This window comes from Tamandua tetradactyla, chromosome 25 (assembly GCF_023851605.1).
Source record: "Tamandua tetradactyla isolate mTamTet1 chromosome 25, mTamTet1.pri, whole genome shotgun sequence".
Lineage (NCBI taxonomy): Eukaryota > Metazoa > Chordata > Mammalia > Pilosa > Myrmecophagidae > Tamandua > Tamandua tetradactyla.
This window is the reverse complement of record NC_135351.1, coordinates 8956733-9028821: the sequence shown is the minus strand read 5'-3', so window position 1 is coordinate 9028821 and position 72089 is coordinate 8956733. Positions and strand designations below refer to the sequence as shown.

At 37.9% G+C, this 72089-nt stretch overlaps 1 long non-coding RNA gene across 1 annotated transcript; it reads right to left on the bottom strand.

Moving 5' to 3' along the window:
- Positions 1–49713: 49713 nt before the first annotated feature.
- Positions 49714–65008, bottom strand: LOC143668892 (uncharacterized). Its single transcript, XR_013168617.1, has 3 exons — positions 64920–65008; positions 50896–51003; positions 49714–49985 (listed from the first exon to the last, which is right to left on the bottom strand). It is a non-coding gene; the product is annotated as an uncharacterized LOC143668892 (long non-coding RNA).
- Between the last annotated feature and the right edge of the window lie 7081 nt (positions 65009–72089).

The window sequence follows — 72089 nt, the reverse complement described above, 5'->3', positions numbered from 1 at the left end:
AAGAGGAGGATCCAGAGCAAGAGGAGGGGAGAGAGAGATGGGAGGAGAGAAGAAGGAGAAGAGGAGAAGGAGAAGGAGGGAGAGCGGGAGCAGGAGGTAAAAGAGAGAGAGAAACTATTTTCTTCTAACTCCACACTGGGAAGCAGTGATGCTGGCAGTGGTTTCCTCCATGGCCAGGGGCAGGGTTTGCATGGTTTCTAGTGGGTCTTTATTCTCAGCTCACCTCATCTCAGCTCACCTCAGGACCTAGTAGTGAGGTAAGATGGTACACAGAGACTGAGTACTCTTTCCATAGTGACTTCATGGGGTGGCTACACCAAAACCCATCCCAAAGAACAGGATTCTCTTCTCAGCACACGTCTGTGCCTTCTAAGGCATTATGGTTAAATTTTAATTTTTGGAACCAGAGCAAGTTAGGATTTCTCATTCTGTAACTTTTACACTGTTTGCTACTGTTCTGTAGGGTCTCCACTTTCTTTGATCTCTCTGCTTAGAGTGTGCTTAGGAAGGTAAAAAAAAAAAAAAAAAGAAAACCAGTATAATGAAACACAGCCTGCCTGCCTTTGTGGCTTTTCCTGAGGACTTTGGGATGTCTTCTCTGATCATGAACTTGGGGCACAGACTTTCTGTTGGCCCTTACAAAGCCTTCCATCAGAAGTGAGCTTTAAACAGCTACATGTTTTCTGGTCATTGGTCCCAAGAAAAAAATCTCTGCTTCAAATTGAGGACCTGAAAGGGTTCACCTATCCAATTACTTGAATTCCTCCTGGAGATTCTTGGTTCTCTGAGTCAGGTTCAGCTCTACTTCTAAACTTGACCCAGGTAGCATGCTCTTGATTGCCTGAGTGTTTATGTAGCTCTGATCTGCTTGGTTCTGTCTTACTTGGGAGAGAGGTGAAAAGAGCAGAGAAAACTTGAAGCTGGAGATGGCTATTTCAGAGACTCACCTCTGAGGCACAATAATTGAGTGAACTTAGACTCTTTCAGGCTGTTTTTCATCTCTAAAAAGGGGATAATACACTGCCTTCATTTATTTTAAGAATTGAATGTTAATGTATCTGAAACTATTTTATAAATTTTAAAGTGTGTTCCATAGAAATGCATTTAATAATATGATATAATTATAATTTGAGAACATTATATAAAATTATTATGTGTAATTATTCACAGCTCAGATTCAACAGCCCCTTCTATGTATACATTTTAAGATTCTCCAAATAGTGAATCTTTTGAAACCTTGAAAAAAGAGTGACTTCGCTCTTATCTGCCTCTTACCAGGAAACCTGTTTTCTTCCTAAATCTAGATCTTATTTATGAGCATGTGCAAGCACAGCAGTTTTAAACATGTAGTTAGGATTGCAAAGGTTTGAAAAATAGAGAAAAAAAATCAAATCAAATCAAATAATGTACGAATGCACAATAGGCAACAGTCTGACTGGTCCCACAGCACTGTCACACAGGAATAGAAGGCTGGGGCAGGGCTGAGAAAGAGTCAGAGTGGTTCCAAAAGGGCATTCAACATTGATTTGGTAGTGATACTATGATCTTTTTTCGTTCTCAATGAACAGTTTTGTAGCTGACTGCTTATTCTGAGTAGGAGACAGCAGGGAACTGTAGTTCTTCAACTGTAGAGAGTGTCACGCACAGTAGAGATCCAGTAAATATCTGTTGCATGCATGAATGTTTTGTTAATTTGGACACTCATGATCCTTGGTCTACTGGAGAAATAAGCGTTTCCAGCAACTGAGGAGCAGATGTCACCAAGTTAAGAGCCACCCTTCCAAGAATGTTTGGGATGTTCCAATGACTTGGAACAAGAATTCATTAAAGGAAAGATAGGAGATGGGAGAATCTTCTAGAAGGTGGACTGAGGGGACCCTTGAGGACAGAATCATTGAACACAACTTGTCACTGCTGGTGTCTCTGCTATAAGGAAACTTGACAGGGGAGGCTGCAGAACTGGCTGAAAGGAGGAAGCATCTGTGTGTGTGTATGATAAAGAGAGAGTGGTAAAAGGAAGAGGCTGAGCTGCTCATTGCTAAGTGTTTTTTTATGGGTAAAAAAGTATTATCCCCATTTGGCAGATGAGGAAACTGATGATGAGGTTCAGATATCTTTCTGAGGCCACATGCAGGGTAACCAGAATTTGGACCTGTATGTGACTGGCCCCAAACCTTGCTCTCTTTCCATCACATTCACCTGCCTTCTCAGAGGACTCCTGGAGTGTGTGGCTAGGATTCCTTCATATCTCCCAGAATCACCCCCTACTTTCCCCTACCCCATCCAAGTTTAAGCAATGAAGAAAATTACTTTGTAGAAGGTGTATAAATAAACTCAGGAGTAACCTTACATGAGACTATACGGTGAAATGCTTATTTGGTGCCAAATTTATATTTTGGGTAGCGCATTTCCTACTTTAACTTTTATGGTTAGTTTCATTGAACACCGTAAGTACATGGAATCTTGAATTAGGAGTGAGATTTTGTTGGCTTCTCAAGGTCAGTGTGATGCCCCCAAAAATCCCAGAGTGATTTGGACAGTGTGCTGGTTTGAAAGGATTTATGTATCCTAGAAAAGCCATGTTTTAATACTGATCAGGCTTGTGGGAACAACTGTTTCTTCTAATTCCTGTTCAGTACTATAGGTTGGAAACATGATTAGGCTATCTCCACAGAGATGTTACTCAATCAATTGTGGGTATTAAACTTGATTCAACAGAGACATGTCTCCACCCATTCTACATGGGTCTTGATTAGTTTACTGGAATCCTATAAAAGAAGAAGTATTCTGGAGAAAGCTCCAGAACATCGCAGAACCAAGAAGCAGAGAGTCCACCAGCCAGTGACCCTTGGAGATGAAGAAGGAAAATGCCTCCCCCGGAGTTTTAGAAAATAAGAAGCTGAAAGAGAAAGCTAGCAGACTTCATTGTGTGCCTCCCCAGCCGAGAGAGAAACCCTGAATGTCATTGATCTTCTTGAACCTATGTATCTTTCCTTGGATGCCTTAGATTGGGCAATTCTATAGACTTGTTTTAATTGGGACATTTTCTCAGCCTTAGAATTATAAACTAGCAACTTATTAAATTCCCCTTTTTAAAAATCATTCTGTTTCTGGTATACTGCATTCCAGCAGCTAGCAAACCAGAATAAGCAGCGAACAAAGAAGTATTTGCAAACTCCCTTTGGGGGGCTGGGGAGAAAGGAGGAAATATTCAATTTCCCCATTTGGAGAATTTCTAATACTCTCACAAGCAGTGGGGCAACCAAATCAATAAGCTGAGCCCTTGATCTTGGAATTCGCCCCTATGAAATATTTCTGCAAAGGATAGGTTAGGCCTACTTAAAATTAGGCCTAAGAGTCACCCCCAAGGAACCTCTTTTGTTGTTCAAAAGTGGCCTCTCTCTCTAAGCCAACTCAGCATGTGAACTTACAGCCTTCCCTCCTACGTGGGATATGACTCCCAGAGATGTAAATCTCCCTGGCAATGTGGGACAGAAAGCCTGGGATAAACTGGGACCCGGCACCAAGAGATTGAGAAAACCTTTCTGACCAAAAGAGGAAAGAGAGAAACGAGACCAACCAAATAAAGTTTCAGTGGCTAAGAGATTTCAGATAGAGTTGAGAGGTTATCCTAGAGAGTATTCTTTTTTTTTGTTTTTCTTTTTGAGATTATTCTTATGCAATAAAAAGATATCACTTTTCAGTTTATGGTGTATTGGAGTGGCTACAGGGAAGTATCTGAAAGTGTTGAGCTGTGTTCCAGTAGCCTAGATTCTTTTTTTTTCTAATTTTTAAATTAATTTTTAAAATTAAAAAAAATATATGACAAGAAATTTCTTTCTGAAATTCAGACTGAGCAGGTCTGCACTGCACCTATTTGAGAATACCTTTGTAATCTCACAGCAAGGTTTCCCTCAATGAAGAGTGTAATAACTTTATACATTTTGATTTGCCTTTGTGTATTTGGGAAAAGGAGAGGTTGGGGAGGGTGGCATTGTATGGGTAGGGTTGTGTGTAAGGGATTAGCAAAAAGGCAAAAAAAGACTTCACTAAGAATATATCATATTTCACCACTTGAGTGGATGTCCATGATATATTGCAAAGTGAAAGAAACACCAAGCTGTAAATTATTGTGTATAGTATGATTCTATTTTAGAACTAAACCAAAAACCATATACATGTGACAATATGTGTGTATAGATGCCTGTGTGTAAAGAGGGGTTATGACAGGAACCTGATATGATTACTAGGTGTCCACCATGGAAAAGGCCCTCATAAATATGTGGTGAAACATGAATCATCTCCACTTCAGGAACTCTGGTCCATTGTCAAGAAAGCTCCTTAGACTTCCTGGGAGTAGCTGAAAATTTCATTAGTGGAATAATCTCAAATCCTTTACCAGAGCTTCAAGATTCTGCATACTCTGTCTCTTTAATGCTCTCTTGGGCCACTTACTTCCTCTTGTTAACATCCAACCAGACTGATCTTCATTCAGTTCCTTCAATAAGTCAATGTCTTTCCTAACCCAGGTCCTTGCACATGCTGTTCCCTCTGTCTGGAATGTATTTTACTTCACTCTATCCTGACTACTCATTTTCATCATTTGGATTTCAGCTTAAATGCTACCTTTTGAGAGTCCTTCCCTGACTACCATATTGAAAGTAGGTGTCTCGTCTATACAATAACTTTCTAACTCATCTCTTTGCTTTGTTTCTTTCACAGAACTTTTAAAACCCATCCTCATTTCATTTTTTTTCACTTTGTTTCAGATTTCATGGTCTCCTTCCCTAGGTGGAAGTTAAGGCAGGAGCTATGGCCTGATGTGGTCACCATTATATTCCCAGTGCCTGGCACATAGTTGGCACTTGATATAGATTTGTTGTGAAACATGGTTCCACGTGCTCAGCATAGCAGAAAAACAATTCCCAATTCTGAGCACAGAGCTGTTTCTTACATATTTGTTAAATTTTTAAAAAGGAGGATTTGAGAGCAACATGGAGGAAAAAGTGAATAAGGGAATGAAGGCTTATCTCCCATGGGACCCAGGAGCTATTTTGGGACCCAGCATTGGGCAGGAAAAGGGTAATAGGGTGGCCCCTGGAAATTTGGCATGAAGCGGAGACACAAAAGTCAACTTACTTGTAGAGGCCAACAGTTGAAACCTCTTGGAAACTAGGTGTATGGCCAACGGAAAGACCTCTTGCTTGTGTGGAGCCTCTTCCCTTCCATCATCTTCCACAGGTGTCAGAAAGAGGTATTTTGGGCTGTGTGTAGATGGAACTGGTTGACAAATGGGAGATCCAATGATGAAGCCCATGGCTAGACAACCAGGGAAAGTTAAGGACTCTGGGACACAGGAGAGGAGAAGCACAGTGTAGAACCAACCAGAGGCTGTCTGAGAAGGTGCCCCTCCCTAGAATCTCAACTCCTCTGCATCTAACATTCAAAGAATATAACTGGGCTATATTCCCTGAGCAAGAGAATTAGCGTGGATCTGGGAGGGTTGAAGCTACAGCAAGAAACCCATATTTGCAAAATAAAAAGGGAAAACTGAGGAAGGAACCTTGATTTCTATACCTCTTGTTTACAATCTGGACTTAAGAGATTTCTCATGGCTCTGGTGAGAAAGTTGCAACCAGCTGTGTCTGCATCCAACAAAGTAAGGACTTGCATTCTTAAAATGTGCTACATTGCAAAATTCATTAAGGTTTCCCATAGTACTTAACCTTTATTTTGACTTTTGCTATGACTTGGGGAACCCTATTTGACCTTCCAAACCCTCTCTATGAAATGGTCAGAGGAAATGAAGAGCTGTGACTAAATCTTTCCATTTGCTGCTAAAATTATTTGTTCTATCTCCTAAGGTTTTTAAGAGAAGAAGCCTGTGTGTTAGAAAAGCTGAGAAATCCATTTAGGTGCGTGCCTGAATGTTGGCTCACAGCTTTGTAGATTTTGATGTTTGGTTTTGCAGCTGGAGGTAAGAGAACAGAATCGCTACTTAGACTGGATTACCTGTGATAGAGATGATTTTCTGTTCACTGGGAAATGTATGCTCTGGCTTCCTGGGGTTTCGAGGGTACAAAAGAGGAGACAGCCTATCCTCCTTTGGCTTCCTGGGGTTTCGAGGGTACAAAAGAGGAGACAGCCTATCCTCCTTTGCTCCATGCTTTCTTTGGAAGATGTGAGATTGGACACCACTGGAGAAATCTAAGGATTGGTCCTGGATGCTGTGTGTTCTCCTTAATTAATGCAGGGTCCTTAGTGCCCCTCCAGAGAGAGTCACAGACCATAATTTGCTCTTAATGACAGCTCCTCGTTACTGCTTAAACAGGACAGGATGCAGAATCAGGGAGATGGACATCCTGGAATCACCAATAAGATCAGCTTTCCATAGCTAAAGTACAGCACCATCTCAAGCCATGAAGTTTCTCAGTAATTTTTTTTTAACCCAAAATCCTTTTGCTAAAGATATGATCTGATATGAAGATTTTATGTAATTTAACATTATGATTAATTGCCATGGTGGAAAAAAAACGACAATTTTAGAACATGTTTTTTTCACTCAGCAAGCCCTCATTCTTATAGACTTCCCAAAAAAAGCTCTTCTCCAGTGCCACTGTTGAAAATTGAGAATTCTTACAGAAACCAGATTGAATGCTCTAAGTTAGGGATTCCTGAAGAAGAAGGTTCTTTAATAGGCCAATCTACAAATATCTGGTAAGTTGTTAAAATTTAGATTCCCCAGCTTCACTCTCTGAGATTCTAATCGGGTATAACTGAAGAGTTCCCTCAGGTAATTCTGAAGCTCAGTAAGATTTGGGAACCAGCAAGGCAGAGGGGACTGGTAGAAGCATATCACACATAGGATGCCTGAATGTCCTCTCTCCACCATCTCCTCCAAGACCGTCCCAGTCCCTCTGGGGAACCACTGAAGAAAAGAACACATACACTCCTCCCCCGCCATAAGTCAGCAGTCTTTCTTCACCTGGTTAGTCCTTATTAGGTGAAATCAAATACAGTGCTTTTAAACAGAGTTCATTTATTTTGGAGCATGTTCATACAGTCAACCAAGCTGCATTCAAACCTGTCATCTGAGCAGGAAGAGCTTCTGTAAATCAGATAGAAACTGTCACAAGTCTCCTAAAACAAGGCTTTCCCCCAGGATACCTCTCAGCCGAGACCTCCAGGGAGGATGGAGTACCTGACATCCACCCATTGATGGCTGTGAATGTGTGAAAACTTCAGGAGACCACAGTCTCTGGCTAAGCTGTTTTCTCTTTCACAGGCTCACTGGGAAAGAGAAAACTTTCCCTGCTATCACCAGACCAGCAAATGCCCATGGGTTAGAGACAGATGTATAGCCAGAGTTTTATTCTCTTGTCATCTTGCTGTCATCTTCTTAATTGATTTTCATGTAGATTGCATCTCTCGTCCTAACTTCATCCAAGAGCCCCATAACTGAATCTCTGGTTGCCTGCTGGACACCTTTATCTGGGAATTGTATTCACATCTCAAATTAGAACACATTATCTGCAACTCCCCCAACCCCACACTGTTCTTTCCTCTCAATTTTCTTTCTCCTTTTTCCAATGTGCTTCCTTCTCTGGCCCCCTGCCTTTCTGTAACACTCCTTTTCCCAAACACAAACTTAATCATTGATTGAGACCACTGTGAATTCTTCTGCCAGGGTGACATCCTCACCTCTGCCATCTTATTTCTATTCTCACTGTCAAAATTCTAGCATTGACCCAGATGATGGACAAAACCCTGACTCGTCCCTGCTCCCATTTGTCCAGGTCCCCACCTGTCCTTGCACGGGAGCCGTGTCACTTCCAGTAAAGCTGCACTCTGTCTGTAACATCCTCCCTCTTCAAAACCCTTGTGTGAGCACCTCAACTTGGCTCTCAAGGATTTCCAATGTCCTCACTATTCCTCAAGCCCTGTTTCCTCCTTTCCTTCACATTATCTATGATCCAACTGACTCTACATACATCCTATACTTCTCAATCTCTGGACCTTTCTAAGTGCTCCTTCCTTTCTTTGGACTTTCCTTCCTCCAATATTTTCCTCATGAAACCCAACGAATACCATGAAAGTTTTCTTGGCACCCTTTCTTCAACTGGAGAAGGGGTTGCCACCTTTTTTGATTTCTTCTTTTTTTGAGAAATTTGATGAACTGTTTTCTGAATTGCAGAACAAACAAGAGAAACACTGATCTACCACAAATACATACTATCATGTGTTTTAAATCCATACTTTCCTCAGATTTCCATGTAAAAACCTCAGGATGAGGTGTCAGAGACATAGTAATGATATCACCTAGCATGACCAGTGATAATATAGGATGGGGGGAGGGAGCCATGAAACAAACATTTCTAGTTTTAATCTTGGTCTTATTGCCCTAGCAACTTGATGTAATTTTTAAAGAGGTGGGTTTCTTTTTTAATAATCCTTTTGGAAGCCAGAGTTGCCATAACAATAGGACTGAAAATAGGCAACCCTCTTTCAAATGACTTCAGTTGCTAATCCTTCCTCTCAATAAAAGCCTTAGAAATTTGGGGCCAAGACCTGATACAGGAAATGACAAACATAATTCCAGGTAAATGCACGTGGTTTGTACCAATGCCCATGATTCCAAGTCCCAAACACTGAGACTGAAACACTGAGAGAGAAAACTACTCTCTTTTTCTCAGTCAGTTTCATAAACATCTTTGCATGACGAGGCAAAGTCTTAGAATTATTATTATTTTTTAAAGTTATATGTTGTGCTGAAACCAAAAGGTTTAACTATTGGAAAATGTTGTTTTCCTTGAAAGTAATTTTTTAGATCTATGTTTTTCAGTCACTTTCTATGGATGAGTGCCGTTCATTTTAAATCATACTTGCTTGTGATGTGTTTCCCCAGCTACAGCAGTTCCTTCTTAACACCCCTTTCTCTTTTCTCTCTCCCACGGTCTTCAGTGAAGAACTTAAGTAATTACCAGAGTGTGGGTATGAGTTGGACTGGAGATTACTGCCCTAAATTATGAATGCTCCAAGAGCCAAATGTTTTTATTCCATCTGCTTTGCAGACTACAGGCCTGAACAAGACAGAGTAAATATTTATTGATCATGGTGTACAGGGTACATTCAACATCATGGCATGCAACACTTGATTGCTTCCCTGAAAGGGCAACTCTCCTGTTTAGTAAGCTGCCCAGGGAAGCATTGATGGAATTTTTTCCACCTTGCACTTGGCACTGACCAGGAATAACTTGGGTGACATTTCAGTGCTATAAAGTGAAGTGGCTGGTATGAGGAAACCTTTTGTGTAGCTTCACTGCCTTCATGAGGTTCAGTCCCTTCCAAGGAGAAGTAGAAGGGGTGGAATTGGGACGAACTGGTGTAGATGACTTAATAACTTCCAACACCAACTGCAATACAATTCTTACTTTAACTACCCAAGGAGTCAGGTCAGAGTTCACAGGCTAAGGGCAGTACTCTACAAGACTGTCCTTCAGACATTAGCTTCAAATTTGGGGGTTCCCAGGCCACTCTTACTTCTGACCAATTCACTTCAAATTTTGGGTTCCCCATCACACTTTCGGGTTCAACTCACAGAACTCAGAAAAGTACTATAATCATGTTTTTTTTTCAGTATGGCAAAATAAACACAAATCAGAAGACGCCAAACAAAGAGAAGCACAGGGTAATGTCTGAAAGGGTCTCAAATGCAAGGTTCCTTGTCCTCCTCCAATGACATCAAGATGTGTTAGCACATCAGTGTGTATTGTCAACCAGGGATGCACACCTGAGCTTTGTTGTCCAGAGTTTTTGTTAGGGTTTCGTTATGTGTGCAGGATTGGTTGAATCAATGCCCAGTTGTTGAAGTTGAGCTCCAAATCCTTCCCCTCCCCAGAGGTCAGGGAAGTCAGGCTGATAATATGATGTGTCTCAAAGACCCAAACTTGAGACATCTCATTAGCATAAACTATTAAGTTTACCACCTTAGTAAACTACCCTCTAGAGGGCACTTCCATTATGGACAGGTCATAAGATGCAGAGATTATCCCCTCCCAGGAGCCATGATGAAGATGAGTCAAGTTCTTTATCATACTACAAGTGGGTAGTGAATTCCACTGGGCTGTGGGCAGTGTCTCTCAGCAGGATGTGGTTCTACCCCCATTAGCTGCCTCCCTGACATGGTAAGCAGAGCTCAGGCTTCTAAGTACTCCAACCACGTGGACTCTGACATCCATGTGCAGAGAGGAACTCATACATTAAGAAGCCCTCATGAATCTTCTCTGATTCTCAGGTTCCCCCTGGGAGCTATTGCTGGTTATTTCATCTTTCTTATGTGACTTTTAAGATTCTTGGGGAAGAAAAAAAGAAATAGGTTTTTGGTTACTTCCCACTGGGATGCTGTACAAAGAAATAGTGAGGCTGAAAAATGAGAAGTAGAACATAAATTCTAAAACACCCCAGAATCCACTGAGTTCAAAGTCAGCACTGGCAAAATTTATCTAAATCATAACTACTCCAAAGGGGAAAGCATTTGTCCTATATAAAAAACACAAATAAAACACAAATTTTTCTGCATGCATCTCACATTTACAGCTCTTAAATGATTTTGTTGGATGCTGCTACATGATGTATATCATCAATATTTCTGGTTTCCAGATGGGACTGAAAAATTGTGTGCTAATGAATTATAGGTTTGATTCAAAGTTTAAACAAAAAACAAAACATAAAAGTAATGATTTTTACTTTTTCAGTCAGATCGTTTTTGTTTTGTTTTAAATCCAATTATTGTCCAGCTATGTTACAAAATGTGACATTTGTCATTGCTTTATAGGTTTGGTTTTGCAAGGCCAGTGCTCAGAAGCTTGTTTATTTCTTCTTACCTGTCTTGCCTATAATAAGGATATTTTGGCAACACATGAATAATATTACCTTCAAGCTCAGCAATATAAACGTTTTTTTTAACAAAGTCGTACCTGGATTGTTTTCAACTAGATTTTTCTTTTAAAATACCATTCCCATCAAAAGTAGCTGTATTAGTTAGGGTTCTCTAGAGAAACAGAATCAACAAGGAACACTTGCAAATATAAAATTTATGAAAGTGTCTCACATGACCGTAGGAATGCAGAGTCCAAAATCCACAGGGCAGGCTGCGAAGCCGATGACTCCAATGGATGGCCTGGATGAACTCCACAGGAGAGGCTCACCAGCCAAAGCAGGAATGCAACCTGTCTCCTCTGAGTCCTCCTTAAAAGGCTTCCCATGATTGGATTTAGCATCACTAATTGCAGAAGACACTCCCCTTTGGCTGATTACAAATGGAATCAGCTGTGGATGTAGCTGACGTGATCATGACCTAATCCTATGAAACGTCCTCATTGCAACAGACAGGCCAGCGCTTGCCCAATCAGATGAACAGGTACCATAACTTGGCCAAGTTGACACCTGTCCCTAACCATGACAGTAGCTTATCATTGTTGCCAACACAATAACCTTCTCTAACACTACTCGTCACTATGCAAAGGATCTTAGTAATTGTAAACAATGTGTGTGCCCCAGTAATATACTTCTGTGGAAGCTAAGCATTAACTTGCCTCCCTCCTCAAAATACAGTGAGCTTTATTTTAGCAAACCCATTTGTAAATACCTTGGAGTGACAATAAAGGAGAATTTCAAGTGTTTAAGAAAACGGAACCAGTAGACCATGAAGCCATCAGAAAATTGGAGATCTCACTTAACGAGCCTATCCTGGGTTATTTGGGGGAGATTCCCAGAGGGACAACTTACTCAGTATCTATGTGTACTATGCAGACAGTTATACCTAAGATTGGAGACATCTACATAGAGAAGGTGGTGTGAAATCTGCCCCAATAGAATTGTTCTAGACTTTCTCCTTGCAGACCAAACAATCTGTGAAATCACTAATACACCCTGCTGTATCTGGATTAGTGCATTGGGCCAAGTGAAAAGGTTGATGCAGAAATGAAAGGAAAAAGCCATCTGGTTTTATAAGGTAGACCTTTATGGTTTATGGAATTTGTTCACCTGGTTGGGTCTGGGGCTCTCGAAGGCATGGTTGGGATCAGTACTGCAGGATGATCTCATTTTGTTGCTTGGAGGCCTATTGATAGTAGACTTAATTAAGTGTTGCCTGAGAAAATTTAAAGGGTTTGGGCCCAAGTGGGCCAGATTGATTAGAGTGACTAAAAAAGTGTAGGTTTCATGGGAAAATTCACCAGAAGCAAAGATGTTGGTAGAAAATTCTCCTTGGTCTCTTGCTTTTCGGCGTGTCTTGAAGGAGAGATGTGATTACCCTTTGTTCTGAATTATCTTTTCAAGGATGTTTGTATTGCAAAAGGCCTTGGAAAGCTAAGATAGTGTGTTCCTCTGGAGCAAAGGACATGCTTACTGCCCTATAAAAGCCTCATGTACAGTGACACAACCTTCTGCATGTGTTGTGTGTCATCTCGTTTTTTTTGTGGCATCCTGGGATGGAGTCAGGCAACCAATAAAAAAATGTTAATAGTTTGACTATTGCTATTTGCTGGAAAGAGTACACTGCCCTTTATCTCTGGCCCAGGAGTCCTATGTCTTCTAACGCATTTCTGAAACTGTAATGAGTTAACAACTTCTGGGCTTGCAAGTATTGTAAATTCTCAGACCCTTTATAGTTCTCCAAAGTATATTACTTGAAGGTAGTTCATGATAAGTTAAAAATGTATACTATAACCCTAATGCTACTATTAAAATAAAAAAACAAAGACTTATGGCTTATAAGTAAAAAGACGAGAAAAAATGGAACCATAAAAATAATCAATTAATCCAATGAAGAAAAATAAATAAGAAAAAGGTAGCAAAGAACAGACAGAACAAATAGAAAAGAGACAGCAAGATGATATACTTAACTATATCAATAATCACATTAAATGTTGATGGTACAAATGCTGCAATTAAAAGGCAGAGATGGTCAGATCAGATAAAAAAGTAAGAACCAACTGTATTGGTTCTTACAAAGAACAATAAATACACTTTAAATGCAAAGACAAAAATAGGTTAAAAGTGAAAGGACAGTAAACGTTTTCATGCTAAGTGAAAAAAGTTTGGAGTAGCTATTTCAATATCTGACAATGCAGACTTCAGTACAAAAAATATTATGAAGGATAAAGGATATTTCAAAATGATAAAGGGACCAATCAATCAAGAGTATATAATAATCCTAAACATTTTGCACCCATTAACAAAGCTTAAAAATACATAATGCAAAAATTGGTAGAACTGCAAAGAGAAATAAATATATCCAAAGTTATGTTCAGAGATTGAATTATTTCTCTTTCAATACTTGACAGAAAAATTAGACAAGAAATAAAGAAGGGCACAATAGACTTGAACATTATTGTTGTGGGTTGAATTGTTTCCTCTCCAAAATATATGTTGAAGTCCTAACCCCTAGTATGTCAGAATATGATCCATTTGGAAAAAGGTTCTTTATAGATGAATCAAGTTAACATGAGGTCAATAGGTTCTTTATAGATGTAATCATGCTAACATAAGGTCATACTGAATTAGGATGGGTCCTAATCCAATCCAAGACTATTGTCTTATAAGAAAAGGAAAATAAAAACGAAGGAGAGAAGGCATTGTGAAGATGGAAGTAGAGACTGGAGTTTTGCAGCTATAAACCATGGGGCACCAAATGTGCCAGCCACCACCAAAAGCTAGGAAGAGACAAAGAAGGAAGAGTCTTCAGTGGGTGCTTGGCCCTGCTGACACCTTGATTTCAGATTTCCACCCTCCAGAACTGTGAGACAATAAATGTCTGCTGTTTTAAGCCATCCAGTTTGTGGTAATGTGTTACAGCAGCCATAGGAATAAACATTGCTGTGTATGGAACACTTGACCCAACACAAAACCACACACTCTTTTTCAAGTGCACAGGGAAAATTCACCAAGATAGAGAGACATGAGGTGAGTAGTTTAACTGAAATATTTATCTCTGGCAGTTGTCTCTTCTAAGAGATATTTATAGAAATATAATCTAAACACTGTAAAATCCATTCTTTTTAGATTGCATACTTCTAAGACTTTTGACAAATATATAGAGTTATGTAACTATCACCACAATAAAGATATAGAATATTTACATCATCCCTCAAATTTCCCTCAGGGGCCCCTCATTCAATCCTAGGCCCTAGCCATTATTGATCTGATTTCTTTTCCTATAGTTTACTTTACCAAAATATCTTAAAAATGGAATCATACAATATCTAGCCTTTTGTGTCTGCCTTCTTTCATTTGGCATTGTGTGCTTGTAATTCAGCCATGTTGTTGTCTATATCATTACTTCATTACTTTATATTGCTGAGAAATAAATCCTTGTATGGCTGTCTCACAAATTGTTTATCTATTGATGGTTGTTTGAGTTGTTTCCAATATTTGGAGATAATAAACAAAGCTATCTGGGTACAGGTTTTTGTGTGGACATTTGTTTATGTTTCTCTTGGTTAAATACCTAGGAGTGTGATTGCTGGCTATATGGTAAGTACATGCCTTACTTTATAAGAAACTCCAAACTGTTTTCCAAAGTGGCTTGCAAAATTCATAGTATTCTCCTATAATCATTTTAATTTCTACAACTCAGTAGCAATGTCCCCAATTTCATTTTGGATGTTAGTTATATGCATCTTTGTCCTTTTTTCTTTGTCAGTCTAGCTAAAAGTTTATTGATATTATCAATCTTTGAAATAACCTACTTGGGATTCATTGATTTCCTTGGTTGTTTTTCTATTCTATAGTTCATTTATCTCTGCTCTGATCATTATTATTTCTTTCCTTCTACCAACTTTAGGTTTAATCTGCTCTTCTTTTTCTATTTCCTCAAAAAATATAGTTAAGGCATTGATTTGAGATTTTTCTTCCTTTTAAATATAGGGATTCATTGCTGTAAATTTCCCTCTGCCTTTGCTGTATCTCATAGATTTTGATGTGTTGGATTTTCTTTTCTTTGTTTCTAAAAAAATTTTCTAATTTCCTTTGTGAGGTCTTCTTTGACTTGTTGATTGTTTTAGAATGTGTTGTTTAATTGCTACAATTTGTGAATTTTCCTTCTATTATTGATTTAGAATTTTATTCAATTATACTTAGAGAACATCCTATGTATTATTTCAATATTTTAAAACTTATTAAGACTTATTTCATGACCTAAGGTACGGTTTATTCTGGAGAATGATCCGTGTGCATGAGAAACACGTGTATACATATGTTTGGTGGTGTTACCTATATATATATATTAGGTCTTACTCATTTATGGTATTGTTTAGTATGTGGTTTCTTATTGATCATCTGTATAGATGTTACATTCATTATTAAATGTGGTATACTGTTGTCTCCAACTATTTTTGTAGAATAGTCTATTTCTCTTTTCAGTTTTGTCAATGTTTGCTTCATATATTTTAAGGCTCTGTGATTAGGTGCATGCGTGTTTATAATTGTTATATTTTCTTGGAGGATTGACCCTTTTATTAATATAAAGTGTCCTTTGTATTGTAATAGATTTTGGCTTAAAGTCTATCTTGCCCAATATTGGAATAGCCACTCCAGCTCTCTTTCGACTAGTATTTGCACACTATATATTTTTTCCATCCTTTCACTTTCAACCTTTTTGTGTGTTGGGTCTGAGGTGAGTCTCTTGTAAAAACATGTAATTGGATCAAGACTTTTTATGTGTTCTGCTAATCTGTTTCTTTTGATTGGAGAGTTTAATCCATTTACATCCATAAAATAGTTACTTAGAAGGCAGGACTTACTTCAACATTTTGTCACTTGTTTTTTGTTTCTTAAACTTTTGTCTTTTATTGCTTCTGTTACTGTCTTCTTTCGTGTACAATTGATCTTTTTAATGAAATATTTTGTCCCCTTCTCATTTTTCTGTAGTTAAAAAATACATTTTATTTGTGATTTCCATAGTGTTCATTTTTAATATCTTAATTCTGTAACTCTGTAGTTTAACTTGATACCCACTTAACTTCAATAGCATACATAATCTCTACTTCTATGCCATTCTTGAATGCCAAAAAATATATAAAAAATAATACCACATCTCCCAGTTTTTTAAAATTTACTCATCCTAGGACACGCCTTCAAAACTAAGCCAGGCCGTTCACAATTCTGCATAAACCCTCCCATCCTGCTGGTGCAGAGACCAAAGATCTGTCTGAGGCACAAGCTTAGAGTCATCTTAAGTGTTTTTTGAGCATGTATTCAACCCTGGGCATCTGCATTGCACTATGGATTCCTTGATATATATGATAGTGCTTCATAATCTTTAGTCTCCCAAGAATCTTTGCATTTCCTGGATGTCTAATGATGTTATGCATCTTTTTATGTGCTTATTGACCATTTGGATATCTTCTTTATAGAAATATCTATTCATATCTTTTTACCTATTTTTAAAGTGGGGCATATGCCTTTTTATCTTTTGGGTTGTATGTTTCTAAAAACATACTTTAGGATGGTGCAGCAGTGGCTCAGTGGCAGAATTCTTGCCTACCATGCCAGAGACCTAGGTTCGATTCCCAGAGCCTGCCGATGCCAAAATAAACAAACAAACACATTTTAGATATGAGTCCCTTATCAGATATATGGTTTGCAAAAAAATTTCTCCCATTCTTACTTTCTGGAGCATAAAAGTTTTTAATTTCTTTAGTTCAATCCTAGGTCCTAGGCACTTTTTTGCTGCTTGTGCAACTGTTTATAGTTTTATATTTGCATTTCAGAAACTAATAATATTGAACACCTTTTCATGAACTTATTTACCATCCATATCTCTTTGGTGAAGTATTTATTAAAATATTTTGTTCTTTTTATGTTTTTAATTTTTATTTTGAGGTGTGAGAATTCTCTATATATTATAGATGCAGTGCTTTATTTATTTCTTTTGTAAATATTTTTCCCTCTAGGTACTTGTGATTTAGAATTCTTTATACTGTCTTTGCAAAGCAGGTTTTAAATGGATGAAGACCAGTTTATAACTTTTTAACAATAATGTTCAGACTTTTTGTACCTTATTCAAGAAATTTCTACCCAAATTAAGGTCACCAAGTTTTTCTCCTATGTTTTCATCCAGAAGTCTTTTTCTTGTATTTAGGTAGATCTGTCACCTACTCCACAATTTCTGTATATAGTGCAAGGTCATAGTTCATTTATTGCATATGGATGTACAATTTTTCCAGCACTATTTGTAGAAAAGGCTATCTTTTCTCCACTGATATCCTTTTCCACCTTTAATCTTTGCTTTTTAACAATTTGGTTATAATGTCCCTTTTTGTGGTATCTGCTCAGGGTTCATTGATATTCTTGAATCTGTGGGTTTATAGTTCTCATCAAATTTGGAAAATTTTAGATAATTGTTTTTTAAAATATATTTTCATTTCCCCATCTCTCTTTTCACCTTTTGAGATTTCAAGTACATGTATGATTATTCGAAATCCTCAAAATAATCCTGTGAAGGAGGTGGCAGTATATCATTTTATACATAAGCAGGTTAAGGTTGGGGCAATTTGCATGCACAGGAATCTCCTGGGAAGTTTACTGATAATTAAGATGACTTCACTGATCTTACAAGTTCTGATTTCATACATTAAGGATAAGACCTCATAATGCACATTTAAAAAACATTTATTGACAAATCTTCCACAAATACAGTTCCTACATGGTGTATAATTAATGACTCACACTATCATCACATAGTTGTGCATTCATCACCATGATCATTTTTGAACATTTGCATTGCTTAAGATGCAATAAATAAGTGGTGAGAACGGGGAGAAATTCAACTTTCTCAAGTTGAATTCTTGATATTCTCACAAGCAGTGTGGACAACCAAAGCTATAGGCAGAGCCCCCAGTCTTGGGGTTTGTTCATATGAAACTTAACCCCACAAAGAATAGGTCAAGTCTACTTAAAATTTAGGTCTAAAAGTCACCCCCAAGAGAGCCTCTTTTGTTGCTCAGATGTGGCCTCTCTCTCTCAGCCAACATGAGCAGTCTCACCACCCTACCCCTCTCTATGTAGGACATGACTCCCAGGGGTGTGGACCTTCCTGGCAACGTGGGACAGAGATCTTGGAATGAACGGAGACTCAGCATCAAGGGATTGAGAAAAACCGTAGAATGAGCTGAGACTTAGCATCAAGGGATTGAGAAACCTTCTCGACCAAAAGGGGGAAGAGGGAAATGAGACAAAGTGTCAATGGCTGAGAGATTCTCAAACAGAGAGAGGTTATCCTGGAGGTTATTCTTATGCATCAAGTAGATATCATCTTGTTATTCAAGATGTTATGGAGAGGCTGGAGGGAACTGCCTGAAAATGTAGAGCTGTGTTCCAGTAGCCATGTTTCTTGAGGATGATTGAATAATGATACAGCTTTCACAGTGTGACTGTGTGATTGTGAAAACCTTGTGTCTGATGCTCCTTTTATCTACCTTGTCAACAAAGGAGTAGAATATATGGAATAAAAATAAATAATAGGGGGAACAAATGCTACAATAAATTTAGTTTGAAATGCTAGTGATCAATGAAAGCAAGGGGTAAGGGGTATGGTAGGTATAATCTTTTTTTTTTTCTTTCCTGTGTTCATTTTATTTCTTTTTCTATTGTCTTTTTATTTCTTTTTCTGAATTAATGCAAATGTTCTAAGAAATGATGAATATGCAACTAAGTGATGATATTGTGAATTAGTGATTATGTATGTTGTTTTATTTTGTTTCTTTATTTTTTAAATTAATAAATAGTTTTTTTAAGTGCAAAAAAAAAAGATGCAATAAATAAATAAAAAGAAAAAAGAAAAACCCCATACATCCATACATCTTACCCCACCCTCTCAATGACCAGTAGCATGTCACTCTACCCAATTTATTTATTTTTTATCCTTATTTTTCACTTATCTGTCCATACCCTGGATGAAAGAAGCATCAGACAATCACACAGTCACATTGTAAAAGCTATATTGTTATACAATCCTCTTCAAGAATCAAGGCTACTGGAACACAACTCAACAGTTTCAGGTACTTCCTTCCAGCCACTCCAACACACCATAAATGAAAAAGGGATATCTATATAATGCGTAAGAATAACCTCCAGGATGAACTTGGCTTTGTTTGACATCTCTCAGCCACTGAAACTTTATTTTGTCTCACTTTTCTCCACGATGAACATTTTAAATACACACCCTCATGATTCCAGCACAGATGGACCTCGGGCCACTGTTTGAGAAACACTGTTTAAACAACTTGTTCAAATTCACAGGGTTCAGGAACAGGCTTCAGATCGAATGGAACACTGTCTCTGAACTCTTCCATTCCCAACATTTTTCCCTGCCATATCACACTGTGGGTTAATAGTATGAGTGGGAGAACAATTATTGGAATTAAGCTAGCTGGGTTCAGTCCTACCCTAGAACTATATATGAAGGAGGCAATCACTTAACAAATAAGCAGCTGTTTAAAAATGAGCCCAGAGTTAACAGGCCATATGTCAGCAAGAACTTTTTATTAGAATAGCACTGGGTAAGGTAGTTCACGTGTGATAATGCAATAATTCCTTTTAAAAAAATCTCAGCTCATTTATGTACTGTCAGTCAGACCTTAGAAAAATCAGTCAACAAAAGGGAGGTCACCTTCTTTATCTACATAGTTGATGTTAATCTTATTAATAAATTACACTACTAACTTGACAGATAGTATGATAGTTATACAATGAGAATATTTAATCTTGAAAATTTCTAAGATCATCAGTTGTCAAAGCAAATTTGACATTTTTTAAAGTTAATTGTCAAATGCTAATCAATAATACTGGTTTCCTTGAGTGGTTCCAAATGAGATAATTTTAGATGTTTTCTTGCTAAGTGATGCATCATCTAACATTTAGGATGAAAGAATGGAACTAAGTTTTGTTTTAGGTTGGGCAATCATTTCGAACTGTTTTTAAAGTAGTTGGCGATCAGTATATTTATAAATAGAATGCATTCCATGTGTGAGTTACTCATAATTTGTTTCTGCCTTTGGGGTGCAAATATCACATTCAGAGAAGCCTCATTTTAAGTTACTGAATAATATTCTCTATGAGAATGGAAATGGTGTCTAAGCCAAGGCTGGATTTTGTGTCAGTCAAAATCTAGTGATTCTGGACTATAGAGCCTGAATAAACTTTTTATTAGGAGTCTGACATGCTTAGCACATATAGATTTATTTTTGTTTGCCTTCATTCAATATAAATAACTCTACAGAAAATGATTGTGATCTTTTCATGAATAGAAATACTCAACTTCATAAAGTTCTCAAGTTAATCTATAAATGCAGTGCAATCCAAACAAACAATATTTTAGCAAGATAAGTTGATCCCAGACACCACGTGAAAAATAAACAAGTAAGAATGGCAAGGAACACTTCTAAAAAGAAAAGTGATGGGGGATTATATCAAATAAAAAACATATTATAAAACAACAAAAGTTAAAACAATGAGGTATTGGGGCACAGCTAGAAAAACAGATCAGTAAAACAGAATAGAAAGTTCAGAAACACATCCAAATGTATATAGGAATTTAGCAGATGATAAGGGTGGAATTTTAATTTGGTAAGAGGAAATAGGAATTATTGAGTTAGTGGTGTGAGGTCACTTTGATAATAATCTGGGAAAGATATTTGGACCTCTATTTTACATATTATATACACAAACATCAACAGATTGATTAAAATTTAGATGTTAAAAATGTGAATTAAAAGTCTTAGAAAATATGTTTAAAAAAATTAAATAGAGAAATTATTTCTAAGAATGAGCAAAACTGGAAGAGAAAACACTGATAGATTTCTTGACAAAGTGATTGCAAAAAAAAAGAAAAAAAATTAAAGATAAAAGATAAAAGACCAATTTCCTTTGTATACAAATCAATAAGAAAATAGGAAAATGGGCAAAATATATGAAAAGACAGTTCATAGTAAAGGAAATATATATGATTCTGAAACAAATGAAATTATGTCTAGTCTTATTTATAATAAAGGAAATAGTAATTAAAACTATAATCTCATTTCATTTTTTACCTATTCTGTTAACAATACTTATAGAATCGACTAGAATTGTGGAGATATAGTCTTGCCCATACAATGATGGTGGGGGTGAATTTGGCACAAACTCTACGGAGTACAATTTAGCAATGACTTTCAAAATGTTTGCATCTTTGACCTAGAAATTCCACTTCTGTGTGTTTATCTCAGATATATTTGCATGTGTGAAATGATTTAAATATAAAGAGGCTCACTGGAGCATTGTATATAATAACAAAAAATTGGGAACAACTTTAAAAATCATAACATAGAATTGAGTGAATATGGTATACCCATATTGTGGAATACTATGCAGCCACGAAAAAGAATGGATAACTCTATCTCTATTGATATGGAAAACACACTGTTAGGGATAAAAAAGCAAAGTGAAGAACAAGGAGTTTTGCATGCTTCTATTTGGGTAAAAAAGGTGTGCATGCCAGTGTATGTGTGTGCACATGTATATGTATGTATGTGTTTATATATATATATAACATCTGAAATGTCTCCGGAAGATATACAGGAAATGGGTAACAGTGGTTGCCTCAAAGTAGCTAATCTAGGAGATGGGAGGAGGGCAGACTGGGAGGGACGTCTTTCTTTTTTCAGTTTCCTCTTTGATATCTTTTGAATTTGGTGTCATGGAAATGAAGTGCTTATTTTTTTAAATGTGTCTTTCTAAATGGCCATGGGGATAACCATTTGGGGAGAACTTCTCCTAAGATGATTTGATTTCAAAATGTCTCCAGAGAACTGATCATTTCCTTTGCTAGCCAGGAGAAAAAGCTACCATAGAAATGAATGTACATTAGTCATCGTTTTGGGTTGATTTCTATTTCAAAGGAGAACGTAAGTGTTCAGTAAAAGTCCTTGAATTTAGACAAAGTACTCCATCCTGTACCGTCTGGCCTGGGCACAGTACTGAGGAGGTAAGACAGAGAAAGGCCAGAGGCTCCACCAGAGCCCCACTGTGAGTGATCACGGAATGGACATTGGCACCCAGAGCATCTGCCTCTAACCAAGGTGGTTTTCCCCCTTGGCTTTGCCAAAATTATAGCTCTTAATACTAATAACTACTAAATTTTGGGCACCTCTGACATAACAGCCACTTAAATATACTAAATCATTCATCCTATCCTACAACTCTGCCAGATGTTTTATCTTCTTCCATTTTTCAAATGAAGAATCTGACCATTGCAGAGTTCAATAAATTGCCATGTTCAGTAGTTAGGAGGAACCTAGAGCAGAAATTTGAATTCTGGTTTGCTTAACTTGGTGCCTTTTTTCTTTCTGTTGCTATCATGCATTATTCTTTTTAAATGAGCACCTGGGACTATGCACACCTCCTTCTGAGTTCTTTTGCTCACCACCTATTGATTGAGAGCTTCTTCTTGAGCCAGGTTCTGGGTTCAGAGCTGGATTACAGCAGCTGTCTTTTTTTTCCCCTGTGATCAAGGGCAATTGGTGCCATTATTTGCAGGGTGCAATTGTATGGTCACTTGTCCTCTCTGCCCGAGGTTGCTGCATGAAGGGTGATCTGCACAGTAGACTAAAGGAACCCATGTTTGCCAGCACCAGCTGGGGGATAGCATCCCATTGTCTGGTAGCCTTTGTCAAGATGAAAATTGTTCCATTATTTTTTCTAATTTTCAAAATAATAGTTTTTCTTGAACAATAAGAAATTCAAGCAACAGTTAAGGATAAAATGGAGAAAATGAAAACAACCAAAAGACCCCTTACTAAAACTTAACCACAGTTAACATTTTGACGAGTATACTATCAGACTTCCTTTTACACATGGAGCAGCCACATCAGTAGGTATTGCTGGATGGCTACTGGTCTTACTTAATAAATCATATTGCATCATTAAATATAGGCCCACATTATTGATGTTAACTGCTGCATGGTGTTTTGTCATGTAGATAAACTATGCTTAGCTAACTAGTTTGCTTTCAACCTTTTGATTGCTGTATAAACAATGCCACAATGAACATCTTTTTACATAACTCTACATACTGTTCTATTATTTCTGAAAGATGGATTTCTATGGGTGGAGTTTTTGCGTCACATGTAACTTTTCTGAATGATATAGAAAAAAGACATTGAGTGCCCCTTATAGATGCCACAAATGAAAAATAGTATCTTCCCTGTTCCAAATACTTCTACTTACTATTCATGGCAGTTTCTTTACCTGCCTTCAAAAGTTCACATTTCCATTATGACTTCTTACCTTGCCTCTATATCTGTGCTGTAGTTGTTTTCTGTTAACTAGCCTTTACCTTCAGGAAAGAAATAATAACAGTTATTCTGGAATTTATTGAATTATAATTTTTCTTTTTAAACTGATTTCCGCTTGTTGTGTCTGATTTTTCTTAGTGGAGGCAGCAGAGATCTGCTCAGAGCAGCTTCACGAAGCCATCTGTGTGTACAGAAAAGCAGAGACAATTAAGACCTGTTGACAACTTTGGGCAAAGCTGTGGGCTTCATGTTCTATGATTTCTGTGAAAAGCTGAAGAACAATCAGTTCAAGCTGGTTTTTTCAAACAGGCAGAGCCTGTAACATGTTTTTGGCAGTTCAACATCTTTGCAGTACAGCAAAGGGGCATGTGAGTCCAATGAATTCTGAGATGTGCAACAGGGGCTCATGGACAGGGCCTACAAAAACAATCACAGATGTCACCATGAAGAGAAGATGCAAGCTGCTGATTTTCTCGGTTACTCACCCTGACTCCATTTTTCTGATAAACACACAAGCATTTGCATAGTACTCTCATACTATTGCTTTGTGCATTTTCATAGCAGACATTTGGAAAGCTGATTCCAATATAATTTGTCAAAAGGGTTAGGGAAGCACGAGTTGGGAAAGGTGCTTGAGGAAGCAATGATGTGTGGAAAGAACTTTGACTTTCCAGCCAATCAGACTCGCTTTTACCTCCTGCCCTTGCTATCTTCCAGTCGGGTGACCTTTGGCAATGTTCACTTTACTAATTTTTAGAGTGGAGAAAACAATACCTGTCTTACAGGATCAACATGACGGTCGGAGGTGATAGACGTGACATTATTCACATTTGCCCTCCTAAATTTTTTATCTCCCTGTTACCTTCCATGTCCTGTTATGTGGTTTCTACCTCTATCCTTACACTGAAATGTCTCTGACCAGCTCACTAGTATCATCTTTGTTATCAAATCTTGGTTTTATCTTATACGACTTCTGAGAAACCTTGATAACCAATTCTAGTTTTTCTTTTTTTTTTTTAACATTTTTAAAAATTGTGAAATATAACCACTATACAAAAAAGCAATAAATTTTCAAGTACATTTTAACAAGTAGTTATAGAACAGATTTTAAAGTTTGGTATGGTTTTATAGTTCCATGATTTTTCATTTTTTTTTCTAGCTGCTCCAAGACACTGGAGACCAACAGAAATATGAATACAATGATTCAGCAGTCATAGTTGTTTGTTAAATCCTATTTTCTTGTTATACTCCTCCTTCTCTTTAAATAACATATATACATAAAAGCAATAAATATCAAAGTACATTGCAATAATTAGTTGTAGAACAGATTTCAGAATTTGGTATGGGTTACAAATCCGCAATTTTAGGTTTCTATTTCTAGCTGCTCTAAGGTACTGGAGGCTAAAAGAAATATCAGTATAATGAGTCAGCACTTATACTTATTTGTTAAACCTGACCTTCTCTGTATGACACCACCATCACCTTTGATCTTTCTTCCACTCTTTAGGGGTATTTGGCCTATTCCCATTCTAGCTTTTTCATGCTGGAAGGGGCTGTCAGTAATATGGGATGCGGGGATGGAACTCGTTGATGTTCTGGAAGGGCTGGCCCCTATGCATTTCAAGCTTTATCTAGTCCAGGGACCCATCTGGAGGTTGTAAGTTTTGGCAAGTTATTCTAGTGCATGGAAACTTCGTAGAATCTTATATAATGCCCTAGATATTCTTTAGGATTGGCAGGAATGGTTTTGGTTGGGGTTTGGCAAGTTATGATAGTAGCAATGTCTGACTAAAGCATGCATAAGAGTGACCTCCAGAGTAGCCTCTTAACTCTGTTTGAACTTTCTCAGCCACTGATACCTTATCTGTTAACCTTCTTTCCCCACTTTTGGTCAGGACGGAATTGTTGATCCCACAGTGCCAGGGCCTGACTCATCCCTGGGGGTCATCTTTCACACCACTAGGGAAACTTTCATTCTTAGATGTCATATCCCATGTAGTGGGGAGGACAATGGTTTCACTTACAGAGTTGGGCTTAGAGAGAGAAAAGCCACATATGAGAATAAGAGAGATCCTCCAGAAGTGACTCTTAGGCACACCTATAGGTAGGTTAAGTTTCTCTGCTACATACATAAGCTTCATAGGGGCAAGCTTCAATATCAAGGGCTTGGCTTATTGATTTGGGTGTCCCTAATATTTGGCACAATATCCAGGATTCTCCTGGTGGTAATGTTTAATAGTTCCATAATTTTTCTCCTATCCTTCAAGGGACTTTGCCAATACTTTTTGATTTTCTGCTTTATATACTCTGGGAAGCATCCAGGCATTACATTAAGCTATACAGGATTAAAGGCTCTCATTCTTATTCTGGGTTCCCTGTGTTTGGATTGTTTGAATGATCTATCCAGACAAGTTGAGTTAGATTATGTGCTCCAGAAAACCTAGATTGGGATATAATAAAGCTTTCTTCTTTTGGTCTCAAAGAGTAGGTGAAGTTCTAAAATACAAGCAATGTCTTCTTTGTCCCTGTATTCAGAATTACCTTAATCCCAACCTGATCAGGTTCATTTATCTCTAAATTCATTTATCTCTAAATACCAGATTATAGATATATAAAACAACACTTAAAAATCCAGAAATAACAATTACCACTCCAGATTCAATGTGACTGCTTTAAGAGCTTACATCCAGGTTTCGGTTTTCTTATAAGCATTTTCTAAATGAGGTTATGCAATATTTGCTGTTTTGTATCTGGCTTATTTTGCCTCACCAAATGTCCCACAGTTTCACTCACATTGTTGCATGCCTCATGACTTCATTTCTTTTTGTAGCAGCACCGTGTTCAGTCATATGTTTATATGATTGTTCACTAATTTACTTCTCAGTCAGTGCATCTTTCAGCCACCTCTATCTACTGGGCCTCATATATAATGTCCAAACAGTTCATCAACACTCTCAATTTATTTGTATCTCTAGGTCCCCTATATTCTGTACTACAAGCCTCTGATTTTACCTTTATCATGGTCATAAAAGTGGAATCATACAGCATCTATCCTTTTGTGTCTGGTTTATTTCACTCAGCATTATGTCCTCAAGGCTCATCAATCTTGTCATGTGTTCAGGATGTCATTCATCTTACTTCTGCATAATATTCCATCATATGTATAGACCACATTTTGTTAATTCACTCGTCTGTTGATGGGCACTTGGATTGTTTCCATCTTTTAGCAATCGTGAATAGTGCTGCTGTGTGCATCTATGTGAGTATGTCTGTTTGTGTCACTCTTTCAGCTCTTCTGTGTATAAACCTAGTAGTGGTATTTCCAGGTTATAGGGCAAATTGATATTTAGTTTTCTGAGGAACCGCCAGGCTGTCTTCAATAGTGGCTGCATCATACATTCTCACCAACAGTGCATAAGTGTCCCAATTTCTCCACATCCTCTCCAATATTTGTAGTTTCCTCTTTGTTTCACAGCAGTCATTCTTATAAGTGTGAGGTGGTATCTCATTGTAGTCTTGATCTGCATTTCCCTTATAGTTAATGAGAGTGAGCATCTCTTACTGTGTTTATTCCATGCATTTAATGCACATAATATTCAATACTAGGCTAATATCTGCCAAACAACCCAGACTTCATCTTGCATATGAATTTGAACCCATAAGTTTAAAATTTATTTTATGCAGTATGTAAAGAGAAAAATTGATCTCATGGTTTTTGAGATCACCAGAACAGCTTACATAAATTATATAATGATTAACACCAAGCTGGTAAATTCATTTACAATTTCAGTGAACAAATTCTATATCTTATAGCAAATATAATATAGTGATAAATTGAACAATAGAATATTTTTATGCTTCTTAGTTGTAAGCTATGCAACAGAAAATTTAAACCAGGGTTTCACACTTAATACTGAGCTAACAAATAGGAAGAATTTTCTAATTCTGTTTTGAAGCTCAGGTAATGATCAAGACTGGCATAAATAGAACTAAGATTACTTCTCCTTATCTGTTTCTTAAGAGAGGTTTTTCGTCTCTGAGATCCTTTGGACATGGAATATAAACAACATCGTTTTATAGGCAGAGTATTTTTAAAATTCAGAATATTTGTGAAATCTAGTTCTTCATCTTAGCTGATTAGACCCATTTCAATTTATACTCCATTTTTATTTTTTCCAAGGCTCAATCAAGGTTGTTTGTTTATGTTCATAGTTTCTATTTCCAAATCTCTAATCAGTGAAGAGATGCTAATATTAATGATGCATGAGCTTTTTATTAAGAGGGCAAGACTTCTGGAATAGCGGCATAAGGATCCCTGTAAATCCAATCCTCTAAAAATCAACAAAAATGCAGGCAGATATCACAATAAACTTTTTCAGAATTCTGGAAATTAAGCAAATGTTTTCAAAACACTCAGGAGGATATATTCAAGAAAAACTTCTGAACCTTGATAATAGAGGCTTTGTGACCTTTTAACTTGTCTTCTCCCATACCCTTCTCTCCAGCACCATAGAATCCTTGAAAAACAGCAACCTTGCAATGTTGTTATGAATACCAAGAGAGATGGATCAGGTTTGGAATTCTTCAAAAACTTCCATCTCCAAATCTATGTATTATTTGACCTGACTTTTAGTTCCCTGGAAAAAGCCTGTTTACAGTCATTATTTGACCTGACTTGGAACTCATTCTTCTGGAAAATCCCTTTCTCCAGAGTACTTGTTGAAAACAATCAGTGACAACTGATTAATATTGCAGCTGCCTGAGATTGTGATACCAGCTCTTGCTTGCCTGGCCAAAAACACAACAGGAAGATCTGGGGAATGATATGTCCATAAGGGGCTCTGAAAGGTTCTGACATATTCCTGGGGATGGTGAGAGACATGCACATGTGCTGAACTACGCTCATGCCCTGGAAAGACCTGAGAAGGCCCATTTCTCCTCTCTGGCTGATTTTAAAGCACCAAACAAGAAGGAAATCAAGGACAAAAAAAATCATAAACTGCCTGAGCATTTAAGTCATGCTTCAACACACACAGAGACCCTCAGCAAAGGGTGTTTATTGATTCAAAGCATGTAAGAAAACCTCTGACCAATAATTAGCTAACTAAGCAAATATTTCAGTGTCTGGATGCTACAGGAGTACAGACTTTACAGAATTAGTTAAGGGCAGTCACTAAGCAAACAAACAGCAGCAGCAACAACAAAGTCTGTTTTAGGGCTGGAATCTGTCTCCCAGAATTGTCACATTATGTTATATAAAACATTCAGTTTGCAAAATAAAAATTATGAGACATGTAGAAAACAGGAAAGTAAGACCCACACAAATGAAAAAAGCATTCAAAAGAAAAATTCCTAAAGGAACCCAAATGTTGAATTTACTAAAAAAAGACTTAAAATCAAATATGTTCAAAGAATTAAGGAAACTACGTGTAAAAATTTAAAGGTAAATATCTCACCAAGTACAGAATACGAATAAAGAGATAAAAGTTATTTGAAAGAATCAGATGAAACTATGACATTGTAAAATACAATAACCAAAATTTTATAATTCCTTTACAGGGGATCACCAGCAGGTTTGTTCTGGCAGAAGAAATATTCAGTGAACTTGAAGACGTATTCTTTGAGATCATTAAATCTGAGAAACAGAAAAAAAAAATAAAGAATGATGGGTAAAGCTGAAGAGACCTGTGGGGAAAATAAAACATACTAACAGATCCAGAAAGAAAGAAAAGAGAGAAAGGGACAGAAATAATATTTAAAAAATTAACATATGATCCTGACCAAAAGGGGGAAAAGAAGTATAACAGATAAGGCATCAGTGTCTGAGAGAGTTCAAATTTATTCTCAAAAACAGTCGAGAGGCTACTCTGGAGGTTGGTCTTATGCAAGCTTCAATTAGACATTGCTGCCTATCATAATCTGCCAAACCCCAACCAAAACCATCCCAGCCAATCCAAAAGAACACCTAGGGCAATATATAGGATTCTACAAAGGTTCCATGCACTACGGTAAATTTCCAGAAACTTACAACGCCCAGATGGGTTCCTGGACCAGATAAGTCCTGAAACCAACAGGGCCCAGCCTCTCCAGAACATCAGCTAGTTCAATCTCCCTACCCCCTATTATTGACAGACCCTTCCAACATGAAAATTTAGAATGGCCATAACCCAAAGACCCTTAAAGAGAGGGACAGAAAGAGCAAAGGTGATGGTGGAGTTATACAGAGAAGATAGGATTTAACAAATGAATGTGAATGCTGAATCATTAAATTGATATCTCTTTTAGTCTCCAATGTTTTAGAGCAGCTAGAAGTAAAGACCTGAAATTGTGGAACTGTAACACATGCCAAACTCTGAAATATGTTCTACAATTGTGGCAATGTACTTTGAAATTTATTGTTTTTTTTGTACATATGTTATTTTTCACACAAAAAAGTCAAAAGTGATGATAAATATATATATATTCCTTCTAGACGTTTATGTTCTGTTGCAGCTAGAAGAAAAAATATGATAGGATTGTATGGTAGACCATTATAGACTATGGGATCTGTCTTGTAAATACAATAGTGCTTTGAAAACTATTGATTTTTTCTTTCTCTGCCTTGTATATGCTATATTATACAATAAAAACATTAAAAAAAACATGGCAGGGAGAAAGATCAAAAGTGATGATGGAGTTATACAGAGAAGGTCAGGTTTAACAAATGAGTATGAGTGCTGAATCATTATACTGCTATTTTTTATTAGTCTCAGTATCTTAGAGCAGCTAGAAATAAAAACCTAAAATTGTGGCATTATAATCCATACCAAACTCTGAAATTTGTTCTACAACTAATTGCTGTGATGTACTTTGAAATTTGTTCCTTTTGGTATATGTGTTATTTAAAGAGAGGGAGTAGTATAACAGAAAGGGTAGGATTTGATGATTGGGTATGACAGCTGAATCATTATATTGATATTTCTGTAGTCTCCAGTGTCTTGGAGCAGCTAGAAGAAAAAATGAAAAATCATGGAACTGTGACCCATGCCAAACTTTAAAATCTCTTTTACAACTACCTGCTAAAATATACTTGGAAGTTTACTGCTTTTTTGTATGTATATTATATTTCACAATTTAAAAAAAAGTTTAAAAATTAACATATGATCCTGACCAAAAGGGGGAAAAGAAGTGAAACAAATGAGGTATCAATGGGTAAGAGAGCTCAAATAGAGTCGAGAGGCTACTCTGGAGGCCACTCTTACACAAGCTTCAGTTAGACATTGCTACCATCATAACTTGCCTATCCCCAACCAAAACCACTCCAGCCAATCTTAAAGAACACCTAGGGCACTGTATAAGATTCTACAAAGGTTCTGTGCACTAGGGTAACTTTCCAGAAACCTACAACTTCCAGATGGGTCCCTGGACTAGATAGGTGCAGAATGAGAGGGTCCAGCCTCTCCAGAACATCAACTATTTTCATCCCCTTATCACATATAATCAACAGCCCCTTCCAGCATGAAAAAGTTAAAATGGCCATAGACCAAATACCCTTAAAGAGTGAGAGAAAGATCAAAGGTGTTGGTGAGGTTATACAGAAAAGGTAATGTTTAACAAATTAGTATGAGTGCTAAATCAGTATATTGATATTTCTTAGCCTCCAGTATCTTAGAGCTCCTAGAAATTAAAACCTAAAATTGTGGAATTGTAACCCATACCAAATTCTGAAATCTGTTCTACAACTAATTGTTGGAATGTACTTTGAAATTTATGGCTTTTTTGTATATATGTTATTTTTCACAAAAAAAAAAGAAAAGAAAGGAAGGAAGAGAACAATAAAGAAGATAGGATTTAACAAATGCATATGACTGCTGAATCAATATATTGATATTTCTTTTGGTCTCCAGTGTCTTGGAGCAGCAAGAAGAAAAAATGAAAAAATCATGGAACTGTAACCCATACCAAACTTTAAACTCTGTTTTAAAATTACTTGTTAAAATGTACTGGGAAATTTATTCCTTTTTTGTATATGTGTTATTTTCAGAATAAAATCTTTTTTTAAATTAATGTATGAGAACTTCCAGAAAAATAGCCAAATACAGTAGCTCGAGATTAACCCTTCACCATGGAAAAATTTGAGAAGGGACAGGAGGGCAACTGAGATGGCAATTTGGGAGCGCAGTTGACCTGGGAGAGTCTTCTGCACCACATGCAGCAGCCCTGGTTGCAGAGGCAGAGGAACTGAGAGGCAGAAAGGTGGAGCCTGGCATGGAGGTGCAGAGCCCATGGGAGTGCATGGATGGGAGCTGGGGACTAGGAAGTAAACCAGGCCACATTCCTTGGGTGCACTACCTTCACCAAGGCAGCCCCATGACCGATGACTCACCCCACACTCCACGCACCTGAACCCTGTCACCTGCTCTCATTCCCCATGTTCCAGGTGTCCCCACCACACCAGCCCCCAGGGCACGTACTTGCCCCAGACCCACACCCCAAGTGCAGCCCAGCCCAACTCTCCTGCACCCCTCCTGAGCACTACCTCCCCCTCCCTGCTCCCTGCAGGCTGTTGCTAGCATATAAAGGCTGTAGGCACTAACCTCCATAACCAGGTTACCCTTGCCCCCCTGCCTATCATGTTGCATAGCCTGACCCCGCCCCCCCTGAGAACTCTGCACATCACTTTATGACACTCCTAGGCCTACACATGCTCACAAGCCCCCAATCATGTCATTCATCTCTGGGAACTGCACTTTACAGCAGTCCTAGAACCGCACAGCCTCACTTCCCTGCTCTGAGAAAGTGCTGACCTGCGCAGCCGGGTCACATCTGCCCCCAATCCATGAAGGCATAATACCTACCTGCGACCACAGCTCTACGCATGCACACAAAGGGCCCTGTGCCTTAGACCAAAGCACACCAGAATTATGCCCCCTCAGACTGGTGCACCCGCACAGCTACATCCTCCCTGGCCACTGGGCACCCACGTTCACAAGCATCAGCATAACATCCTCAACCTGCACTTATACCTGCCCTGAAACAAATCACTGCATTGAGTTCCCCACCGCGTACCCTGCTTGCTGTTGTACAACCATCGTACAAACAGAAGGCCTTAGACTACTGAAAGAAATCAACCCCCAAAGTAAATCAATCAAGGTATGTACATGCCAGGAAGACAGCAGAAGATCACTAAGCATATCACAATGCAGAAAGATATAGCCCTGCCCAGTGACCAAATTAAAATACCAGAGAAGAAACAGACCTTGGAACAAGTAATCAAAGATGTTCATACAGCTCTTCCTAATAAAATAAGTGGGATAGCATATGACATAAAGGAGCTCAAGAAGACAATAGAAGAGCATAAAGAGGAATTTGAAAGAATAAATAGAAACATGACAGATATCACAGAGAATAAAGATTCAGTTGACCAAATAAAAAACATACTAGAGTCACACAACACCAGATTTGAAGAGACACAAGAAAGAATAAGTGATATAGAGGACAGGATAACTGACTTCAAAGACTCAGAATAGCAAATGGTAAAAAAAAAAAAAAGATGGAAAAGATTGAATTGGATCTCAGGGAAATGATAGACAAAACAAAGCACACATATAAGAATCATTGGTGTCCCAGAAGGAGAAGAGAGGAGTAAAGGGCTAGGAAGAGTGGTTGAAGATATAATGGGGAAAACTTCCCAACCCTCATAAAGGACATAAATATACAAGTCAAAGAAGCCCAACAAAATCCAAACAGAATAAATGCAAATAGGCCTTCCCCAAGACATATACCAATCATTATGTCAAATGTTGAAGAGAAGCAGAAAATCCTAGAAGTGGCAAGAGAACAATCTACCACATACAAGGGAAACCAAATAAGACTGGGTTCAGACTACTCAACCAGCACCCTGGGGTCAAGAAGGCAGTGGTATGATCTATTTAAGATCCTGAAAGAGAAAGACTTCCAGCCAAGAATTCTGTACTCGGCAAATTGTCCATTAAAACTAAGGGAGACATTAAAGTATTCACAGACAAAGAATTTCTGAAAGAATTTGTCAACAAGAGACCGGTCTTACAAGAAATACTAAAAGGAATTTAGCTGGCTGAAAGAAAGAAAAAAAAAAAAAAAGACAGGAGATGAAGGTCTGGAAGAGGGCACAGAATTGAAAAGTACCACTAAGGGTAATTTAAAGAGTTTGAAGAGAAACAGGGGAAAGAATATATGGACCTGACAAATAAAATAAAAAAGATAAGATGGTAGATTCAAGAAACACATTTTCAATAATAACTTTGAATGTTGATGGACTAAACTTACCAATTAAAACATACAGATTGGCAGAATGGACTAAGAAGCATAATTAATGTTTCTTAAATTAATTACAATAGACTGCTGCTTACAAGAGACTCATCTTAGACACAAGGATACAATAGTTTGAAGTGAAAGAATGGAAAAAGATTTTCTATACAAGTTGTAATCAAAAGAAAGCAAGAGTAGCTATACTAATATCAGACAAAAAAGCCATTAAATGTAAAAACATCATAAGAAACAAAGAAGGACACTGTATACTAATTAAACAATCAATTCACCAAGAAGATACAACAATCAAATGTTTATGCTTTCTATCAAGGAGCCTCAAAGTACATGAGTCAGACATCGGCAAAACTGAAGGGAGTAATAGATGTTTCAACAATAGTAGTAGGAGACTTCAATACACCACTCTCCTGTATAGATAGAACAATCAAACAGAAGATAAACAAGGAACTAGAGAAGTTAAATAACTTGATAAATGGATTAGACATATATAAGTCATTGTACCCCAAAGCATAAGGATATACATTCTTCTCTAGTGCTCATGAAACATTCTCCAGGATAGATCATATGCTGGGGCAAAAAATGGGTCTTTATAAATTTAAAAACATTGAAATTATTCAAAGCACTTTCTCTGATCACAATGGGATGAAGCAGGATTTCAACAACCATGAAAGAATGAGAACATTCACAAATATATGGAGATCAAATAATACACCCTTAAACAACCAGTGGGTCAAAGAAAAAATTGCTAGAGAAATAAGTAGCTATCTGGAGATGAATGAAAATGAGAATACAACTTATCAGAACTTATAGGATGTGGCCAAGGCTGTGATGAGAGGGAAATTTATTTCCCTAAATGCCTATATTAAAAAAAAAGAAGGAGCAAAAATCAAGGACTTAACAGCACACTGGGAGGAACTTGAGAAAGAACAGTAAACTAACCTCAAAGCAAATACAAGAAGTGAAATAACAAAGATTAAAGCCTAGATAAATGAATGGGAGAACAAAAGAACAATAGAAAGAATCAATAAAGTCAAAGGTTGGGTCTTTGAGAAAGTCAATAAAATTGATGGGCCACTAGCAAGACTGACAAAGAAAAAAATAGACAGGATGCGAATAAACAAAATCAGAAATGAGAAGGGGTGCATTACCACAGACAATAAGAAATAAAAGAAATCATAAAAGGATACTATGAACAACTATATGCCAACAAACTAGACAACTTAGACGAAATGGACAAATTCCTGGAGTCATGCAAACAAGCTACACTGACTCAGGAAGAAATAGAAGATCTCAACAAACCAATCACAAGTAAAGAGATTCAATCAGTCAGCAAAAGTTTTCCTACAAAGAAAAACCCAGGGCCAGAAGGCTTCACAGAGGAATTTTATTAAACATTCCAAAAAGAACTAGTACCAATCTACTCAAACTTTCCAAAAAAAATTGAGAAAATAGGAACTCTACCTAACTCATTTTATGAAGGTAATATCATATTAATACTAAAACTGGGTAAAGAACCTATGAGAAAGGAAAACTACAGGCCAATCTCCCTAATGAACATAAATGCAAAAATTCTCAATAAAAAAGTAACAAATTGCATCCAACAACATGTTAAAAGAAATATACACCATGACCAAGTGGGGTTTATACCAGGAATGCAAGGACGGTTCAACACACAAAAAAAGCAATTAATGTAATACAGCGCATTAACAAATCCAAAGGGAAAAATCACATGATCATCTCGACTGATGCTGAAAAAGCATTTGACAAAATTCAGCATCCTTTTCTGATAAAAAATTCTGAAAGATAGGAATCAAAGGTAGCTACCTCAATACGATAAAGGGAATATATGAAAAAACAATAGCCAGCATTGTACTCAATGGAGAGAGACTGAAATTTTCCCCTAGATCAGGAACAACACAAGGATGCCCACTGTCATCACTATTATTCAACATTGGGCTAGAAGTTCTTGCTAGAGCAATCAGGCAGGATAAAGAAATTAAAAGCATGCAAATTGGAAAAGAAGAAGTAAAACTCTCATTATTTGCAGATGATATGAAGCTCTACTTGGAAGATCCTGAAAAATCTACAGCAAAGTTACTAGAGCTAATAAACAAATTTAGCAAGGTGGCAGGATATAAAATTAACGTGCAAAAATCAGTAGCAGTTCTATACACAAGCAGTGACCTAGCTCAGTAGTCAGTTAAGGAAAAAATTCCATTCAAAATAGCAACTAAAAAACTCAAGTACTTAGAAATGAACTTAACTAGGGACAGAAAAGGTTTGTACACAGAAAACTACATAACATTACTAAAAGAAATCAAAGGAGGTCTAAATAGGTGGAAAGATATTCCCTGCTCATGGATAAGAAGGCTAAATACAGTTAAGATGTCAATTTGCCCCAAATCGATCTACAGATTCAACACAGTACTGATCAAAATTTCAACAACCTACTTTGAAGATTTCGAAAAACAAATTACCAATTTCATCTAGAAGAGAAAGAGACCCTGAACAGCTAAAAGCATCCTTAAAAAGAAGAACAAAGTGGGAAGATTAACTTTAAACTTTTAACTTTAAAACTATTTTAAAGTCACAGTGGTCAAGCAGCATGGTACTGGCACAAAGACAGAAGCACTGACCAATGGAATTGAATCAAGAATGCAGAAAGAGATCACCAAATCTATGGTCAACTGATTTTTGACAAAGCCCTGTTCTAGTTTGCTAGTTGCCGGAATGCAATATACCAGAAACAGAATGGCTTTTAAAGAAGGGAATTTAGTAAGTTGCTAGTTTACAGTTCTAAGGACAAGAATATGTTCCAATTACAAAAAGTCTGTAGAAATGTCCAATCAAAGGCATCCAGGAAAAGATACCTTGGTTCAAGAAGGCTGATGAAGTTCAGAGTTTCTCTCTCAAGTGAGAAGGCACATGGTGAGCACAGTCAGAGTTCCTCTCTCATCTGAAAGGGCACATGGTGAACATGGCATCATCTGCTAGCTTCTTCTCCTGGCTTCCTGTTTCAAGAAGCTCCCCGGGAGGCATTTTCCTTCTTCATCTCCAAATGTCCCCTGGCTGGTGGACTCTGCTTCTCATGGCTATGTCGTTCTTCTCTGCTTTCTCTGAATCTCTTTCATTCTCCAAAATATTTCCTCTTTTATAGGACTCCAGAAACTTATCAAGACCCACCCAAATGGGTGGAGACATGCCATCACCTAATCCAGTTTAACAACCACTCTTGATTAAATCACATCTCCAGGGAGATTATCTGATTACAGTTTTAAGCACACAGTATTGAATAGGGATTATTATGCCTTTATGAAATAGGATTTAGATTAAAACATGGCTTTTCTAGGGGACATACATCCTTTCAAACCAGCACAGCCCCCAAATCCTTGAACTGGGACAAAATGGTCTTTTCAATAATTGGGCATGGAGGAACTGGGTATCAATAGCCAAAAGAATGAAAGAGGGTGTAACTTACACCCTACACAAAAATTAACTCAAAGTGGATCAAACAACTATATGTAAGAACTAGCACCACAAAGCTTCTAGAAGAAAATGTAGGGAAATATCTTCAAGACCTAGTAATAGGAGGTAGTTTCCTAAACTTTACACCCAAAGTACAAACAACAAAAGGAAAAAACAGGTAAATGGGAACTCCTCAAAATCAAATGCTTGCCCACCTCAAAAGACTTTGTCAAAAAGGTGAAGAGGAAACCAACTCAATGGGAGAAAATATTTGGAAATCACATATCAGACAAAGGTTTGATTTCCTGTAATATACAAAGAAATCATACAACTCAGCAACAGTATAAACAACCCAATTATAAAATGAGCTAAAGATATGAATAGGCATTTTTCTGAAGAGCAAATACACATGGCTGAAAAGTACATGAAGAAATGCTCATTTTCCTTGGCTGTAAGGGAAATGCAGATCAAGACTACAATGAGATACCACCTCACACCTATAAGAATGGCAGCTATTAAACAAACAGGAAGCTATAAATGTTGGAGTGGATGTGGAGAAACTGGGACACTTATACACTGCTGGTGGGAATCTATAATGGTGTAGCCACTATGGAAGACTGGCAGTTCCTTAGGAAATGAAATATCGAGCTGCTCTATGATCCAGCAATAGCACTACTTAGTACATACCCAGAAGAGCTGAAAGCTGTGACACAAACAGACATTTGCACACCAATGTTCATAGCAGCATTATTCACAATTGTCAAAAGATGGAAACAAACCAAATGCCCATCAGCAGATGAGTGGATCTACAAAATGTGGTACAATACATACAATGGAATATTATGCAACAGTAAGACAAAATGACATCCTGAAGTACATGACAACATGGATGAGCCTTGAGGACATAATGCTGAGTGATATTAGCTGGATTCAAAACAACAGATACTGTATGATTCCACTTTTACATGACCAGCATAAAGGTATAATCAGAGGCTTATAATACAGAATATAGGGGACTTGAGATACAAAGAAGCTTAAAGATGGGTGAACCATTAGCTAATGAGGTTGAAATCCAATGTAAGGGAATAGATAGGGGTGAAGGTGGTTCTCTAGTGGGTCTAGAAGTAATATTACCATAAAGAAGATGAACAAGATTGAAAGGGGTTGTATAGACCTATGTGTCCCACTGATTAACACTAGAAATATGAATTACTTCTTGCAAGAATTACTTCAAAGTTATGATTCCTGTACAAAGAATGTTTAAGTCCAGGGTGCAGGGGGAAAACTGCTATTGCATGCTATGAACTATGTTCAAAAGGAAACCATCAGCACTACCACAGCAACAGCAGAGGTAAATAATGGGAGGAGGGAAAAGAGTTAAGAGGAGGTTTAGATTTCCTATTTGGTGAGGGTGTGTTTACTGGTTTTCTTTCTCTTGGGAACAATGAAATTATCTAAAATTGAGAGTGTTGATAGGCTGTGGACTTTGGGCCCTCTACATGATGCCTGATGTAGATGCCCTCTACATGATGCCTGAAGTGGCTAAAGGATGCACTGACAGAGAAGTAGATTGGCAAACAACAGCATATGCTTATGAATGAAGGCTGTACTGCTACAAAAAGCAACAAAGTCATGAGGCATGCAATGATGTGAATGAACATGTGGGACATTTGGTGAGACAAAATAAGCCAGAAATAAAAGAACAAGAATGATATGGTCACTTTTAGAAAACAGGGGCCTAGGTTGTAAGATTTTAGAGCAGACAATACATTAAGTCCATAGTGATGATTATTATTTCACAGAGGCTGTTTTACATACACAACCTGATATCTAGAGAGAAAAACAAAACCAAACAAGTTGGGGTTAAAGTAATTCAGAACATAGGGGTAAGGAAGACAGTGTCTATATTTTAGAACCACACACACTCTTTGAAACCAATGGAAGAAAGGTTCGTTTGGTCTGGAACTGAAATTTTCTGTAGTGCATAATCTAATTTAACTTATCTGCATAGTTCATTTGAATAACTGAAACCAGAGAGCCAGAATAAGAAAGAGGTTCTTTAATCCTGTACTGGAATGCCTGGATGCATCCAAGAGGATATTAAGCAGATTATCAAAAAGTATTGGCAAAATCCCCTGAGGGATGGGAGAAAGACTATGGAACTATTAAACCTTACCATCAGGGAATCCCCTGATACTGTGTCAAACTTTAGGGACACCCAAATCAATAGGCCATGCCCTCAATCATGAGGCTTACTCTTGTGAAGCTTATGTAGTTACCAGAGAAGCTTAGACTTCCTATAGGCAAGCCTAAGAGTTATGTCTGGAAGACCTCTTTGTTACTCAGATGTGGCTTCAGTCTCTCTAAACCCAGCTCTGCAAGTGAAATCATTGCCCCACCCCCACCCCCGACATGGGGGTGAAAGTCTCCCTGGCGACGTGGGAGATGACTCTCAGGGATGAATCCAGACCTGGCACTGTGGGATCAACAATTCTATCCTGACAAAAAAGGGGGGAAAGAAGTGTAATTAATGAAGTATCAGTGACAAAGAGATTAGATAAAGTCGAGAGACTACTCTGGAGGTTGCTCTTATGCAAGCTTCAGTTAGACCTTGCTACCTATCATAACCTGCCAACCCCCAACCAGGACCATTCCAGCCAATCCTAAAGAACACCTAGGGCAATACATAAGATTCCACAAGGGCCCAGGCACTAGAGTTACTTTCCAGAAAACTACAACCTCCAGGTGGGTCCCTGATCCAGAGAAGTTCTGAAACCTAGCCCAGCCTCTCAATAACACCACATAGTTCCATCTCCCTACCCCATATTAATGATAGAATCTTCCAATATGAAAAATTTAGAATGGCCATAGCACAAACACCCTTAAAGAGAGGGATGGAAAGATCAAACGTGATGGTTGAGATATACAGAGAAGATAGGATTTAACAAAAGAATATGAATGCTGAATCATTACATTGATATCACTTTTAGCTCCAGTATTTTAGAGCAGCTAGAAGTAAAAACCTAAAATTATGGACTTGTAACCCATGTCAAAATCTGAAATATGTTCTGCAACTAACCGTGGTGCTGCATTTGAAACTTATAACTTTTTTGTATATATGTTATCTTTCACAAAAAAAGAAGGAACAAAGGTTGATTGTGATGATAAAAAAATATTAAAGCTCTCTAGCCTCCTAATTCTGGAGCAGTTAGAAGGAAAAATATGAGAGGATTGTCTGGTAGCCCATGACAAACTCTGGGATCTGTCCTGTAACTGCTTGTTGAAGAGAGCTTTGAAAACTATTGCTTTTTTATTTGTTTTGTATTTATGTTATACTACACAATAAAAAAAGTTAAAAATAAAAATTAATGTATAAAAATTTCAAAATTTTCTGAGAAACATAAATTTGGACTTCCAAGAAGCTCAATGAACACCATGTAGGATAAAATGAAAGACATCCACACCTAGGCACATCATAGTTAAATGTCAAAATTGGGGAGTGCATTTTGAAAGCAACAAAAGAAAAGCAACATATCATGTACAAGAGACCCTCAAGAAGATTCACTGCTGACTTCTCATCAAGGTCTGAAGGTAGTGAGACAACACATTTGAAGTAAAAGACTGAATCAAGAATTCTATATTCAGCAAAAATATCTTTTAAAAATGAAGGAAAACTAAGACATTGCAAGATAAACAAAAACTGAGAATTTGTCTGTAGCAAACCTACCTACAAGAAATACTAAATTTCCAGCTGAAATGAAGGACACTAGAAAAAAGATTAAATCTTCATAAATAAATAAAGTACACTAATAATGGTAACTACATAGGGAAATAGGAAATTCAGCATGAATACATTTTTGCTTATAATTATTTTCTTCTCCTGTTTGATTTAAAAGACAACTGCATAAACCAATAATTATAAAACTGATTGATGGGATTACTGTGTATGTAAAAATATAATTTGCATGCCAATAATAATAAAAAAGAACAGGAGACAGAAATATGTTAAAGCAAAATATCTGTGTACTGTTGAAATTAGGTCATTAATAATCCAAACAAGATTCTTTTAAGTTGAGATGTTAATTGTAAACCCATGGAAACAACAAAGAAAATACCAAAAATATATAGTCAAGAAACAAGAATTATATTAAATGACACACTAGAAAATGTCTATTTAACAAAAATGATGGCAGTATTGGAGGAATCAATGAACAAAAATACATGACATGAAGAAAACAAATAGCAAAATAACAGACATAAGACCTACCTATTAAATGGTAATGGATTAAATGTTACAATGAAAACACAGATTTTGGCATCACGGATTTTTAAAAAATCCAACTGTATGCTGCCTACAAGAGACATATTTTACAGCCAAAGGTACAAATAAGTTGAAAATAATATGAGGAAAAAATTAAACCATGAAACAGTAATCAAAATAAAGCCAAAGAGAGGGTGCTCTGAACCACGGGTGAGTCAGTGGTAGAATGCTCGCCTTTCATGTGGGAGACCCAGGTTCAATTCCTGAACTATGAACCCCCCGAAATAAATAAATAAATAATAAAATAAAGCCAGAGAGCCTCTACTAATAGCAGACAAAGTAGACTTGACGATAAGCATTGTTACTAGAGAAAAATAAATTTTTATAAAGATTAAAGGGTCAATTCATCAAGAGACATAACAATTATGAACATATATGTGCCTAAACACAGATCACAAAGTACATGAAGCAAAAGCTGACAGATTTCAAGAGAGAAACAGGCAATTCATCAGTCAAAAAAAAGTTGGATACTTCAATACCCACTCTCAAGAATGGGTAGAATAACTAGGCAAAATGAAGCAACAGAAGAATTGAATCACACTGCGACTCAATTAGACTAGCCTAGCACACATCCATTCAGCACTTCACCCAACAACTGCAGAACACGCATTCTCCTTGAGCACACATGGAGCATTCTCTAGAGAGACCATATGATAAACCACACACACGTAAAAGAACATCAAAAATGAAAACAATTGCAATTACAAGATTCTATAATTTGTGGGTTATCTGACCACAATGCAACAAAATTATAAAACAATAACAGAGAAATCTGGAAAATTCACAAACATAGAAATTAAAAGAAAAAACACCACTCCTAAAAACCCAATGAATCAAAAAAATTCACAAGGGAAATTAGAAATTACTTTGATATGATTGAAATGAAGGCTCAACATATTGAAATTTATAGGATACAAATAAGGCAATGCTCAAGGAAAATCTATATCTGTAAATTCCTATATCAAAAAATAAGGTACAAACAGGATAGTCACATGGAAAAAGAATGAAATGGGATGCCCACCAAACAGTCCACACACACAAAAAAGATAGATCTCAAATCTAAATAAATTGAAAGATATCCCATGTTCATAGATAAGTACACTTAGCATTAAGATGGCAATATTCCTTAAATTGGTCTATAGATTCATTACAATCGCCATCCAAACCCCAGTGGCAAACATTGACAAAATGATTCCAAAATTAATCAAAGTACAAGAAACTCAGTATAGCTAAAAAAATCTTGAAAAAGAAAAATAAAATAGAACTCACATTTTCCAACTTAAAAATTTACTACAATGCTACCACAATCAAGATAGTTTAACTGTCATCAGGACAGATATACAGCACAATATGAATAGAATTAACAGTATGGTAATACTTACATTTATAGTAAATTGATTTTTGATAATGGTGGGAAGCCAAATCTATGGGTGAAAGTATAGTCTTTTCAGCAAATGGCCTGGAAAACTAGATATTCATGTGCAAAAGACTAAAATTGAACCAATACTAATATAATATACACACACATACACATGTTCACACAAAACAACTCAAAATGACCCAAATGTAAGAGCTAAAGCCATAAAACTCTTAGAATAAAACATAGACACATAGGAATAAATATTGGTGACCTCAGGTTAGGCCATGAGTTTTTAAACATGACCACAAAAATTAAAGACCACAAAAGAAAAAAATAGGTAAATTGGACTTCATCAAAATAAAAAACATTTTGCTGCAAACTGTATCCAGAAAATATAAAGAATTCTTATAATTTAACAATTAAAAAGACAAATAACTCAATTAAAAATAAGCAAAAAATAAATGGAATAGAAATTCTATGAAGAGTTGATGGAATGGAGAAATCATGGATAGGGAGAGACCAGGTGAGATATCACAATGATAATCTAGGTTAAAGATGTTGGTGGATTTAGATACAGTGTCAGAGGAAAAGAAAAGAAAAAAAATGAATTTATGATATATTTAAGATACAGAATCAAGAGAATTTAGTTACTGATTGCTGTGGGGAGTGAGGAAAAGGGAGGTGTGAAGTTTGACTCCCGTCTTTCTAAGATGAGCAACTGATGGGCGGAAGTGCTATTTCCTGAAATGGGAAACACTGGAGGAGGAGCTGTCTTGGGGGAAAGATCAAGAGTTTAATTTTGTACTGAAAAAATCTGAAATGGTTGTGTCTGTGGCAAGTTTGCAGTTGGAGATGAATAAATGGAGACCGGAAGAGAGGCTCAGGTTGACCTCACAAATTTGTGCTTTTTTGATGTTCTCAATAAAAACTTAAATTTGGGGTACTTTGACTGTTGTTTTACTTTCTTTGTTCTAGTGCTATGCTTTGTAAACTTCAGGTCACAATTCCTTAGTGGTTTATAAAATTAAAATTAATATTTTTACTTCATTTTACGTCAAATTTTTGATGAGATAGAATTTAAAAAACATTGTATCACTAATAGTAAGAATAAGTACAATGTAAGGGTGCGCGGGTAGCTCAGTGGTAAAACGCCTGCCTTTCACGCAGGAGACCCAGGTTTGATTCCCAGACCATGCACCCCCCAAAAAGTACAATTTAAATAAAATTTGCTTTCATTTTTATGTTTGTATATGTATATGTATGTGTATTTTATGCATGTATATGTATACATAAAGGTCTGAGCATGGGTTAATATGCATGTAAGTTTCTTGAGCAGATTTTTAAAATTTTGTTCACTGATAAATTATTTATTGCTTAAAATGGTGCATGATAGGCCATCACTAAACATCAATCAAATTAATATACATGTGAGTATGTATAAGTATGTCTTTTCACTGGGCTGTGACAAAGAATTTTTTTACTTATATTTATTTGGACATAATTTTAGCCTGAAATGTTGTAAGAAAAATCAAACAATTCCCAATTACTCTACACCCAGATTTTCCAAAAGTTAATATTTTTTGCATTCATTTCTTCTTTTCCCTCCCCTTGTCCTTTCCCCTCTCACCACTCTCTCTCTCTATATATATATAAAAATGAAACGTTTTCTTGAGTCAGTCAGAAACTGCAGACATTGATGTCCCTTTCTTCCCAAATCAGTTTTTGAATTTTCTTATTTAACCACAATAAAATTTTAAAGCCTAGGCAATTCACATTGAAATAGTACTATTTCCTAGTTTACAGATCATATTGACATTTTTTTACAATTGTGCAATAATGTCTCTGACTGCTATTAAAATCCACGAGGATGTGTTGCTTTTGTCTGTTACGTCTCTTTAGTTTCTGTTAATCTGCAAGAGTTCCCAAATCCTACTTTTTATAAAATACATTCTGACTGTGAGTCATGGTAAAAACTTTCCTGGTAGTTGCTACTTTAGAGAGTAGTTAGAATCTAAAATACAGACTGGTGGGTCCCAGATCCCATCAGGATTTAGGACTACGGAAAGGAGAGAAATGGCAACTCCATATTACTGAGTTTGGGATCTGAGAGGATACTGGGACCTATTGTTGGGAAAATGAGGTTAGGGAGATCTTTGTTTTGAGGGTGTGCAAAGAAGCTGCTGGCTGATCTGAGACAGTGGATTTCAAGGGAGAAGAGAGAACCACCATCCCAGATCTCTGCAAGGGGATGGAACACTTCTGACACAGCCCTCCTTGGATAGTTGGACTTGGATGATACCTGCAACGGGACCTAAACAAAGAGATCCCTGAATCCTGAGACCTGAGAAATCCAAGCCAGAAGCTGACCATATGTGGCAGCAGGCTCTTTGGAAATCACAAGGGCGTCTACTCACCTAGGTAGCATGTGTTGTCACAGCTGTGTGGCAGCCAGAAGCAACAGTAATAATGAGGATGGATAGTATTCCAGAGTTTTCCATTGTGAAACCGACTCACCACACCCGAACCTCAATTTGGACTATTTACATTCGCAGCTTCTTGAGTTCTTCAAGAGAAACATGGATCCCCAAAGAGAAAATACTTAAATGTCTGGTAAACGGAAAGTTAGGGTTCTCAATGAGCATGGGCTTTAATCTGAGTTGTAAAATATAAATATCTGTTGTATTTGCAGGAATGAACTTTTGGAACAAGTTATGTCTGTTACACACTTTTTAAAAAATAGGAGATGGAGAAAAATCTCCTGGGGAGAGATGACAGAGTAAAAGAGCTGAGAGCTGCAGCTGAGGAACTCCACATTTTAAAATCACCCAGAGAAGTAGTTGTTGAAGGAGACAAAGGAGCAGCCACAGAGCACAGGGGAAACCAGCAGAAGGTGGGTCATGTAAGCCAAAGGAATAGAAATTTTAAGTTGGCAGAAATGTTACTACATTGCTGGGGTTTATCTGGAAGTGTTTGCATCATAGGAGCAAAGAATATTAGTATGCACTTAATGAATGCCCAGAATTTTCTGTGTTCAGTATATCAGGACTTATGGCCATCGGCCGTGGAAACGCATCCTGCTATCCTGGGGTGTCGGGGGTGAAAAACAGACTTGGAAAATGGACAAAAGCAAGGGAGCTAGCATGGACTGGACGGCAATCACTGAGTCACCGCTGAGTCATGTTCATGAACAGGTCCCGTGTGGTCAGGCTGTGGCTCCTCCACCATGTTCCCTCAGATGAGGGACTCATTCCTGAGCTTTGGGCCATATCTTCCTATTGATGCAGAAGCTGGCTATGACAGCAACTTTCCTCTGATACCCATGCTTCTCTGCCTCCCCCACCCAATCTTTTGCACGTAGCGACAGTCCTGACAAATGTATAGCCCTGTTCAATCACTCAGTGCACAGCCCCTTGGGCTGCAGATGCCATGCTTCTTGGCAACTGGGACATGTGCAGGGGAAGAGAAGATCCTGCCACCCTTTGCCTGTCAATGTCTCCCACAAGCCATTTCTCCCCAATTATATTTTTTCCTGTTGCAGTCACTAAGGGCCAGTCAGAAAGGCGGTTGGCTGAGCAGATATTCAACCAGGAAACAAAATGCCTTGGGTGGGTGGAGGGGAGCACTCTCTTAGTTGGACCATTCTTCTCCCAAGCGGTGGTGATTGGAAGAAATGGTGCTCCTTCCCAAACACTGTACTTTCCAAATGATGACCTTCCCTTCTCCCAGTCATTCCCTTCCATCAAGGAGAATAGGGTAGGGTAAAGGATGGGAATGTGGGGTGTTTTGCTGAATAGATGCCATGCAGTAGGCTCCAAAAGATGATGGCTAAACACAGTGGTCCAGTGGCCTACCCAGGGTGGGGTGGGGTTGCAATTTACCACAGTCTAGACAATTGATAGAACTTAGATCAACATACTATTTTTGGGAGAAGGAGCATGGAGTAAGAAGGAAGCCAATATTTAGTTGGTTTTATTAATTGTTTTTGAGCTCTTTACAGACAATGTACCTCTTTGCTGACTGCAGCCTCTCCCCACCCTTGAGATACCCCTGGAGATCGTCTGACCTTAGAAGAAGGATTGTTTAAGTGGTCATGAGTAAATTTCCAGAATATCAGGGGAAAATCCACCTTGAAATCCTGTATTAAAATTTCCCTAAATAGGAGGTCAGGAAAGGAATTGGATGATTGACAACCAGGGGGAAAAAACAGAACAAATTTTCACTACAAGGAGTTCATAATTAGAGAGGAGATGTGTGTGCATGTCTGTACAGGCACCTGTGTACACAATATTCTTTGCATACACCCAAGGAACCAAGGTTGTTTACAGATAGGTGAATTAGACAAGCTCTTACTTGGAGGATTTGAAGGGTGTCAAATTTCTGCCCACTGTCAAGTTTCCACAGTGCATGCATTTGCAATTTTAGAGAGTCATTCCTTTGTGAACATGAACCGTTTTCTCTTATCTCCTCTTCAGAAATCTCAGTTACAATCTGATCCTTCTCTAGATTTTCAAATGCTTCATCTCTGTAAGTTGTTACTTAGTACTTCATATTTGCTTCAGGAGAACCTCACAAAGCCACCTCTCTGTGTGGTACCCGCAGCACCAAATGCAGTGCCTGGCATATTCTGGGGAGGTCAACAAATAAACAGTTAATGAATTAAAATGCAATAATGTACTAAGTGACAGTAACACAATATTGTAAGTGTAATTCACAAAGCTGAGTGTGAGTAGGGCTGAAAGGGAAAGATTAAGGTTGTGCGTGTCACCGGAAGGAAAGCTAAAGGATAAAAACTGGGACTGTATAACTTAACAAAGCCTAGAGTGGACAATGACTGTGGTGAATAGTACAAATATAAGAAAATTTTTACATGAACTAGAAAAAATATATGTCACTATTACAAGATGTTAATAATGGGGTAAGTTCATGTGTCAACTTGGACAGGTAATTGTGTTCAGTTGTCTGGTCAAGCAAGCACTGGCCTGACAGCTATTGTAGGACATTTTGTGGACTTACATCATAAATACGTTGATTGCATCTATGGTTGACTACATCTGCAATCAACTAAGGGAGTGTTTTCCATAATGAAATAATTTTAATCCAATCAGTTCAAAGCTTTAAAGAGACAAGTGATGATGTCAGCAATCAGAAAGAATTTATCATCTCACTTCAGCCAGCCAGCTTCTCCTGGAGAATTCATCAAAAACCTTCATCAGAGTTGCCAGCTTTGCAGCCTGCCATACAGAATTTGGACTCGTGCATCCCCAAAGTTGCTTGAGACACTTTTATAAAATGTGACCCTGACTAATACAGTGGTACATGGGGAAAAATACAATTAATGCAAAGTAAGGTCTATAGTTAACAGTAACATTGTAACATTCTTTCATTAATTGTAACAGAGACACTATACCAAAGCTAAATGTCAATAATGGGGGATATAAGAGCGGGGTATGGGATTTTTTTTTCTTTCTTTTCAGAAGAAATGGGAATGTTCTATACAAATTGTGGTGGTGAATGCATAGCTATGTGATTATACCAGGGGCCATTGATTGTATGCATAAATCAGTTTTATTTTTATATACTAGTTACAATAAGAAAATTATTCTGGTTGCTTTCTAGATGATCATCCACAGGTTGGGTGATCGTGTAATTTTTTATTGAAACTGAGTCATTATAAGTTATAAAAATGAATATAATTAATAAATGATGATTAAAACGTTTTTAAAGTGCAATTATGCCTGAGAATACTAAAAATCTAAGCACACCAAGGGCTCTCAGGCTGGCTTCCTCCTTGGAGGAAAGGTGGAGGTGAGCCAGAGAATGCCAGGTTCCCTTGGGCTATTAGAATGTTAACAAGTTGGTGACTCACCAAAATAGTGAATCAGAACATCTGGTACCTATTCCTGCTTCATTAGATAACCTTAGACTAGTTATTTAATCCTCTGATCTCAATTCTCTCATCTATAAATTACCAAGATTGGATTAAGCACTCCTCAGGGTTCTTTTCCTTCTCCATTCTCCTCCATGCTATAAAGAAGAATTTCTTTACTTGTTATCACATTGTGTCTCTTTATCTACTTCTTTGATAAGACGTGTTAGCTCCATACCTTAAAACCCTTTAATGATTTCCTATTACCTATTTAGGATCGATTTCAAACTCTTTAGCCGGCATTCAAGATCTTCCCTAATCTAAACTTGCATACTTTCTCAGCATTATTTCCCACCAATCTCCCATTTTAAGCTTCCACTGCAGTCAAAGCTGGTCTATTTTTGGTTCCCCTTTTAAAGTTTTGACTTTGCACCTTTACTTAAATTCTGTTCACATAGAATTCTCAAATCTTCCTGTTTTAACTTGAAAGTCTCCCAAGTTTCCCCATACTTGAAAACCAAACACAAATAACTCTTCTACCAAGAAGTCTTCTATGGCCAGAAGTGATGGTTCCTCCTTTGAGTTCTTGTAGAACCTCTTATTTATACCAGTCCTATAGCTCTTACATAATGCCTGGTGTTTCAAATATTTGTGAACTTGAATTACTGACATCTTTAAAGTTTCACACTCTTTGATGATGGAGACCATTGCTTAGGAATCTTTATATCTCATTTAACCCAATCATGGTGTCTTGCAGGAAAATGGTAGAAGTGAATCTGTATTTTCACTTAAATATTGCACCAAGAACTTTATATAGTTATCCCATTTAATACTTATAGTATTGTGGAGGTACCTAAAATTATTTTCATTTTATCAGTGAGAAAATGAGTTTCTAAGACTCAGAGAGGTTTAGGAACTTGTCAATGGCTAACATGTGGTATGTTGTCTAGATTCACGTCCAGATGTGTCTGACTATAAAGTTTATTAATTTCCCCACGGTTTTAATTTCCTAGGCTGCTCAAAGCAAACACCATGAAAATGGTCAGGATAAATAATGGAAATTTATTCAGTTACAGTTTTGAGGCTGGGAAAATGTCCAAATCAAGACACAATCAAGGTGATGCTTTCTTCCTGAAGTACAGCTATCCGAGATCTTTGGCTCCTCTGTCATATGGCAAGGCACATGGTGGAATGTCTTCCTTTCCTGGTTTCATTTATTTCATCTTCTTGTTTCCATGGCTTTCTTTCTGTGTCTGAATTGTATTTTCTTATAAAGGACTCCAGTAATAAGACTAACATCCATTCTGATTGAGGTGGGACACACCTTAACCGAAGTAACTTCATCAAAAGGTCCTAAATGCAATGGGTTCACACCCACAGGAATGGGTTAAATTTAAGAGCATGTTTTTTGGGGTACCTACAGCTTCAAACCACCACATCTACTATACAGCATCCAATTTATATATAGTAGTTGCTCAATAAATATTGATGAACATATGATAAATGACTGGCGGAGACTTCAAAGATCACCAAATAGCCACACACTTGTCTGCCTTCCCCTGCCTCTTTTGCATTGAGGCTAAGGCCATGTGACTTGATTCTAGCCAACAGGCTCTTCCTTTACTTTCTTCCTTTAACAAGGAGAATACAAATGCCTTTAATTTCAGATGGCTACAAGATGGAGAAACATCCTCCACCAGATGTGATGAGAAACGAACTGCTATTGATTAACCTACTGAGATTTTAAGATTTGTCTGTTGTTCATTAAGATTACCCATTATTAATTTCTCTCAATAATAAGGTGGCCAAGCAAATAAGCAAATATGATGACATGGTGTTCCAAGAGGATTCTTCCCATATCATCTAGGTGTTCATTTATTTGTACTTTAACAGTGGTGACCTTGGAAGGTCAGTAAAGGTCACTGTTGCTCTTAGAATAAGTGCAAAATGAACCTTTAATCCTTGAGCACATCTGTTAAAAACTACGATTTCAAGACAGATGCACAAGTGTGTCTATGCTTTTATATATACATATAGATATATATATATTCACACACACATAACTCTCGTGTTAAGCAAATTCTCTTTGTAGTCTATCATTGAAGGTTAATTGATGGGGCAAGGCCATAACCTTTTTTGTTATGTACATAGTAAACATTCCTAGAGTCATTTTAAGTCACAGACTCAAGTTCAAATTAGTAATAATGTAACATTCATCTGATAATCAGCACTCCAAACTTGAACTAAATTTGAGATTTCTCACCTTTATCCCAGCTCGGATCTATTGTAGGAAAGAAGTCATTGTTGTGAAGGGGCAGTTGTCTGGTTCCTTCCTCCACTCCTTCAGGTCTTAACCCTCAGGGGTTAAAGCCTAAGAAAGGGGAGCAGAAAGATTCTTATTTAATGAGCTGATAACAGTGTTCTCTGGTATTGACAAAAGACTAAGTTGGTTTTTTTTTTCTCTTGCAGTTGCTTTCATGGATTCTTCAAAGACTCCTTCTACTCATGGCTATAATTCTACTGCACGTCCATGGATGCTGGTGGAGGAACCTGTTCTAGCCGTCACTTAAGACTCCTTCCTCAGCCTCTGGAATCTGGTCATTCACATCTGGCCTCTCTCTCCTGAGGTGGCACTTGAAACTAGACAGAAGTTGACCCCACATTGGTTCTTGCTCTCACATGGCCCATATTTTGACCACGGGAAGCACTTGTACACCCTCAGCCCCTGCAAACTCTGGAAAGATAGGCCATTCGTAACCAACAGCAACCTCTCATTTACTCTAAGCAACTGGTCAACCACCGTTTAGATTTTCCTGGTTGGTCTAGCAAGCTCCCCATACTTCAGGAGGTACCTTAAAGCTAAGTGGTCTCCCTAAAACCCTGAATAGGGGTTTAAGGTAAAGGGGTACTCACCACCAATTGGAATATTCTAACAGCCCACTCCAAAAATCTTCCCAAATCTCTTCATTTAATCCCCAACCTAAACTTTTTATATGATGTAAGTAGTTTAAAAGTTATATAACTGTTATTGGGCCATGTCCTTTGCACAGATTCTCCTTTCACTTTGGAATCCCTTATCTAAAACAGCTCCATTTTAAAAGTTCAGCTAAATATACGGACTGTTGCTATAGTCAAATCTATGGAATAGAATTGAGGGGGCACTTTAATTCTATACTATTTTACTGTTTTGAGTTTTTAACAAACTTGGCGGGTTTTGTAATATTTTTAAATAAAAATCATCCTTAGAAAAAAATATTTTGAATTGTCTCAATTTGCAATCCTCTCAAGAATGTGTTTGCTTTCATTAATTTATTGCCAAAATAATTAAATGTAAATCTTTTAAAGTTTTTTTCCCAACAAGATACTTTCAAGAAATGAGAGATATAAAGAAAATGCAATGAGCAACAACTCCCATAAAGTCATGATTCGCTGAAATTTTTCTGCTACTAGGATGAGAAGGAAGCAGCTGACAAATGACTTGGAGATTATTGACAAAATCAGATAGCTCATTCCAAGTAGGTAGCAATTTAAATAAAAACTCTCAAGCATTCCTTCTGGGGAGATTTTTCATCTCACTATTATTTATAGTAAAATCACTAGATCAAAGAATTACAAAATTAACTTCTTTTTTACAAGCAAGCCATTTACCTTATTCCCTCCATCCAATCTTCCCCTACTTTAGCGGGTTTAGGAAGTGTTCAACAAATATTCACTTCAGGGTTTTCAAAGAGAGGCCTGGCAACCCCTTCACCACATGCCTCCAAATTGTCTCCAGATGGAGATTTCTGCCCTGCCTACTCTCCGGGTCTATCAGCAAAGAGCTTTTCCCAGCCGGGATTCACGTGGAACAATTCGGTTGAAGACAGATAATCCTTACCTCTTCCGGCTTTCTAACTTTGAAAAGGGGAGTGATTTCCTGTCCTCTTTTTCTATGCGTGGGAGAAGAAATGAGTCGATCTAGACACATTTTTTTACAGTCGTTCAAAATAGGGCAAAAAATGGTCCCCTCTAAATTAGACTCCGAAGAACTGATTCACTGAATCTGGTGAGCCACAGTGATTTCATACAGCAATTATGGAATCACAAGGCACCAGAAAACACCGCCTCAGCCGCCTCCCTCAAAATTATAAAAACCCAGGTGCTATTTTAGTACACGCCTCCTGACTCTAGAGCTAACACCCCTCGCGGGCTGGGCGGTAAATGTCTGTGAGTGGAAATGTCTGCCTTCTGCTCCTTGTGGTTTCCAACCCACCCAGGCAGAGGCGACACCGGCAGACAGTGGTCGATGGGATGTTTCTAAAATTGAGTCAACTCCCAAAAGCACCCAGCAGTGACTTCCAGTTCTGGAGAAAAACTCCTGCCAGACTTCCAGATGGAGCCGAGCTTCAGCAGCCACGACATCCTGGAAGGGGGAAGGAAACCTTGAGGGCGGAGTCTCCACGCATGCCCGGGACGGAGCCAAGGGCTCGAGGAGAAGAGTGGGGAGGAGGAGACGTGATGTGAGGGTCCACGCAACGTTTTCTTTAATGAAAAGAGTAGATCAGCACATAGAGTGCATCTGCCACAGTGCGAGTAATGAAACATCTCAGAGGCCTTTGAAATAATCAGGACATTTAAGTAATGGGGTGGTGTTGTCAGATCAAGGCCCCCAGAAGCTGACATTGAGTTGAGGTTTCATACGGCTTATTGGGAAGGATTTCAGGAAAGCTAGCAGAGAGCCCTGAGACAGTGGGACAAGGAGGGGAAGGAAGAAGTGCCACAGAGGGTAATTTGGCTCCATCCTGCAGGGGGCGCTGGAGAGTCAGCACAGTCCTGCCCCAGCGTTCACAGGGCAACAGAGCTGGAGGATAGACAGGTCTGTTCCTCTCAGTACTGCCTCGAGGGGTGCTCTGGGGCCGAGGAGTAGGGGTGTAAGGTCCCAGACAGCAGTAGCTCAAAGTGTCCAGATGAGGCAAAGCTAAAACAGTAGCAGGCCTCGGACAACGAGACTCAGCTGTGCTGGGGGTTGGGAATGAAAGCCAGTAGCTGCGCAAAAAAAAAAAAAAAAAAAAAAAAAGGAAAAGAAAATGGCAAAGGAAATTAACAGTCCCTGAGCTCAGTAGCGTACTTCCGGATACAATTGCCCTATTCCTGCAGGTCTACAGAAACTTTCCCAGACCGTTCTTTTTCTATTTTCCTTCCTCTGTGTTCTTTTATCCCCAACTACTGATCCCCTTTTATCAAATCCCTTCCTTACCTTCTCCCGTTCCTCCCTCCTTCTCTTTCAATCCTGCTCCTCCCTCTCTTTCCCTGCTCCTGCTCTCAGCAATTCACATCAAAAGCATTTGCTTACCTTAGGCTGCTGCAATGATTCTGATTCGGAAAACTAGTTGAGGCAAAAAAAAAAAAAAGTTTCGAAATTTTTTTAGTTAAAATCAATTTATTCAAGGGAACAAAACAAAATCCCTGGGTTACTGCAGGAATAATATTTGAATCCAAAATTTCATCTAAACTCGTTAGGGTTTACTAAGTTGTTGTTTCATAATAGCTATAGCATTCATACTTAAAAAAAAATCCATGCTGGTTAAGTGCTTTGAGGTACTAGTGTTATTTGTTTATTCCCTGATGGATGTCTAATTTTGTTAGAGGTATTACCATATGAAAATATTTGATGACCCTGTCTCCTTAGCCAAAGTAAAATCTGAGAGTTTCAAAAATACTTTGAAAGTTTAAGGATCACTGGAACAGAGATCCTTCCTCTACTTACACAAAATTAAGGAGAGATGAAGAGTCTTACCACTTCCTGTTATTATTATTTTCTGTCCTTAAATTGAAAATACTCATAAAAATGCAGTAGGAGGAGTGAATGTGTCTGGAAGCCCTTTTCATAATAGTTAGAGAGGAGGCATTAGCAACCTCCTCCAAATCAGAATCCAAAGAATGATTCATGAAAAGCGTTGAGCCACAGATATCGACCAAAAAATACTGATTTCCCTGCCTCTCTAAAGGTGATAATAACCTAAAGACCACAAGACAATAAAGACCTTGTATTCACACTTTTAACAATTTGGCTTTGGAAATGAATGGGTCATGCTCTGGACTTTCAGTTTGCACATACCCAAAGAATGTATTCTTATCCTAATCATGAAAGTACAGTTAAAAAGAAATAATCAGTTATTAAATCTCAAGGCCATTGATCTTGGCCTTGAGATGCTGGATGCTAAAGAGATTAAATACACACATGAAATAATCTGAGAGGAATGCATACTGACAAGTACAAAATAAAATTTACAATAATCCAGAGTGCAAAAATGAAGCAAACCCAAGGTAAATAGTCAGTAGAAGAACCAAGAAAACTTACTTTCTAACAAGTCTGTTGTCATAGGCCAACGCAGTATTTCCTAATTTTCAATCCTGCATTTACATACCTCCCAAAATTTGAAAGTAGGGACTCAATTAGATATTTGCACACAGTTATTCATAGTGGCATTATTCACATCTGTTTAAAGACGGAAACAACCCAAGTGTCCTTGAACAGATGACTGGATAAACAAAACGTAGTATATACATATGAGGGAATATTATTCAGCAGTGAAGAAAGAATGAAGTCCTGAAGCATGCGAAAACTTGGATGAATCTTGAGGACATTATGTTAAGTGAAATAAGTCAGATACAAAAGGACAAATATTATCTGAACTCACCGAAATGAACTAATTATAATATGTATACTCATAGAAATAAATAAAAGAATATAGCTTACCAGGATATAGAATAAGGCTAAAGAATGAGTAGCGGTTGCTTAATATGAGCAGGAATGCTTAGCTAGGTTGAACTTAAACACTTGGAAATGGACTAAGGTGATGGTAGTTTGCTATTGTGGGAATAATTAACTGTGCTGAATCATGTGTGAGTGTGGCAGAAAGGGGAAGTTTGGAGTCATGTATGTCACCAGAAGCAAAGTTGGAAGTAAAAACATAGGAATGTATAACACAGCGAATCTTGTGGTGGACAATGTCCATGATTAACAGTACAGACATAAAAAAGTTCTTTCATGAACTTTAACAAATGTATGACACTATTAAAAGGAATTAATAATAGAGGGGAAAATGTACCTATTGCAAACTATGGACTATAGTTAACAGTAATATTTTGATACTTCTTGAGCAACAGTAACAAATGTACTACAACAATACTATGGGTCAATAATAGGGGGATTAAGGGTATGGGAGGATTCCGGTTTTGTTTTTTGTTTTTATTTCTTTTCTGGAGAAATGAAAATCTTCTAAAATTGATCATGGGGTTGTATGTACAACTATGTGATGACACTGTGAGCCAGTGGTTGTATACTTCAGATAGTTTTTATGGTATGTGAATATATCTCAACAAAATTGTATTTAAAAAAATCCACCTCTACCACTCTCAGCTATGTCTTTTAAAAAATTAATGGTTACCTTAGACTCTACTGGAGATAATAATCTCTGACTCATAAAAATGCAAAAAATATACAAATTTTTAAAGTCATATATACAAGTTTTATATTATCATTAACTGATTATTACAAAGGATAGGATAAACTAGTTCAAGTGGAAATGTTAATCTATAACAAGTATTTAAAGTAGGATGTAGACTTTCCTCTGTGCTCCTCAGATCAAACCAGGAATCCAACCTTCAATTCTGATAAGATTTATGGCCACTCTACACTGGTATCCCATCTCTCATCCACTAATCAACAACACAAGATCATCTATAAACTAACCAGTAGACCAGTTGTCAAATGGTACCACCTCTGTAGGTGTCTCTGTGTAGGTACCCAGGGTCAAGACAGGCCATATAATTCTGGGAAATTTAGCCCATTCAATGGAAATTGCTTGTAAACTATCTTTATCACCACCTTCTCCTCACAAATGCTTAGAAAAAGATGATGTCAATTAAACAGACACTTTTTTTGACTTATTCAAATCCTATAAATAGCCTCAAAGAACCAAAAGGTGCCCTGAGAATTTAGGAGGAAGAAAAAAAAAAGACATGTCATTTTATTTTTTACTTTTCCTCTAATCAAATGGAAAAGCTACTCTTTTGCTTGGGGGAATTGGAACAAATTTCTCTACACACCCAAGAGAGCTCTGTGTGCTGCATTCTTAACACACAGGTCAGCTGTAAACAGTGTAGCAACCTGGTGAATCAGTCACTTCAGACACCCAAGCCATCCCTTCATTGAGACATTGCATGGGTCACTGAGCTTCTCCTTCTTGCCTCCGGACACTAAGATGTTTGTTCCACAGGTTCATGGCTTCCTTAACAGTAATGCTCTTTTGCCTGCATAGCTTAGAGGGTGATAGATGGCATTTTATTTCTTTGCCTGATTCAGCCCAGATCCATGGTGCCTCCCATTGGCTGTAATCTCAAATAATGCACATTTTCTCTTCATCCACTGTGAACATTGTTTTGTGGGTTTCTAGCTGATGTCCATTTTCCTCATGCTATCAAGCGTAGACCCCAATTTGTCTTGTAAATGAGGAAATTGAACCATCTTTTCTACTTACATCAGCTTTTGCTTCCAGTGCTTATAACTCAGGGCATCTCAGCCAGACTTACTTTAAGTCTATGGCCCCACATAACACTGTGCCTGACAGAGTTGAGTAATGCCACTTGGCAGAGAGATATATGAGTAGCAAACACACATAGAATATAAGTTGTTTTGGGGACTAATGGTCTATTAAAGTGAAGAACTCCAGACAAACCCACATGAAAATGTCTCAATTCCATGCCTAGATCCTCACCCACCACTTGCCCCTCAAAAAGAATAAAAAACCTTCAAAGACCAAATGAATACCATGACTGAAACTTGTTGCCTGACATTCAAAACTGGAAGGAAACCCTCAGGATTCAAAAGAGGAATGATTAGCAAAGGCATGAAACAGAACAGCTGAAAAATCTCTGGGACTCACAGACACATGTTGATACTCATTTTAGAGGGCTTGAAATGAACACAGGTGGTCAGGTGAACACAAACTATACTCATTCTGCTGTCAAGAAATTTCCTTCTCCTAAAGAGCTATTCCAAAATATTTAAGAAAAGTCACTCTAAGTAAGTTCTTTTAAATCTAGCCTTGATGTCACGTGTTTCATCTTCACTCTCTTTTCCTTCTCTTTGAGTATGGGGCCCAATTTATTACCATTAATTCCATTTTTACACCACAAATCACAATATTTGTCTCTCTTCAGCCCTTTTTTCTTTTAGTTTAGTTGTTCAGAACTTTGGTTCTTTCCTTATGAAACACTATTCTCAAATCTCATCCCACCTTCATGCCCTGGATCCTGTACAGTCTCTGTGACCTTGCTATGAAGTAGTGACTTGAGGACGACAGAACATGCTGGTAAGGTCTGGCTCATTTGGAAATAATAAGAATCTGTCTTGAATTGTTAAGTTCTTCACCCCTGTTAGTCCTTCCTTGGAAACTTCCTCTTTTTTTTTTTTCTTCTAAAAGCTGCACAGCATTGCTGATTCTCATTCAGCTATTTGAAATGCAGATACCAAACAGAATATGACATTCCTACCAGCTCCACATAGAAAATGTGGGCTTCTTTGCAAAAAAGTGATATTGATAAGGCTTTCCTTCCAGTCTCTGACGCCAAACATCATTTTTACTTAATCTGTATTATCAAAACTGACTCCGAGGGAAAGATTAAAAAATTCATTCACAAACTGAAATGTTGTCTCTCCTTGAATGGGTCCTCTATTAACACAATAGCCAAACAGAATAACCATGTCAAGTGTCCATCAATAGACAAAAGGTCAAACACAATCTAATGTGTACATACAATGGAATACCATTCAGCCACGAAAACTATGTCCTTACTCATGTTAAAACATCATGCCAAGCGAAATTACTCAAAGACATAAGGACAAATATGGTCTGATTCCATATTAAACAAAATGCCAAAAATAAGCAAAATCCTGGAGACAGAAAGGAGACTACAGGTTACTAGGTGCTGTGGGAGTTGGGGAGTGATTGTAATGGATACAGAATTTCACTGGGGGAGAGAAGTTTTGGGAATGGATGGTAGCAGACTTCGGTAATAGTAGCATAACATTGTAAGTGTAACCAATTCCACAGGACAATAGTTATGTTTCATGTTCACTTTTTTATTTTAATGCAATGTTACTAATATATATTATATATTCACATACCACATAATCATCCAGAGTGTGCAAATCAATGGTTCACAGTCTCATCACATAGCGATGCATTTATCATCACAATCGACATTTTTTTCTTTTTTGTGAACGACAACGCATATACAAAAAAGCATTAAATTTCAAAGCACACTGCAACAATTACTGGTAGAACAGATTTCACAGGTCCAAACTTTTAACTAAAGCAGTATAACCTCTACAATGGAGGTGTTTGGAGAGCAAAAGGGGATGCCAACTTTACCTCCACATTATGCCACTTTCAATAAAGTGTCCCTTCTGTTTCATTTCATTTCAATGAACTTGGTCTGTGCACATGGATTGATTCCGAAATTGGCACCAATTCTTGACCCCTCCCTGTATCCATGCTCTTTACAGTATGACTTTGCAGTTCTTCCCATCAAGAAGTGGAATTTAATCCTTCAGCTCTTGATTCTGGATTGTCCTCCTGACTTATTTTGCCGCAAAAATGGCAGTGTGCAGGTTGAAGCCTAAGCCTCAAGAGAGCTTGCATGCTCCCATATTACCCTGCCCACCTCAACCCTGCCTTTACTGTGAAAATAGCTTCTGGAGGATGAGTAAGAACATGGACCAGTGCTGAATTATCCCAGCTGAAGTCATCCTAGACCAACTAGTCCCTAGCCAAGTTGCCAGCTAAACACAGATGCATGAGAGAGTTCAGCCCGGTGTAGCCAAGCCTAGTCCAGATTATAGAACCTTCTAACTGGCTCTTGGACTCATGAGCAATAAGAAATGGCTATTGTGTAAACCCACTAAGTTGTGGAATAGTTTGTTATGCTATAGCGTGAAAACCGCAGCCTCCAGGAACGTTCTGCGAAATTAGAACAGTGTGAGACTAAGGGTCTGCAGTTTCGGGAAGCAAGTGATTTATTAGCTCTTGCACACGGTGCTCAGCCGAGTCACTTTGAAAGTCTGAGCCCTGAACAAAAGCCAACATTGGGTTTTATAGACTCTATTACATGCTACAGATAGGGCAAGCCTAATACTGCAAATAGCAATATTAAAGGAAAGACAATTGGTCCGTTTAAGGCACGAAGCAGGTTACAGAAGCAGATGAGATGTTAGGGGAGGGGTCCCTATCCCAGGAATGTGTCTTATCTTTATTGCCTGCAGTTTCATCCATTCCCAGCGGTTAGGAGAGGGGTCTCTATCCCGGGAATGTATCCTATCTTTATTGCCTGCAGTTTCCTCCATTCCCAGAGGTCAAGAGAGGGGGTCTGGGGTTTTCTACAGAGAAGGCAGCCAAGTAAGAGAAAGGTGGGGGGGGGGGGGCGGCACCTGCTTGTTACAATGCAATAATAGCTAATTGGTGTACAGCCCATACTTTGGTTCCTGTTCTCTGCTTGAACACTCTGATAGATTTTCTCCCCAGATTTGATCCCTGATACTACTAAAGAACGTAACATCACCAATCTGACTACTAGCTTCCTGCTCTACAATTTGGGATAAATGCACACTTTTGTAACTACTTCCTTTTCTTCTTATTATCATCTCCCCTCCACAGCCCCTGCAAAGCTACTCTTCTTCCTGTATTTTCTACTCCTAGGGACACCAACTGTAACTGCTCTGTCAGTCACCCAAATACAAAGTCTAGGAACACCCAAAGCTTCCTCTCTTTCATCTCTGTGAAGCCAAGTCCTTCAGTTCTAACTTCTCGTCTTCTTTCATTGCTATCTCTTCTGTCCACTCTACAAGGAAGTGCCAGATTGCCAGCACAATCCGTATAGCACATACCATAAGCGATCCACACAACAAGCTCTCAATAAATATTTGCTGTATAACTCTTAGGAATGACTATTCCGTCAACACACTTCTTTTTCTATAAACAATGGGATCATCAAAGATAAACTTGTGAAATATAGCTGTTTTATATTTCCTTTTCTGTTCTCCCAAATCTATAATAATTTTGCTGCCATTGTTGCCTATTTTTTTAATATGATGGTTCACATGATGAAAACTCTGCATGTTTGTAGGCTTCATTAATTTTTAAAATTCTAATTAATAAAGTGTTGAGTTCATTTGGGTTTGGCATGAGTATCATACAGGACTCAAACGTGAGACACAAATGTACAAAAAGGCTTTAAGAGTACTGATATTCCTTCTGTCAGTAATCCTATCCGAAGTGTTGGTTTAATGAGGAAATTTTGTTTGTGTTTAATTTACAAAGCTCAAAATCATGTCATCAATGGCATTAAGCTTCACATACAATTACCAAGTCCTGACCCTACTATTGACCTGGCCATGGTCTCCAGCCCCATTCATAGAAAAGCAGCAGAGAGTGAGCTTTGGAGGGGAAGGATTTGTTATGGGTTGAATTGTATCCTCCAAAATATGTTCAACTTCTAAACCCCAGACTCGTAAATGTGACCTATTTGGAAAGATGGTCTTTGAAGATGTGATTCGTTAAGATGAGCCCAAACTAGATTCAGATAAGCCCTAATCCAATATGACTTGTATAAGAAGAGGAAACTTGGACACAGACAGTAACAGGCACTGGGGAGAAGGCCATTTAAAGAAGGAGGAGGCAGAGATTGGAATGATGTGACTGCAAACCAGTGCCAGGGATTGCAAACAAACCACAAGAAGGTAGAAGAGGCAAGAGAGGAAACTCTCATACAGGCTGAAAGAAGCATGACACTGCCACCACCTTGATCTTGGACATCTAACCTCCAGAACCATGGGACAATAAGTTTCTGTTGCTTTAATCCACCTACTTTGTGACGCCAGGACTAGGAAACCAAGATAGTTTTGTGTTCTTGCAGGGGGTAGGCAGGCAGCATCCTGGATATAAAACACTGTTGCTTTCTGCACTTTAAACCATTCAGATGGCCCTGTAAGCTCAAGAACCTACAGACAGGCTTTCCTTGGAATTTGAGGTTCAGAGCCTGTGGGCTGCCGTACCATTCCTTGTCTTTGCCCCTTTTCTTTGTATAGCACTTGCTGACTTCTGTGAATTAGCCTTCATCTTGGAAGCAGGCCACAAGGAGTCTCAGTCTTTGTCAGGGAAACAAACATCAGTTATCCCAAACTGGCTCTGTGGGATGTGATTAAATTCTGACATGCGTGAAAGTTGCACTGACTGGAGGGCAATATTCAAGAAGTCCAAATGAAGATGTGTGCTAATGGGCAAGACAAGGGAGGAAGCCATAGCCCCAGGCTCTCCACTTCCCAAAGAGCTTTTGTCCCTCACAAAAACCTTACTACAAACCTTAATGCTTCACTGTGCAGTGTGGATTACTCAATACTTTCACCGATTTTTAAAAAATAATTCTCATGACAATATGACTTCATTATTATTATTGTTTACATTTAATTATGAAGGTATGGTAGTCAATGGCCCAATGTTACCTAATAACAGTAATAAAGCTTATCATTTGTTGACCACCCTCTCCTTTATATTCATTTTCTTTTAATCACATAAGCGTCTTGCAGCAACATCCTTTGGGCAGAGCAGGAAACAGATCCAGAAAGCTTGTCCAAGTTTACACTGCTAAGGAGCTGTCAGGACTCACATTTGCATACAAATCCTGCTGACTCAAAGCCTGCACCCCTTTCCTCCAAGTTTCCTCAACCCAATCTCCTTTGGAAACCTGAGACTGTAAGGAAGGATCTAGAGTTGGCACCTTCTTCCCTTGGCCCCATAAACAACCATCTCCCTTCTTCCTCCCCCAGGCAGAGCTTGCAGCCATATTAAACTTGTCAATAGTTCGTTGCAGCAATAGACATATTCTTACTCTGCCATAACACTCTCCATAAGAAGAGATTATCCTGACCAAAGTGCCAGACCAGAGGCTGAACTATTCTGACCTTGACCTTGTCATCATCCCACTAGGACTGAGAGCAGCTTTCTCCTGGGTTTTCCATTGGATTTACCTACATTCTTGTAGACAGCAGGACCTATGGCCCCTCTCAAATCCAAAAGACACTTAATTGGAAAATAAAACTCTTGGTCTTTCCCTAGAAAATTCCACTGGTGGAAAAAGTTCAAAACAAAGACAACAAATAACTGAGCATTTGCTAAGTACCAATCATTCTATAAACATTTTAATATTTCTTGTTTTATTTCTCACAACAACCTCATGAAGTAGGTTTTTTTTTCCAACTTTTTTAATTCTGAAAAATCATGAACTAGTTTTAATTGTTCTTATTTTACACATTAGGTCAAGAAACAAAAGAATTTGCTTGTAGTGATACAGCCAATAACTGGAAAATTTAAGATTCAAATGCAGATTTTCTGAGTATAAGTCCAGTATTTAATTTTGTCTCTGATTTTGAGAAAAAGCCCTGAAATTTAGTAATATGTTTTGTTTAAACTTCCTAAAAATATTTACACTCATTGACCTCAAGGTCTATTTCTAAATATTTCTCATAAAGAAATAATCAGTTTAAACTTAAATATGTTTGCACGGGTTTGTTCACAACACTGTTTATAATTGCAAAAATTAGAAAACAACTTGACAAGAGCAAAAATATTGAAATAACTCATCATTCCATATGATTTAATTTTATGGAATAATGTTTTTGAACATAAAGTATGGCATTTAATGATATGAGAAAATGCCCAAACTCTAATAAATGGGAAAATGCAGAATGTGAAGCTGTATATATAATACAATTGCAATTTTGTCCAAAATTTTAGAATGTATACATACAGACATAAAATGTTGTAAGGGAACAAAACTAAACGCTAAAGAATTATCGATGCTTTCCCTTTAAAATTTTTGATATTTTCCAAATTCTCATCAGTGAGCTTCTTGTATTACTAAAAGATAGAAACCATAGATAGACTATTTTAAAGAAAAGAAAGTCCTAACATAATTGCAGATAAGCAGCAGTCAAGTGGCTTAAGTCAAAGTTGGCTGTTCAACAGTGCTACTCAAGGGTAGGTGCTAGGCTCCTACTTAGGGAATTGGGGAGCCAGTCTTAAAGAGTGTAAAAATGCTCATTCCCTGTATGACCTCAGGCAAGGCCCACTACTTCTCGGCCTCAGCCTGAAATGACAAGGCTGTATCCATGAGCTCTGCTGCACTCCATACCTGAGCTCGCAACCTCTCTCAGCGGCTTTACATAGAAATGTCTTTCAATGTGCAATTAAACCTTGTCCATTACCCATGACTAGAGAGAACAATATTTATGAATTACTCTTCAGTTTAGAAATGGATCTCTGTCTGAAAACAAAGAAGCACAAACACCACTGGCAAATTAGAATCCATTAGCAGACACTGTAGAAGCAAACCCTACCTGGTGGTAATTGTATCTTCAATAATAAGGGTTTTGAGGGTTGCTTTAGGCCATTTGGTACACGAATCAATCATTATTACTGCCCAGCAGGAGAGGAGATGTGGAAATGAGCCTGTATTATCAACGGCCACTTAGTGCGAAGATCCATCAGGGAGCTGGGGTAGGGGTAGGTGAGGTTGGGGAGGGCAGCTCAACAACAGGTGGCTGGAGTCCTTCCATCAACTCATTCTGCTTATATGAGAATATCACCTGAGACTTTGTCTGCAATTCTGTTTAGGGTCCCTATTAGGGCTTATTTACCTTCAATAATGCCAATTCTGTTTGACTAGACATGCTGATTTCTTGTAAATAACTGAATAAAATCTTTAATAAATGAGACAAGATTTGACATAGGGCACCCTTTGATTCCCATTGGGTTATCTTTTGTCTCAGTTCTTTCCTGTGATAGCAGATAGGGAGTTACAAATATCACACTAATACTAAAAGAGTGCTTCCCAGATACCAGGCAAATTCTAATCTCTATTCGTGTTAATTCATTTAGTTCTCACTATGAGAAAGTACTATTTTTATTCCAATTCTACAAATGAAGAACAGAGGCACAGAGAAGTTAAGCAACATATCTAAGATCACACAGTAAGTGGCAGGACTAGCATTTGAACAAAAGGCAGTCTGGTTCTGAAGCCTGCATTCTAAACTCTGAGTACTAATTCTAAGAACTTATATAGCTAAATTAGATATTCAGATACACCATTGGAAGTATAGAATGGCAAATCCCTTTTGGAAAGTAATTGGGAAGTAGGTATCAATAGTCTCAAGAACTTTCAGATATGTTTACATATATATGTAATTACCTTTACACTTTGGAGATATCTTTCTTCAAAAATAATCTGTATTATATAAAACTCATGCACAAAGATGTTTATACCAGCATGGTTTTCAGCAATGAAAACAGGCTAGATTGAAACAAAAGATTACATAAAGTAAATAATGCTGTATCTGTATAATGAATAGTATATATCCATTAAAATAACATGAATAGTTTTCAAAAATAGGAAAACTGTTTATATTATCCTGCTAGGTGATAACAATGATATCAAGAGGTCTATACAGTATGTACAATGTGTTCTTCACTAGATTTTTAAATAACCAAAGAGAACAATTATATAAATATATATGTATACATTTATATATAGCAGCTCCCTTTAGAAAAATTATGCATGTTTTTTTTTCCTTCTCTTTTGTTCTACCTTTTTGGATGTTCCAATTTTATAACAAGCATAGATTCTTTTTATAATTGGAAAAAAAACCATGAAAATCTAAAAGGCAGACTAGAAGCAGCATTCTTATGGAATGACTTTTACTGGAGTAGCTAGAATAGAGAAGGAACCTAAAGTGAAGCAGATTTCTCCCTTTCGGGGTAGAAAAAAAATCCCTTCTTATTAACCGTAATTTAATTTAAATTATTAAATACTGATAACAAAAGGAAGCAGGAGTCCTCCCAGAAGAAAAATACAGTTACCTAAACCAGAAAAGATTTAACACCTATTGAAAGTTCACTCTATACCATGCAATCTACAGAAGTCTCTACAAGCATTACTTCATTTAATCTTTATCTCTACTCTGGCAGGACTTTTCTGAGTGTGTGGCGATTGTATTTACTCTGATGTAACTGAGAAAGGCATGGAGGGGTACACAGCCCATGCTTTTCCTACCGTCACTCAGATATTGAGTAGCCACAGGCTTGCTTGATTGCTCGAGGATCTAACTGTTTCATACACTCACCTTGGAAGAGCTGACCTTCATCCACTGTGTGGGCTCTGACTTGGCTGCTCCATGGTGCTACTCCCAAAGTGTTCTTTCCAAGGTGAGAAGGGACTGGAACTTCACTGGGGTGACCTGTCCCCTGGATAGCATGGAGGAGAGAGACATGGGAGAGGAAAATGGGAAGGGTGAAGAGTTACAATCCTAGCCCTTATGTTCAGAGATTTCCCAAAATCCAGGAGAGGTCATGTTAGTGGCTCCCTCCCGGAGTCTCTAAATAGCCTTCTATACCATCTCTTTATAGCATTTGTTATTAAGTTATGACTCCTTGATTTGTCTTTTTTCCTAATCTAAGACTGAGGAGCCATATTTGACATCAGTGTGTATACAGAAATGTCTGTTGAATGAACAGGCAATTGAGCCAAATAAATATTGTACATGGCATAAACAAGGGAATGGAGAAGTAGATAGATAAGGAAATTAAATAAATGGTTTGAACAGGCAATTTCTTTCTAAAGAAAAAGTTTGGAGCTGTTTTTTTTTGCAGTCCCTTCCTTCTTGGTTTCCTAGGTAATCCCACTGGGAATACGGGAATTCAGTATCATCGACTTCACTTTGCAAGGCTGTGGCTTCAGCATCACCCTTCCGGTTATAGAGATGGAATCTCAAAAGAGAGAGGGAAAAAAATTATTAGACTAGGATCAAACAAACAGAATTAGATTGACCTAAATCGATACCCAAAGAAATCGCTTTCCCTCTGGGCATATGCTGAAATGAGAACCTACTTGATTTAAAGGACGAGATGCCCTCTAGTTCAGGGAAACAAGAATTTAATCCACATCCAAACCTTTGCAATACAACCTCCCCCACCCCACTTTCCACTTCCTTAAATAAACATATTTCTATTTGTGCTTATAACAAAATAGCATCTGTTAGCTCTGAGCAAGACACAGGGCTCAAAATTTGAGATGTACTGAGCTAATCAGACTGCCTCGGCCATGCAGACTCTGAAATTTATTACCAAATGTAAGACAACATTCCCATCTTTTGTCTACCAGGACTGACAATCTGAAAGGATGTTCTTATGCACCTCTGAAAAGGTAGTCATATGCATTTCTATATTCTCCTAATGATCCAGACAACGGGAGCCAGTTTAATCCTCAGGGCTGTACAGGAGAACAAGGCATTGTTATCCGTGATCTGGTAATACCATTAGTCTGTGAAGACCAGGAGCAGGCTGGCTGGTCCCCAGGACTCCCAGCCATGTCTGTCTCCTGGGATGGACACACAGGTCCCTGTTCTCAAAGTTTCACATCAGTGCTCCAGGACACCAGTGGAGAACATACTTGTGTGAGCCTTCATAGACAAGCAGAGTGGGTATTCCTTTACAAGGAAAGGACAGATTCATGGGTAGTAAGGCTGAATGAGACCCCTCTTAGATCAGCAACCATCTGACAAGCAGGCTTTTGTTTATTCAACAAGAGTTTGGGGGGGCATTTATGTGCTCAGCACTGAATTAGTGTCCAGGACACTAAAATGAAGCCACAGTCTACCAAGAGAGGCAGAGACACAAACCAACAGTGACAATCCATACATTAATGAATGGGAGATATGCATATGACTACCTAATTTAGAAGGAAATTGGGGGAGGACATCTCATAGAAGATGACTACCCCATGTTCAAAAATTTAATGTACCCTTACAGAAGAGACTGGGGAAACCACTAGATTTAGAAAATGAAAGAAGGCACTGCCCAGATATATGGTATATGAATTTACCCAATCTACCACATAGCTGAAATAAAACTGGTACAATATTGGAGTTTATTAAAGGGAAAACTAAACCAAATATTTTTAAATTACAGAATTGGGTAAAACCAAAGATCTTAAATTGGTCTAAAAGGTTTAAAAACTTGGGATTCCAAGGGGAAGACCCAGGTTTGATTCCTGGTCTATGCACAAATCCCCCAAAACAAACAAACAAGCAAAACAAGCAAGCAAAAAATTCAACAAAAGGTGCTGCAACAACGGGATACTCGCATGGAAAAATAATGAAATGTGACTTCGCCATACCACATAGAAAAAACAACAATGACAAAAATAAAACACTTAGGATTCCATGGGAAGTAGAGAAGAAATTAATTGTTGGGCTACAACTCTTCCAAATATTTTGCCTTATAAAGTCAATTCTGACTATGCATCCTGCAGTACAATAAAAAGAGTATATTCTGCAGATATATGTTCCCTTTGAAACCACAGGGATGGTATGTTTTTGCGCACATGTAGATTAAAAACTTAGGCCTAGAAAGTGAACAGAGAACTTAGAAAGAACCAAGAGGCAATCTGATCATTTTTTCTTTTATTTATTTTTTCTTTCCCTCTCAAGTTAGCCTGGAAGGACTCCATGGGCAATTTTAGAATCGACTCCAAATTCACAGACCCAGAGTTCTAAACCAGACCAAAACCTCTGTCTGCCATCAGTTAGAAGATTTTCCTTAAAAATTAAAAAAAGAAAAGAAAAGAAAAGTCATTTTGGGCAATAAGTCTCTTGCAAAATAACCTCTTTATGATTAGGTTGCAATGAGGTAGCATATTAAGGATTATATTCTCCTTAAAAATAATCAGGAGGCAAAGATTAACTGAGAAAGCCAAACCCATGTTTTACTAAACAGATAGTATTCAATACAGGATTCTAAGAATTCAAAATGCCAGTGTAATTTACCGCCCCCCACCCCCACCCTAACACAAATCCTGCAAAGGAGACAGATGGAAGAGCTTCTCGGGTTTCAGGGACATCCATTTTAAATGGATTTTGAAAAGCCCTGAAATCCCCATCTGTTGACAAGCTGCACATCATCTCACAAGAAAGGTTCAGAGCCAACAACACTCAACAAAGTAACCCCAAACTCTCAGCTCCTGTGACTTTCTACAGTGTAATGCTGGGTTGGGATATTTCCTAGGACTTAATCATTACTGCCAACTTCTTTGATGAAGAGATGTGGCATGGGGGAAATCCCATCTTCACACAGTAGAAAACAAAGTAAAGGATTCTATATTTTCAAAACATTGGTGTTATTTTAATGTCAAAAGAGCAAAATATCCATTATCCAGGAAAAAAAAAAAAAACACTGGAAGGTGTAGCTTCACAACTTTCAGGAGAATGAGTGATCTACAAAAGACAAGTCCATTTTTTGTTTTCCACCAAAGGATTACTGTACTTCCCTCCAAGTTGGGTGCGCTTGTCACATCTGACACACGTGTGATTGCGAGAGAATGAACAAAACAATGAACCCTCTGCACAAGGGATCACTGGGATGGGTGTGCACTAAAGTTCACTGGGAAAAGACTCTACTTGGCATTAGAAAATTAATCTTTCAAACTAAAATGTTTTGTCACAACTCCATTCCTACGAATGAGAAAAAGGATCAAGAGCTCTGAGGCATATTTCCTCACAAATGTACTAAAGAAAGATATGCAATTAGAAAAGATATTTCTGAGGTCCTGGTTTTCAGTTGCCCTCCAGGGCAGGTGGCCAAGAAGAACAGCTTTGGAGATAAAGGTTGGTAACACCAAGAACTGGTTTGGTTTGATGCTTTTGTGACACATCTCCTCTGTCTGGGATTGACTGTAACCAGTAGGCATAATGGAGAAAGAATAGAGGCATGAATCTAGAGAGACAATCTGATACGGCAGTGGGAGTAACTAGGAAGGGTTCAAAGGGAAATCGCCTTAGGAATGAGAAAGAAAGTATTCAAAGGTCACTGCAACCATCTTTTTAGTCTAAAATGTCTTTCTTAGAAAGGCCCAGAGTACTAAACTTACACATCTTCCAGTCCGGTCTTTGGGAAACTCATTCGAAGTTGCTTGGCAAAGGAAACTCTGAAGCTTAGAGAATAAGACTGGCTCCTTGATAAGGAACCCCTAAAAGTGACGATTACTAAAAGTCTGGACTATTCCAAATCACTGTAATTATGAGTAGGTGTTGGGAATTGAATCATGTCTCCCACAAAAGACATGCTCAAGGGCTTATCCCCAGTCCCTGCGGGTATGAGCCCATTTGTATATAGGACCTTTGAAGATGTTGTTATTAGGTAAGGTGTGACCAAACTTAATGAAAGCAAGATTTAATCCAATATGAATGAAGTCCTGATAAGCAAAAGAAATTGGACATGGAAGTAGAAGCCAGAAGACAGTGGAAACATAGGAGCAGATGAAAAGAGAAAGAGAGCGATGGCTATGTGAAAGAAGATTGTCAGAATACTACAGTTCCTGGAAGAAAACAAGCCCTGTCAATACCTCAGTGTTGGACTTCTAGCCTCCAAAATTGTGAGACAAAAAAATTCTTGTTCCCTAAGCCAAACCATTGTGTGGAATTCTCATAGCAGCCTGGAAAACTAAGACATAAGGAACGTGTCTTCCAACCTCCAGAGCAGCAGAGAGGTGGTGGGGGAATCTTCAAGAGAAGCAACAAGGGTCACAGCAAAATGTAAAACAATGAAAGAAGAGTGGACCCTGGTAGGGAACCAGTGGAAAGAACTATAACCAGGACAGTTAGAATCGTGCAGCTCACTATAACATTGAAAAGAGGTAGGATTGGCTCCAAACCTTTACCACTGTCTTCCAAGATCTTGATTATACGTTGTTCATCTTTATAGGTAATTTGCATGTATGGGATCCAAAACAAAGAATTAAATCTCCTCCCTCTTATCAAATGGAGAAAGATGGTCAAAAAGAGCTGAAGAAGCTCCTAACATCAGGTTGAAAGGAAATCAGGAGGCTGAGACTAATTTGAGGAAAGGATTAAGAATGCATGCCAATAAAATTAACTTTCTTAAAATGAAGACACCATTCCTGGGTTCGATTCCCAGGGCCTGCCCATGTGAAAAATAAAAATAATAATAATAAAACACCATTAAGAGAGTGAAAAGGTAAGCCCCATGAGGGGAGAAGATATTTGCAAAACATATACCCAACAAAGCATTTGTGATTCAGAATATATTTTAAACTCCTACAATCAATAAGGAAAAGACAATCTTGTTTTTAAAAGTGAAACAAAAAAAAGGACTTGAAACAGCACTAGAGAAAACAAGATACCCAAAAGGCCATAAGCATATGTGCACAACATTATTTCCCATAAAAGAAATGCAAATTAAGACAATAACTGATAGGAGGTGGGGCAAGATGGCAGCATAGTGAGGTGTGGAATTTAGTTCATCCTCCAGAGCAGTTAGTAAATAGCCAAGGACAATAAGAACAACTGTTAGGGGGACATCAGTGACCAGACACACATCATACAGCAGTCTGGAATAGGTAGAATAGTTGAGATCCCACACAGAACTGTAAGTCTCACAAGCCACAGAAGCCAGCACCCCTCCCACATAGGCATGGCAGGCTGGTTCCCCAAGGGGAAAGGAAACAGAGTTTATTAATAGGAAGAAAGTTAACTCAATCAAGCTCCAATTGCAGAATTAATGAACAAATTCTGACTACTGAAAGCAAGCCCCAAGCACTGATAAATCTCGAGCAAGCACTAAAGGAACCAGGTGTTTTTGTCCTGGCAGAGTGGGTCCAGGCTTATAGAAAAACAAAACAAACAAATAAAAAGCAGAGAAATTTTGAGTAGCACAGCACAAAATACTGGAAAAAGGCTGATCCCTAAGAAAAGGGGACACATAGAGCCTGGAGACACATAGAGCCACATACAAACTTCCAGCTCTTGCTCTAAAAAGGCTTTTTATTTTCTTAACAGCTCATAAGGTAGAATGGTTGAGCACCCTCAGGCTCCAGCACTGACCCAGACAAGGGCAGAATTAAAGCATGTTTGAAAGACAAAGCAAATAGTCAAGTGAATGAGGACAATCCCCTAAAGGGTGTATCTTCCCCAAGAAGTGGGAGGGGGGCCAGCTCAAGTGGCAGCCCTCCTTCAGGGAATTTCCAGGGGCAGGGGCTGGAAGACAGAAACAACATGAGCCCAGCCTCAGAGCCAACCCCAGCAATGGCAGGAAGAGCTGCTGAAATTAAAGGAAGAGCATCACTTTAGGCTGGTGAGAAGCTTCAGACAGATAAGCACCTCATGCTGGGCAGAATAGGAAAAGCACAGAGTCTGGAGGCTTTGTAGGGAATTCTGACAACCTGTTGGATCTCACCCTCAAATAAACTTGATACTGGCTATTCTCTCCTCATGAATTGTGGACCTGTCTAGTCTTGGAAAGTCTGACTGAGGTTGAGCATATCTGAGGAGGTCCTCTTCAAAAATGTTCT